We start from the raw sequence: 72089 nt of genomic DNA, 5'->3' as shown, positions 1-72089 counted from the left end.
CCATGGGTCCTGTCAGAGCTGGATGAATCCTGAAATATGGTAAACTGTGTTAGACACGACTTTGCTAACCAGTCATGGTCCTTAAATTAAACTGAGCAACCAGTGAGATGACTCAAATAGCAGTCAAATTACCACTAACATATCCTGGATCATCCCTGTGGATTACAGTGGAGTTAGAATCAATTCTGAAACAAAGACTCTAGGTGATGATACATTCCCTGACACTAGCAGTGTGAAAAGGATACAAAATGTCAGCACTTTCATGAATACTTAAGCACAAAGGATAAGAATTTCTTCCACACAAATTTAGGTTTGCTAGTTTTCCTAATATTTATACATTTACAAATGAGAAAATTGAGGCTAAAAGGGCAAAAAGTTACCACTGATTGCTATTACTATTTACAATAACAAGGTATTCATAATATGAATTCCAGTCCCTTTTGGAACAGGAAAGAATATAAAAATAAATACATTAATAACAAAATGGAATAATCAGAAGTATTGTGAATACTATAAGTACGTGGGTGAGGGTAATGTGTGCTCCCACAAGGAATTGCTGGAGGTTGAAGAAAATGGATAAACATGTAGCAACAGTTTGATGAGGACATTTTCAAGAAGCCAGTCCTTAGACTCCATCCTATCTGGGCCAATGACCTCTTGGTAGAAAGTTCTAAATAAATGAACAAAAAGAAAGAAACTATAATTAAAAACATATACATAGTTTATGGAAATCAAGGTAGTAAGCGAACGAAAGGCTTAAAAGCCAAGTGAGAGATCACAGATGTAATCTCTTCTGCCAGATCAAACCACCTGAGGGTTCACAGAGGTTACGTAAGACATTTGGCTTATTTTAGAGGCACTGGATGTGAGTAAGTAGAGTGGAATTTTTTTATGCACAGCTATTAAAAGAATTTTTTAAAGCAACGGACTAAAACAGTAGTGTTCCCCAAAAAGTTTGCAGGTGATGGGCAGCTTGAGAAGACAAAGTATCCTAAAATGAGGAATCCAAATGAGCCTCAACTAAGGGGACCTGCATCCAGGTCACTGACATGACGAGACCTCCAAATTCCATCCGTTTGGGAAGACAATTCAGCATGACTCCCAAACACATCCAAGAAGAGAGATCTTCAAATTTCTCTGGGTCTCATCAACCCCTCTAAACAGAAAATTGATTGCCGCTATTTAACTGCGTTTAGAGATCACAGGACCAAAGCTAGCAAATAAGTCTAGAAAAATGATCATATGCTGCTCAGGAGAGCCCCTAAATCAGGTGGTGAATGTGAAGTCTCAGAATGAGATGAACACAGAAAGTAATCAGGAAGTGCCAGAACAAATTAACCTTTCGGGCTCTTGTTACTAATGGAAAGTTGAAGCCTCCAGCGCTGTGTACACTTGTCAGGTTGGACAGGTGCCCTTTCCTAAGTCATAACCAACAACAGCCTGGGAGGAATTCTTTGACTCAGATGCTCTGAGCCGAGCAATATTCTTGAGAAATAGGCAGCTGTGTGCCCTGATTCTCATTTTCTCTTCCTCTCTATAAAAAATAATTTAAAATACCCGCTTTCTACTTTTCACAACAACCCTGCCTCAGTCAGAGCAGATGAAACAAGTGCGGCCAATTCCCCTAAAGCCGGTCAACCAAGCAGAACTTCCAAATGTCGCTGAACACCGATACTCTGTTCTCTCTCTGATGAGCAGGTTTTCCCAACAGTCAGTTGGCAATTATTCAACGGCCCCCAGAACTGTCTAAGCACAGCTCAAACTCCGATCTTATTTCATCAGAAACACATGAAAAATTGACAGCAACTAGAAATGACATTCAGTAAAAGCAATCTTTAATATATATTGTATCAGCGTATGAAAATAGAAAAGGTTTCAGAATATTCAGTCCACTGACCAGAAACCCAGCACCAAATACTTTCTACAATTTGCACGTTTCAATACCTCTACCTTCACAGAAAGAGCCTAACTAGAAGTGATTTCAGGTAACAAAACAAAACAACAGATTTAGAATTGGAACACCAGGGATTATAACTGTCACCTATTGACTCATTAAGTCATTGAACTGTTATGAACAAAGCATTGAGCCCAGAAATAGAACCTCTTTGATGCAGCCAGGGTACTTATTCTAAAGTGCAAATCATATCCATCCATAGATCGTCTACAGGATAAAGAACACATTCTTAATATAGTTTACAATTTGCTACTAAAGGTGGGTGTATGAGAATCTGTTAGAATTGCAGAATCTGAGGCTCCACCCCAGACCCGCAGAAACAGAGTCTTCATTTCTACCCAGCTCCCAAGTTATGCTGAAAGTGCCAATCTGCTGACTATACTTCAAGAAGCTCCAGTTTATAAAGACTTGTGTGACAAATTTTGATTTCTCCTCCCGCCTCATCTGTGTCCACCTCTCCCCTTCCCAGGTATGCTCCAAGCCCCAGACACACTTACTTACTTGAGGTTCACCCAAAGCAGGGACTGCCAGGATTTTATTTCTTTAAAAGCAAGTCTGATCCTACTTCTTCCCCGGGCTTCTGCCCTGTATGAGCTACCCTTCCAATTCACCCTGTCTCATTTTCAAATAGTTCTCCTCTTCTAGGTGTCCAGTTAGAAGCCACTTCTTTCAAGAAGCTTTCCTTAATACTCCAAATTGGATGAGTTCCCCTCCCCTTTCACTCCTATAACACCCTCTTCTTACCTCTATTGGAAAAGTAGCCCTATCTCTGTGCCTGCTCATGTACTCCTTTACGTCTGCCACTAGTCTTTAGGTGCTTTTGCGCTTTTTGTCTTGTTTATATCTTTATCATCAGGACTTGATAAAGTCCCTGGCAATACAGAGTGGCTAAATAGTTAATTGTTGAATAAATGCTTAAAAGATCTTTCAAGCATCTTCTCTAGGGCTATTTGTGTGTTAAGCATTTTTAAGTCTTAAAATATATTAAAAAAATTTCTCTAAAGGAATTTAAAATATTGAGAAACAGGGGAAGAATATGCATGGGGAAGGATGGATTCGGCAGGACCAATTTTGAGGAAAATCTGGTGATACTCATTTTGATGAACTGCTACCCCAAGTCTCTGGTGTAGAGAGGTGCTTCATAGGATAAAACCACAACTATTTTAGAATACGCTGTATTGTATTTTCTGTACCAAACAGCAGATTTTAAACTCACAGACTTATTTTCTTCTGCTGCTTTATGCTGCTTGACCGAGGACTGCTTAAACCTGGCAGTTTGCTTTGGATAGAAAAGTCTCAGCAAGGGGGATATTCCAATAGCACAACATAGTTTTCAGCGGTTGATATAAATACATTGAGCTCACAGGTGCAGAGGTATTTAGATAGATGTGTATGTTTGTCTTATTCTCATGGAGAGGGTTAATGTAGTGTGTCTTATCTTTTTCAGACCATACGAACCTCTATTATATTTCTGTGTATCTTTATCGAATCATTTATCTAGATTTCAGTGGCAACCTGGGTACCTCACATAGCGCCACAAAAATATATATCAAAGTAATAAGAAAGTAGTTTCCTTTATTGTTTAGAAACTCAAAAAAAAAAAAAGAAAAAACAGCTGTGTCTAAGGTAGAAGGAGAGCCATCTCTTTAGAGATCTGATTTGGATGTGTGAGCCTGTTTATCTGTTATAAGTTTCTTTCAAAGTGACAGTGGTATTTTAACAACAGGGAGCAAAAAGTCTTGGGTAAGTATGAGAGAACAGAAAAAGAAATATATAAACTTCCAAGTAAAACAATTTCTCCATGTGAATTATGACCAACGCACATCTGTTATTTTAATCTTTTTTTCCTTTGCCACAAACTGTTGCCCAATCAAAACTGAGAAAGATGCTCTTCCAATTTATTAAGTCCATATGAAAGCATTGATTGATCATGATAATGGTTCCTGATTTGCTATTCTCATCAAATCTACTTTTCTTCTAACCCTAATTTTCTTTCCTTATTAAACCTTCATGTCTTCTAAGAGTCTTAAATGAAGGAGTAAAGGTAGTTTAATGTATTTTCTAATAATCGTACAGAATTCTTCATCTCCCCCAGACCAACTTTTAATTTTCCTATACAAAATATAGAGTCAAGGATGTGGTTTTCAAATTTAATGACAACTTCAACACCACTACTATTTACTGAGTTTTTAGAAATTGATGTTCTAGCATTTGATTTAGTTGCTCTGACATGTTTATTTACCCTGACATATAGTTTACAGAAATACTGACATTTTTAACCTGAGAAAACTGAGGCTTAGTTACTAAGTGATTGCCCAATTTAAAAACTAAAACCATAGGCAGAACACCCTATGACATAAATCACAGCAAGATCCTTTTTGACCCACTTCCTAGAGAAATGGAAATAAAAACAAAAATAAACAAATGGGACCTAATGAAACTTCAAAGCTTTTGCACAGCAAAGGAAACCATAAACAAGACCAAAAGACAACCCTCAGAATGGGAGAAAATATTTGCAAATGAAGCAACTGACAGAGGATTAATCTCCAAAATTTACAAGCAGCTCATGCAGCTCAATAGCAAAAAAACAAACGACCCAATCCAAAAATGGGCAGAAGACCTAAACAGACATTTCTCCAAAGAAGATATACAGATTGCCAACAAACACATGAAAGAATGCTAAACATCATTAATCATTAGAGAAATGCAAATCAAAACTACAATGAGGTATCACCTCACACCAGTCAGAATGGCCATCATCAAAAAATCTACAAACAATAACTGCTGGAGAGGGTGTGGAGAAAAGGGAACCTTCTTGCACTGTTGGTGGGAATGTAAATTGATACAGCCATTATGGAGAACAGTATGGAGGTTCCTTAAGAAACTAAAAATAGAACTACCATACCACCCAGCAATCCCACTACTGGGCATATACCCTGAGAAAACCATAATTCAAAAAGAGTCATGTACCACAATGTTCACTGCAGCTCTATTTACAATAGTCAGGACATGGAAGCAACCTAAGTGTCCATAGACAGATGAATGGACAAAGAAGATGTGGCACACATATACAATGGAATATTACTCAGCCATAAAAAAAATGAAATTGAGTTATTTGTAGTGAGGTGGATAGACCTAGAGTCTGTCATACAGAGTGAAGTAAGTCAGAAAGAGAAAAACAAATACCGTATGCTAACACATATATATGGAGTCTAAAAAAAAAAAGGCTCTGAAAAACCTAGGGGCAGGATAGGAATAAAGATGCAGATGTAGAGAATGGACTTGAGGACATGGGAAGGGGGAAGGGCAAGCTGGGACTAAGTGAGAGAGTACATGGACTTACATATACTACCAAATGTAAAATAGATAGCTAGTGGGAAGCAGCTGCATAGCACAGGGAGATCAGCTCGGTGCTTTGTGACCACCAAGAGGGGTGGGATAGGGAGGGTGGGAGGGAGACGCAAGAGGGAGGAGGAGACATGGGGATATACGTATATGTATAGCTGATTCACTTTGTTATAAAGCAGAAACTAACACACCATTGTAAAGCAATTATACTCCAATAAAGATGTTAGAAAAAAAAAAACGAAAACTAGCAGAACTTGATTTGAATTTGGGTTTCCCAGTGTCAAACCTCATTCATACCATTGCAATATCTTAATTAAATATTCCAGTGCACAAGGAGACCCCGATGTAAACTATGTATTTCATTTACCATATCAAGTGTATTTCCCATGAAGAAATAATGTGAGCTTATATTTTACATTCAGAGAAAATATTGTTTAAAAATAAAACTTTGTCCAATTGTAGAAAGAGAAAAATTACCAACAATTTTTCCCTAAGACCCATAAATCAGCAGGTGATGCAGAGATTTCCCATTTAGTATAAATCTCATTAGCTCTGTAATTTGTTCAATAGCACAATAAAAAGAAAATTCCAACTCATTAAAACCTTCTCAATCTTCACTGCTACAAGTGCCTGATGAAATAAGTAAACAATTCAGCCTGCTTGGAAAGAAATTTTTTTTACTCAAAACCACCATGAATTTAACATCATACAAGGTCAGAGCCAATAACTGTGTGTCCGTACTTTGAAGAAAAAAAAAGAAATGGGCCATATATGAATCAGTAGTGGCTGAAGCACAAAGCATGAAGATACACCCCATGGGAAAAAAACAAAACCTTATTGCCAAGGTGTGTGGTCAATTATCATTATATGAGGTGTCATGGATCCTGATGGAGATTTACACTATACATTCCAAAGGGAAATGAGTCATTTCCCTTTATTTTGACAGGTCCACAGGGAGCATTTTAATATAATGGAGGGAACACACTCTATATCTATGTGCTGATATGACTTAGGGCAAGTGACCATCTTCCTAGGGGCAGTTTCCATATCTACCAAATAATCTGTGAGAGCATTCTCAGTTCCACATTATTATGAGGCAATGATAGTAAATCCTTCAACCTACAGTTACTACTAAGATGTATTTTTGATAGTAAGATATACTTAGAATAAAAGGTGAAAAAATGTCTTTAAATCATTTACATATCGTTTGAAGGTATAATCAATTACATATCACATTACTGTGTGACACGACTGTTTTCCATGATATCTATTTCATTCTTAAGTTTCCTGTGTATACACATTGACTTTAGCACAATACACAAAATCAGTGTACTGAAATGAGGAAATAATCTTACCTTTTTATTGAATATGCGATGCATTCTGAAGTCATTGGTGCAATAGCTTCCTTGATTCTCCTACTGACATCTCAATATTCCTCGTGTCCAGGTCCCACTCACAGGTCCCAAACTGGGAAAGTCTATTAAGTTGAGTTCTAGGGACTAAATCAGATTGGGTAAGATATTAATTTAAAGAAGTGAAAGTAGAGTTAACAAAGGAATTGAGCCATGCATAGCATCAAAGAAAGGAACCGAAGGAGAAGAATCCAATGCCAGGTCCGTGTGGTGAGGCTAAATCCTTCCTTCCTTAAACCATTAATTGTGGTTCTATTGTGTTCCAGGTCTGTTAGTTATTACGTACCCAGTGGTAAAGAAAACAGATGTAACTCCTGCCTGCATGGAGCTTAAAAGTCTAGTAGATATGGGCAAGACAGTAAGCAAAACAGCAGTCCCAGATCAATCTAGTGCATAAAATCCATGAAAAGGCAAACAGTTCAGTCCTTAGTAGCCAGAGAGGTCAGCAGGGCTTCAGGAAGTGTAGCACTGAATGGGAATTGTTGATACAAATTGTTCAGCAGGACATGGGTATTAATAAAAGGAAGAAAGGTTTTGTTCTGATCATTTACCAGCCACGTTAGAACAGAGGCAGCCGGCCCTTTAAAGCATTGGGCCAGGCTCTACCCACCAGAGCTTAACTCCACTCTTGCCTCTGGGAATAAAAAGAATAGTAGCTGATACCTAATGCTTATATTTTATATTGTGCCAGACACTGTTCTAAGACCCTTACATTTATTATTATGTCATTTGATTCTAAAAACACTCATTTGAAGGAGGTGCTATTATTATCCTCATTTTACAGATGGGGAAACTAAAGCAAAGAGTAGGTTTAAAACTAATAAAACAGGTCACACAGGTGGTAAGTCGCAGAGCCAGGATTTACATCAGATCTCTGGCGTCAGAATTTGGCGCTTAATTGCTGTGCTGTTTTGCTTCTCAGTGCCATTTTATTTAGGCCAGATTACAAACAGCAAGTTCTACAGGATGAATAACCAAGCATCAAAGTGTTATCTTTACTATTCCCATGCTTACCTTCTGTCCCACCTGGTGTGATATCTTGGCATGTGCCTCGTGGCTGGGACCAAATGCTCACTTTCAACCACGGTTCTGGCACTTGGATGGAGCCCTGCTTCTTCTGCATTCGAGCTACCGCTTTGAACCTGTCTGGCACCAAGGTGTCACAAAACCAAGACTTAGTTAGCCTCATTCTCACAAGCGTTCCAAAACCACACTTACATCCCACGTGGCTTCTTATCAGGGTCTACCTACCTTATTACTGTAATAGTGTAGAGTTTTGGGAGATGAACTTTTCAGAATATTCGGGAATAGATGCCATCAAAAATCTCAATTTAACATGTATGTCTGCTAGTCTGAGCCTCTGACCATTGCCCACAACCAGACCTGTCCCCTGATGCATGGGGTCACACCAGTGGAAGTATCAAGTGTCCAGATTATGGTTCTTCCACATATTTCTCTTGCCTCATGCCCACCGTAAACTAATATAGAGCTTGTACACTCAGAGAAGCAACTACCATTAGGGACAAGCAGAGAGCAGTGGGCGGCCCACATTTGTTTCTCGAGCTATATGCCTTAGGATCTGTGTTTCCCAGAGGAGGAAGCCTTATCTACTCCTTCAGATTACACCAGGAGGCTACCTTTCTCCAATTTTCATGAAAGTGCTGAGTAAAGATAGGTTAATGTGCCAGTAGCTTGGGTAATTGTGCAGATCTCCAGTGATGCCCAGGACCATGGCACTAACCCTTGGCTAAGATAGGGATGAAAGTTATCAGCTAGTGATTTATAATGTGATCTTTAAAGACCAAAACCCCTCAGAAGGTACCAGGTACCCATGTGTTTACATTGTTTATTGAAAAGCTGTAGGTTGATGATCTGCACCTGATTTGTACAGTTACACAGTCTGGATTGAGCTGCATTTAGCAGTATTTTGAATCCCCTGAGACTAAGGTAACTTGTATGTTTCTTGCAGGTTCATGATTTGAAAATAAAGCATCTCCTGTGTTCCTCAGAAAGGTCCCAGGAGCTGTGCCTGGAGGTCTTGGACCCCTGTGATATATGCCTAGGCTTTCTTTCTCCTGTTGTATCCTTCATCTTAATTAAAGCCTTATACGGAGTCTTATGGGTCCTTTCAATTATTTGATCTCATATAATTGCCATAAGGTGCCATATATGCAAGCTGTACAGCCCAACAATTATTCTGATGATTTCAAGTTTTTATTCTAATTCTGTTTTTTGATATACAGTAAGAATAATAATATCTCCCATTTATTAAGCAAATATCACTTGGTAGGCACTGAACTATCAGCTTTACAAAATTATTTTATGATTAAAATATATATTGAACATATTTGATGTGTCAGACAGGGTGGTAGATTTTTAGGGAACAGTAGCTACAAGAAAGTTTCTCTGGCATCTGCAGAACTTCTAACCTACCAATCAACACAGATGATACTACTTTCAGACTCACTTTCTGACCATACAAAAATCACTCACACAAAACCTTTCGCAAAAAAACAAATTATGGTTAATTTCACAGGTAGGTCTGTAGCAAATGCTTTTCCTTCTACTATACAGCCTGAATGCTGATAAATTTACTTCAACAATATTTTTAGCGATATCACTCTCTTCTCCATATGGATGCATTTCTAATTACCTAGTTAAAATAGTTATTAGGCCATTTAGATGACTTGCTTTTTGTTATCTAGCTTTGATATGAAAAAGCATATCCCCACAATTTCAGAGCATGGAACACTGTCTCTGATGGCAGTGGAGGGATACTTAGCTATGTTATCACTGATAATACCATAACAGCCCAAGGCAGGGATTACTAGGTATAAGCCTTCATAAAGCCAGCAGAAACATTCCACAACCCTGTTTTGGAGGTCATCCAAGAATAGTAGTTATTACCCTTCTATTATCATCATTATCTCTTGAAACTCCCCACTAGTTTATCTCGGAAAACTAGCAGATTTTAGTCATTAGATTGTTTGGTGGGGAGAAGGAGAATGCCTGGACTTACTTCCCAGACTGAAAAAAGTTGTAGAGGATTCTACCAACCTGTTCCATCTTTCCTGAGTTAAGTCTTGAACAATCCATGAAAACTGAGGCAACTGAGGCAGAGTACTGCACAAATAAAAACTAAAGAGAAAAGTGCAGAGGATAAAACTGACTCCCAGTGGTAATTCTGACTGTCTTCCCAAAGATCTTCTATTGTGAAGACAAGAAACAGTTCCAAAAATGGCCTTCCCTTTGGGGATCTTCTTTTCTCTCTTCATATTCTTCACCTATAAGCACAAAGACATATGAGTCCGTGCACACACACATACACGATCATCTTTCCAGTAACAAAATCCCAAAGTTAAACATTCTACAGCCCACCCTCCATATCCATGGTTTCTACATCGGTGGATTCAACCAACTGCAGATCAAAAATATTTGGGAAAAAATTTAGAAACTTTCAAAAAGCAAAACCTAGATTTGCAAATATTTTATACAGCATTTACATTGTACTTACAACCATTTACATAGCATTTATATCGTATTAGGCATTATAAGTAATCTAAAGATGATTTAAAGTATATGGGAGGATGTCCGTAGGTTACATGCAAATACTATGCCATTTAAAAAAATTTTATGTTATATTGGAGTATAGTTGATTAACAATGCTGTGTTAGTTTCAAGTGTACAGCAAAGTGATTCAGTTATACATATACATGTGTCTGTTCTTTTTCAAATTCTTTTCCCATTTAGGTTATTACAAAATATTGAGCAGAGTTCTATGTGCTATACAGTAAGTCCGTGTTGGTTATTTGTTTTAAATATAGCAGTGTGTACATGTCAATCCCAAATATGTGAAATCTAAAAAAATAAAAAAGGTACAAATGAACTTATTTACAAAACAGAAAGAGACTCACAGACTTAGAATACTATGTCATTTTACATAAGAGGCTTGAGCATCTATGGATTTTGGTATCTACAGGGAGTCCTAGAACCAATCCCCCACAGATACCAAGGGATAACTGCAATGAGCTTTGTGACCCCAATATAATACCTAAAGTTGCCAAGATGGGAAGAATTTGTTTAGGTAATTAAAGAGATGAATAATTCCTATTTGTGAAGATCCAATCTAGGATTTGACCTAAGCAATCATTCTAGGATTTGCTAAGGTGCTAAGTACTCCCAATTCTAATGCTATATTTAGCAAATTATATACATGCAATAATAGAAGACCAATGAAGCCCAGGCTATAAAATCACCAGGGACCAGATTAGGCTGTATGCCACGAATACAATTTAAATTCAATCAGAATATCAGGTCTATGTATATATCCCTAACATAGTGGTTTTTTTCCTTCTACCAATTATGAATACCTCCTGACTTTTATAAGGTAATAATAAATCTATTTCCAAATAACTGTGCAAGCAAAACAGCTGTTAGCTTTTACAGTTACATGACTAGATTATTTTCCTTTATGATATTCACATTTTTATCAAGTGCCTTGTAAACCTGATTTATTTCAACTAATATATAATAAAATCCTCATTACCTCAAATTATTGGCAGAATAAACTGTTCAGAATATGTACCACTTATAAGATAAAAAATTAATGCATATGACTGACATCTTTGTAGCATGTAACATCTTAAAAGAAATGAGTTGAAAACAATTCAATGTTTTCTTTTTTTTTTTAATTTATTTTATTTATTTATTTTTGGCTGCGCTGGGTCTTCATTGCTGCACGTGGGCTTCCTCTAGTTGTGTCGAGCGGGGGCTACTCTTCCTTGCAGTGCGCGGGCTTCTTATTGCGGTGGCTTCTCTTGTCGCAGAGCACAGGCTCTAGGTACGCGGGCTTCGGAAGTGTGGCATGCAGGCTCAGTAGTTGTGGTGCACGGGCTTAGTTGCTCCGCGGCATGTGGGATCTTCCCGGACCAGGGCTTGAACCTGTGTCCCTCGCATTGGTGGGCGGATTCTTAACCACTGCGTCACCAGGGAAGCCCAATGTTTTCTTTTCAATAGGTGCTCACTAGGAATAATTCTATTTCTCCCATATGCAAATGAAGTGGACCATAACGTAGAATGACAACTTGTAACCATAGTGAGTTGAACATAGAAAAAAATCTCTGCAAAAGTGCTGACATGTACCACTGATCAAACTTCAGCCTGATACCTTGATACCTTTGGATTCTGAAGAAGAACAGGTGCTTAGTTAATGAAAGAGAACCTGTGAGAAAAAATATTATAAATGACTAAATCCTTATGTTTTTAAGGCTTTCAACAAAAAGAAAGCCAAAAAATAACAAGAAGACTTGGAATGAGCCTTCCTGAATTCATAGCATGGTCATTCCACTTACTAGTTTAATACCTTAACACCCTGATAATTTAATTCTCTTAATTGTAATATGGAGTAAACATCTATGCAGCCTGCTTTTGATATTTTTAATTTCACAAATACAACACTAATATAGCCTTATCTGAAAAATACTTAAATAATTATGCAGAGAAAAACATGAATATTATCCACAATCCTCTTTCTGCTTTCCCATCCTCTCCTCAGAAATTTCTAAAGTTAGGAATTTGATGTCTAGACACTCAGTACATTTTCTAGGTATTTATATACAAATATTATTTTCTTACAAATGCTGTATGTGTTTTTCTAGAATTTTATTTTTTCTGTTAAGCATATATCTTACCAACATATTCGTATCATACATGTAGGCTTAACTAATTCTTTATGAGTGTTCTGTGAATCTTTAAAGTATTAAAATATTCTCTTAATGACGGAGATGTTACAGTAGCATCTTTAAACAAACACATGAATATTTCATTGAGATAAAGTCATGGGACTACAGTTGCTGTCTCAAAGACTGAGTACTTTAAATTTTTGTATTATTGGCAAATTGCTTCTAAAAGGATTTACCAATTATGATTTCACTCTACATGAAGTTTTTTCTTTTTCTGTATCCTCAAACACTGGGTACTAACATTCTTTAAAGTTTGAAAATGAGTAAAAATAAAAATGTTTAAATATACATTTCTCTGATGTTAATGCTTTTGTCCATCTATGTAAATGTTTACTAACCATTTGATTTGTGTATCTTTTGTGAAATATCTCTTTCTGTCCTTCCTATATTGGTTTGTCTTTTAGACGTTTTTCACTCTCTGAAGGAAATTACATATCATTTCAGACTTTATATCGCTGTTGGCCAATCTTCAGTATAGTTTCTGGATCTTAAAATTGCTGAGATATGTTTGTTGAAGTTCTTCCCCAATGATTGCGGCTTGTCAAATATTTTCATATTTTACTGTGTGTTTTAAATCTGAAATTACTAATATATTTTACACTATTTTTATTAGGTACTTAAACATTTGTGACTAATGTGTTTCTATGAGATAACATTTTTTTATTGCTATATGCTTCTTTTTATCTCTTTAAAATAGCATTTAAAGGTTAGTATTGATGAGTATTCAATCTAATGTTAGTAATTTTAGTTATCATCTGCCTGGTAAATCTTTTAACATTTCATTTCTTTATCATTCTCAAGCTTTGTCTCATTTATACAGGATTTACTTTTTCAAAAAATTCAAGAAAGTATTTACTTCTTCTTAATACAAAATTATTATATTAGTGTGATTATTAGTGTGATTATATTAGTGTGATTATTAATGCATTTTGCTTTATTCCTACCATTATATTTGGAATTTTTTATTAAGCTTTCATTATTCTTTTTTCTTTTCTGACTTTTCCTTTATTGTTTTCTTAATTCCAATATTTCTCCTCTAAATGGTTTAAAATATATATATAGAATTGTAATGTGATGCTTACTGTCATATTTCTAGCACATCTGTTAAACAAGACCTAATAAATATCTATACAAACTAGAATGCTTTCACTGCTGCTCCTTATTTTGAGTATGTTCAAGCCCCTTATGTAAAATGGCATACTATTCTAAGTCTGTGAGCTTAGATTTTGGTAGCTAATTGCTATCAATGCTTTTCAGCATAAAAGCAAAATTGGGAATTCCCTGGAGGTCCAGTGCTTAGGACTCCACACTTTCACTGCCGAGGGTCTGGGTTTGATCCCTTGTCAGGGAAATAAGATCCTGCAAGCCATGTGGCGCGGCCAAAATAATTAAAAGCAAAATTGCTTAGAGTTAAATTTAAGATTTACTAAATTATTTGTGCCCACATTGTTTTTGTAGTTCATGATTTTTTCATGGATTTATTTTTCATTTTTCATCTTTCTGTGGTGTATAACTTTTTGGAAATAACTATCCCTCATATTAGACTGCTAGTATGGTCAAGTATAGAATTCTAGTTTCAACTCATTTTCTCTCACAAATTTGCTCCAGTGTCAAGTGGTCCCTGATTGCCAAGGGCACGTTGATGATCCAAGGATTAGTTTGTGCACAAGCAGACACCTGATCCTCTGCTCTTATTTTCCCACTGGAATGACAGCTCTGATCCACGCCAATGGGACAGGACACCAGAAAATAATGTTGGGTCCTGTCAGTCTATTTATCTCTGAGCTGGACTCTGAATGTTGTAAATACTTGTATTTCTTTTCGAAACCACTCATGGAGAGAACTCCAACCCCATCTGGCATCAAGAACTATCTCCATCAAGAACTCTCAAAGCTTCATTTTCAACACTCCCAAACTTAGACTGTCAAGGATTTTGAATGGTTCCTCACCGCACGCAAATGTTACTCAGCCCATATTGGTGAGGCTATTCCCTCACCAATAGTGCCAGATTCTGGCTTCCTGTCTTCTCCCATAGCAGGATATTGTTTCAATTTTTATGCTCAACTTTATATTTAAGGAAAACACAGCCTTGTTTAAGAAAGAATGACTTGTCTCAAGTCAGCATTTCTTTAAATCAACCATTACATAAACTTCATATTTTGAATCAGAAGACATGAGTGATGCATTCAAGTCTTATAGTTAGATTGAAATGCCTCTGTTCCTTCTTTATTTGCCTAATATAACTCTTCTTTCTTTGAATTCAGCTCCAGTATCACCTTCTCTGAGAAATTCTACCTGCCATCCAAAGAAAGATAGATGATAGATGATAAATCGATAGGTAGATAGAGTCTATACAGAGAATGCATATGTACATATATACACAATATAGTCTATTAAGAGTAAAAAAATAACCCCACAATTCTAAAGGACTGAAAAACAAGATGAAAAGCAACAGTCTTCAGCATGACTCTTCTCCATCCTTCCTTCTATTCCTGAGAAGTAATCTTCCTTTAAGCCATTTATCTTTTTAGTTTTAGTCATTTCTCCCATATTTCAAAATAATCAATAATCTCACCCAACACCCTCTATGAATCCCTTCTCCTTCCTGATTTTTCCTATAGCATTATTTTTAGTTATTCTCTTATTTCCTTTGTAACTTAAAATGATATACTTATTTCACTTGTTTCTTTGATTCTATTCAGCAATTCCATTCTACTCTGCATAGAATGAGCACCTCTATTTTTTCCACTACATTTCAAAAAATAATCGGTATTTCCCACTTTGAAACAATTAAAATTTGCTAAGGAATTTGTTAGGGACTAAATTTTGCTCTGCCATGGACATCAAGTCTTTGTTAACCACAGATTGTCAGTAAAAATTAAGATTAAAAAAGAGTTTGTTATACTGCTTTTATAGACGTTTCTTAATTCAAGGTCATCTATGTTATAGAATTATACATCCTTCTCAAAGTCTCTGGTGTTGCAGCTCCTAAGCCCCTTGTGGAGAATCCTAGAATCAATGGCAAATGCATTCTCTTTCCTGATAGTCTATCAGTTGTTAAAATCATGCCACATTTTACTTAGTATTTGAACCATGGTTTTATTGTATAGTTTTTGTTTTCTAACATATCTGCTTTTCTCTTTATTATTCAACTTTGTATCCTCAGTGCATAATACATTATCAGAATGAGAGCAGATGCTGTTAGAGGTGATTGTAAAATTATGGAATGAATGAGTGGAAATTTAAGAAAGTATTTGTATCAAAGTACAGTTTGCCACTGTTTCATAATAGACACAGCCTGCTTTTATTCCTCAGGAAGTACCCAATCTAATGCCATTATTTTCCATTGAATGAATAGAGAAGTAAAGCCCTGGGCCAAGATCAAACAGCTGGTTAGCAGGTCTGGGAGCTGAACCCAATTTCCTTACTCCCAAGTTCAAAATTCTTTCTACCCCACAACAAGTTCTTTATTTGCTAATGTTTGATCCTCACTTACTCCACAGGTCTACGTACAGCCCACACTCAGACCTGGAGGTCCCTGATGACAAAGGAAAGGTGGTCTTAAGAAAATGAATGTTATTTTTCTAAAACCTCAAAAGAATTACCAGTTGGTATATGCTTTGCAAGAAACCAATGTTAGTTGAGCATTTCCCATTTGTTTTGATCGTGGACAGTTAATCAAGTATTATTTTCTACCTCAACTATTGATGTGCTGAGGTTTCCATAGATGCCTTGCCTTACTAGTTAATTAAGTCCAATTAAGAGTTTTTCAAAATCTATTTAAATTACATCTCTGTTTAATAAACTTTTGGGTGAATAAACAATCAATTCATGTTTTCTCTCATTTTTCTTTTAACAAATCAATAAATACTTTATGATGTCTTAATAGATATTAAGTGAGTTGAAATTAGGTTTTTCTACCTCATTATAGAGTTAAGACATTTTCAACATTTATATCAATAACTTCCACTGAGAATGCAAAATTTATCATTTGGGAACCATAAATCTACATATGATTTTTAAATATTATAGGATTTGTTAAACCATTGCTATGATTTCTATTGGCACAATATTACTCATACCCCTAGGAAAGACAAGTCAAATGCATACAATCTGGAAAAATACCATAATTTCTTATTACAAGACAATGAAGAAATTCTCTCAAAGAATGTTATCACTTTAAGCCATAACCATTTCAGTTTCAGGCTAGAAGAGATTTCTAGAGACATTTTGACCATGAAGGAGCATATACTTCTCCATCTAATCTCTATGTACCATCAAAGTTAAGAGTGAGTTTGAGGCAGAAGCAGAATTGGATGGATTGAGTTCTAGATAGAGCTGAAGTGCAGAAGGTACCAGGACAAAGACATGTTCAATGAGGAGAGAAGTATTAAATATGTATCCTCATACCAAAGGCACTAAGGATTGGCATGACAAAAAAATCTGGCTCTGACACTACTCGAAACAAAAGTTGCACATTTTGTGGACAAGAGAAGTTCAGGATTTATTCATTCATTTTATATGGCAATTATTCATTTACCTTATACGGTAAGGCGGTAAACAAGACAGGAGTGGATACCTCTCGTTTGTGCCTCCAAATTCACTTTCCTCCCTTTATACTACTCTGTGCCCAGGAATGCTTAGCTTATAGGGACTTTGACAAAAAAGGAATCCCACGACCTTGGGGGCTTCTAGCCAGTGGGGAGCTCCAACCTTAGATCAAAGAGGAAGAAGGAAGGAGAATGAAGTCAGAATATTTATTCTCAGAGCTACCTCCATTCAGAGTTGCCAAGGGCACTCGGGATTCTCCAAACTCCAAATGAGAATGATGGTGTCATGGGACTTTGTGCTATACTGAAGACCTAAATCCCAAATGTGATGGTATTTGGAGGTGGGTCCTTTGGGAAGGGAATTAGGTGTAGATGAAGTCATGAGGGTGGGGTTCCTGTGATGGTATTAGTGCCCTATAAGAGGAACAGACCAGAACCCTCTCTCTCTGCCACGTGAGAACATAGCAAGAAGGTGGCCATCTGTAAGCCAAGAAGAGGGCCCTCACTAAAAGCCCAATCTTTCTGGAACTTGATCTTGGAATTTCCAACTTTCAGAATTTTGAGAAAATAAATGCCCATTGTTTATGCCACCCCATCTTTAACATTCTGTTATAGTAGCCTGAGCTAAGTCACTTAGCTCCACCCGAGTTGTACCTGTCCAGACAAAAGCTAGGAACCCTGAGAATTCATTTGGCTGATATGGGTCAAGCCACGGCAGCCCTTCTAGCTGCAGGGTTCCATGCTACTGTGTCAGTGACACATACAGTGGTGGAGGCACCTGGTGGTACCTCACTGATGTCATCACTGCACCGGCTCTATGGCAGGATTTTGAGGCTTCATCATTGGTCACAAATGCTCTGAGCCTGGGTTTCTGGCATTGCCAGAACTTCCTTTGAATAAACCCAACTTTTGCTTAAATTATCCAGAGTCAGTGTCTATTACTTTCAGCTAACAGTCTGGCATAGATCCATAGCTGTTTTAAAATATTATTTTTAATATGTTTTCATGATTATACGACTACTATAGCTAGTGTGTTTAATACAGGTTATTTTCGTGATCTCCAGAGAAGAATAGTTGAATATTGTGGTTGACTCTCTTCCTGGTTTAGCATAACACAGTGGCAAACTACCTCTACTTTCCTCCCCCCTCCCCCTCAAAAAAAGTTGATATCTACATCTGAATTATAATTAGGCCTGGTTGTACATCCCTAGCTCTGAGGTGACTGGTCAATTTGGTCAAATTGGTCAATTCAGTACAACCATGCAGATGTACCAGAACATACAAAACCTCTGCCTGCAGAGAATAAGGTTAATAAACAGCTTCTCCTGTGCTTTATCTGCCAAGTTTACACGTAAGTCGCTTGTTCTTAGAATTGGTTCACTTAAGGCCAGACTGGGGTTTGGCTCATCGTTTACCTGACTCAGCTAGAAAATCACTCAATTTAAGTTACAGTATACTACAGCACAGTGAAAGCTATTTTCTAAGCTTTATTATGTCAGGAAACCAAAGATGGCCTAATGTATTTCAAGCAGTTTTTAAAATCTTCTGGAATTGAATAGAGTAAGCTGCTGTGTAAAAGCCATTTAGATGGGCTTATGTGATATTTAAGACATCCCTTATTATTCTCCAACAAAACATAATGCAGATCATTTTTACACTTTCATATGCAAAAGAGCTGTCTTTTCATATATTTACAGATCAAAATATCCTAATTATACTTTTATGCTAATTATTGCTTGAATTAAGCTAAATTAAGACCAGTTAAATCTTTTATTTTCTTTCTTGGGGTAAAACCTAAGAATTTCCCTCAGAATTCATTTTCTACTTCTCTATTCTATACATTTAAATCCCCCAGTGTCTGTATGCTTTCTTCTACTTTTACCTCATTTCTTTAATTTCCCATCTATTCCCACTCCCTAACCATAAAGTATTTATGTTTGCCTTCAATCTAAGATATTGCCCACCTTCCAAAAGTATGTACTTTATTCCTTCAGAGCCTTTTATTCACTAGATAACAGTTAGCCAATCTAGTAAGTTTACCTTGTGATGATGTCGAGACTACTTAGTTTTCCTGTGTACATGGTATAATGGGAACTTTCCAAAGTCACTATGTAACCCAAAGATGGGAGAAGGAACTCTGAAATCTGGGTTCCATCTGAATTTTGCCATTGACTCCGCATTTAACCCTCAAGGTTTTTTTTCTTCCTTCTTGTTGTTAAAATGAGGGAATTAGAGAAAAAATTTAGTTCAAAAATTTAGTGATTAAATGCTAACAGGAAAATTAATTTGAATGTGAGAAAAATCACACTGTTGATGGTCACTGTAACTTTGCACATAGGCAGAAGCATATTAATATCCTGAGATACCAAAGTGTGCAATACATCTGTGGTAGATTTAAGGAGGCCACATTTGTTTACACTTTTCTCACTGAGAGGTAGGGTCAATGTTCCTTTTCCTTGGGTAACAGTGGACCGTGGCTGCTTGGCCAATATTAGTACGGTGAAAGATGGCCTCTGCCAATTTCCGGGTCTATAAGAGACTGGCAGCTCCCACTTCCTGTCTCCTGAAACACTCACTGCTTAAACCTATGTGTTGAGACAGCAAAGGCGGTACCATGGAGAAGCCCGTGTGGACAGGAAATAGCGCCCAGCCAATATCCCTGACTGACCTCCCAGTTAGAGCCAGTAGCAATTCACCAGGCTTGTGAGTAAGCCATCTTGAAAATGGATACTCCAGTCGCAGGTGAGAAGCCCAGCTGATGTTTCATGGAACTGAAATGAACATCCCCACAGAGACCTGTCCAAACTGAAGATCTGTAGCAAAATAAATACTTTTTAAGCAACTAACTGCCTCAGGGCAGATGGATGATTGGGATATCACACAAGTACCCTCCATAATTCTCATTCCTCTCAATTCCCTATATTGTCCAATGCATGTTTTTGTATGTATGTGGGTAAAGGAAATTAGCTTTGGAAGTAAGAGATCCAGCAAAGTACCAGAAACAGTGGGGCAAACAAGTAAAAAATGACAAAGAGATTCAGTGGCATTTTAAACAGTTAAAGTATAATCTTGGGAAAAAAATCACAGGAAATCCATTGCTAATTTTAACATAGTTTTTCATCTTCTATTTCATGTCTCTTACTTCTCATTCAACCAAAGTTGATAACGGATAGTTACATTGACAGAATATGCTATCACATGTAAAGTTAAAAAGCAAAACATGAAAAAAGTCAAGGATCCAATTTCAAATACATAAAATTAATTTTAAGGACAAGTGGCTATTTCTATCTAGCATTTAACAACCGAAAAAAAAATAATAAGATACATAGGCTTAAACTTCGTAAGCACTTTACTGTGCTCAACTTTCAGCAAAACACAATGTTTCAGATTATGTTATCTCCCCAAAATAGTTAACAGCTAAAATGTTTAAAATACTTTTGGAAATCAAGTGCGCAGACTAAATAAGACAACAGTTCAATGTCAAATGCTTTATTGTTATTGTTTTAATTTCCACTGAACTCAGCCTAACAGTTTTGAGTCTGTGGGACAAAATTAGCAAGAACACTCTAAGATTGTTTTCTCTTTGCCAGAAATACCTGGTCAGAGGCAAAGGCAAGTTGCCAATGGCACCTCTGAAGGGAGGAACCCAATAGTCATCACCTGGTCACTCTTCATCTTCTCCTCATGTCTCTCAGAGGCTCCAGATCCCCCAAACTGGATCCTCCAGGAAAATAAAGTCCATTGTTCATCACAAGAATGTCAAAAGTCTCCTAGACTGTGATATTCGCAAATATGAGTCCCTAACAACTTCACTGGCCATTTTGAAGGCAAAATTCCAATCCCAAGTCTCCTGATTGGCTGTCAGTGGATCAGGTTTACCTCCATCTTACAACTACACACCATTGATCTCCAATGTACACTAGCAGAATAATGCTAAATTTTAACTCAGTTTCTTTTTTTTTGAATTTTATTTAATTTATTATTTATTTACTTATTATACAGCAGGTTCTTATTATCCATTTTATACATATTAGTGTATATATGTTAACTCAATTTTACTCAGTTGAATTTATTAATTAATAGAGATGGAATTCAGAGTTTGAGCATTTTTGTGGTTTGTACTAAAATAAATTTTTAGCCTTGCCCTTTTACCTTCCAACATATAATGCTATTGCTTAGGAGTTAGAGTAAGCTGAGAAGAGGTGCTGATATATTCTTGCACGGTAACAATCATTGCTGATTTAGTGGCTGCACACAGAATTATTTCTTCCTAAAAGAACTCATCTATTGTGCTGTTGCTACTGTATTCACATACTGTTATTTTCTGGCAGTGGCCTTCATTTATTAATGACTGGGATTTAAACTATTCAGTCCTATAAAAAACCCAACTGTTACTTATCACTCCAAATTTGGGCTATACTTATTGTTTTCTCTATTTGGCACAGACCCAAAGAGATTTTTAGGAAGAAGCTTCCAAATTGATGAAAGTTCATCTCTTCTCTCTCAGAAGTTCCTAGACTTGTCTCTAACAAACTTCCAAATTTTGTAGAAATTGGAATAATTTTTTATTGTGTTAGAGCTGGGAATTCTGTCTTTATCGTTCAAATATTTAAGTGCCAACAAATCAGCAATAGATTTGAAATGTATTTAGACACTATAGGAACATTAGAACCATTTTCTATAGTTGTTTTCTCCTTATGCTATTTTTTCAGAGAAATCCTATATCTTTAACGATTGCAAATTCTATTTGCAGAACAACTGAGTCTGTCTCATTCTTTGGTCTTTTTTTAAAAATTGTTCTTGAAGAAATTATGTGACAATTATAACATTTTGAGCACAAAAATTACCTCTGCGATGTATTTATGGGAAAAAACAAATGATATTTGTAATGAGATATAGGTCTCCTACCTACATTTAATCTAATGTGTTTTTGTAAAATAATGTGATGTAAGCATTATTTTCTTTAACATGCATAAAAATTCACTGGCATGTTTAAATGTTAATTCTAATGGCTTTGGAAAACTTTTTCACAACTTTTCTGGAAAAATAGGTAGATTTTCATGTAGGACAATCTGGGAAGGAGGTAAAAAGCTCTTTTATCATTCCTATCATACAACACTGAATCATAAGATGGTATTCTTACATACAGGGGCTCTCATATCTAATGTCACCAACCAATAGATAATTTCTTAAATAGGAGAAGTCATAAAGAGTGAAAAATTAGGAGATTATTTTCTAATGTAATTTTGATTCTTATTATGGAATTTGACTTCTGCAAAGCACTAAGGTCCACTGATCAAATACAAAGCCCCTTGTTTTATGAACTACATTTGATTCCTCTCTTGTGGAATCACCATGATAAGTGCATGCCACATTTACTACAAATCATTGAGAACCCTGAACATGACATTACTCAGATCCCTATATAAATTAACATAGAATCCAAAGAAAATATAATATTTTATTTCCTGAAAAATTTGGTGGGCTTTGTCATTTCTGATGACAATCATAAAATCAATAATGACTTCTATTTTCTCTGGTTGCTAGGAAGTTCAGGATCAAATTATACTGAACTTTATGATAGGTGTAATTGTATCCTTTTCTTGGATCACAATTTTTACCTTTTTATATTACTATTTTATTATTAATCATCAATGATCCGGCAAAAAAAGCAGTTTTGCATTATCCTGTTTCTGACTATTCTTAAATTATTATACACTAAAGATTGTGTTATACTCCAACCATTGAATATATTTAAATACATTAAATTTTATTTAATAAGTTAAAATCCTTGTGTTAAATTATATAATTTAAGTTAGGTAGGGTCCAACTTAAAGGATAGAGGAAAGCTGTGGAAAAGATACTATGTTCTGGGAAGATATGCAGTAAAATAATCTGCCTTAACATCTCAAGGCAGTTTTTTTTTAAATTGACTTTTGATCTGAGACCCTTAAGGCTGGAAGTTGTAAGTAACATATTCCTTTTTATTCTGTGATGTCAATTCTCTTTATAACCTTTCATGAAGCAATTTGATTTGGGGATGCAGCTCACATACAAAATCAATACAGGAGAGTACTATTTTCTCTAAATCCTTATGCTTGATTGTATTGCAAGAAGAGTGTCAGGGTGAGGAATCATTTAAACAAAATCAAATAAGAAATTGAATATACACTTATAATAAGGTTATTCACTCGGCATTTGTTTCTGTGGGTACAAATCAGCTCTATTTCCTTTTCATTATAATTTATTAAATTTATATTTATAATGAATTTAATTAATTTATCTTGTCATTGTAACAGAGAGGCAAATGATTTCTTGAAATATTATTGTTACCTTAACATACTGTATTAGTTTTGTATATAGTCATATCAAGTATTATTTGAGAAAAAGCAAACAGGTTGTCCTTCTAATGTGTTCATGTGTCCCCACTGTACTCTTAAGATGTCCCTAAACTGCTGACGATTCATTTTTCTGCTTGGAATAAGAAGGATAACTCCTCCATCTTGAGGGGGCTGGGAAATAAAGTAATAATCCTTCCTGTTCTACAAGTGACTCTTCGATGATAGGACAAAAGCCCATGAGTACTCCTAGGGTCTGCCCCTGTGAGTAGAAGGATAGCATATGAGTTGAAGATTCCTGCCTCTTGCCTGCCTATAAAGAGAAATTATAAGTCAGTGATATTTCAGGAAGCTGGTAGCCATTTCAATATTATTATATCTGAAAAAGAAACCTTAAATATTAAACAAAAAAGTGTATTAAATTGGAAAGTGGCTTCCAAATGAGGACACTAGAAATGAAGAGCTTCCCTTGGCATATGTAAGGAAGTTACCATCCATGGCACTATTTAACATCGCATAGATAGCGTCACTTTAGATAGATACACTAATTTGAGGTTCCCTATTAAATTTCTATACTTTAGTGGTGTTAATTATCCATACAGCTTTACTCTATTAAGGTTCTCCTTTGCTCCCAATGCTGCATAAATATAGCAAGGCAACCAGTACCTGGACTTCTGATATTTGTACTGAATTGGCCTTCCACCATACCCACAAACTGTCTGCTCTCTGCTTGCCTCTCCCTACACAAGAGATTTCATCTCTTTACTCTTTGCCATTCTGGTTAATCTACTGCTTGATTTTGTGTGGACCTGTTAAGTTTCTAGTTAACGGCTCATCAACTCTTCTCTAAGATGACTTTTGTTTGGGCTGCCTACACATTATCATTAACCTGACACCTGACCTCAGCCACCCTCCTAGAGTTTTTCCTCCTGGAGTTTCCTCCTGGAGTCCTACAAGCCTCTTTACCAGGTCCAAAGGCCTGTGGTCCAAGTGAAATTCTAAACAGAATCTCCCTTCTTTTGTCCTTTTGTTTGTTTGCTTTGATCATAATCCTTCCCTGGGTGTCCTTAGCAGAGCATCACACCCCAGCCTCACTTTACTGGACCTGAGCCCTATATTCACAGCCTACTCTTCCTCTTTCTCAGAAATAGTTACTTGCAGTCTCAGTTGTATGCAGGAGCCACATCTCATCGACTCAAAAGAGGTGACTTCAATATTCAGAAATTTTACAAGATGGTTGTTAATCCATTAGTAGCTTGCAGTCAGCCATGGTAAGAGGATTTACACCATAGAAACTGTCAAATGCTACAGATCAAGGCTTTTCCTCCAACCAATCCCCAAACGCACTACCCACCTCCCCCCTTCAGCCACTTTATCAGCACACTGCTGGTCTTGTTCTCTGAGGGTAATCCTATGAGGCAAAAATAAATTAGAAAAAGTACTTCAGTCAAGCACATTAAAGTATAACAGTATCTTATCTCCAAGGGTCATTTCTGTTTAACATGAATCCACTAGAGAATCACCTGAACTTAGTATTTCTCAAACTATCAGAATCACATAAGAAGCACATAAAATTGCAGAAGTCAAGGCTCAATCCCAGACTACAGCTGTGAACAATGCAAGGGTTAGGCAGTTGAAAATTGGTGTATAATTTATAATTGGACCTCTGAGTATACACAGTTCCTCTGTATAGGTGTTTCCTCTATCTCCTAGGTTCAGCATCCACAGCTTCAGATACTGTAACACCGTAGTATTTACTATTCAAAAAAATCCATGTGTAAGTGGACTGATCCAGTTCAAATCTGTGTTCTTCAAGGGTAAACTGCACTTGCAAACAGACTATTCTGCATGTGGGCCTTGGGTATTTTTATTGTTAACAAACTTCCCAGGTGAATCAAAGTCCAACGAAGTTTGAGAACCACTGAAAAAATAAGTCTCAGGTGGTGAAATTAACACTATCAAAACGAGGAACAGTCGGACTTCCCTGGTGGCGCAGTGGTTAAGAATCCACCTGCCAATGCAGGGGACATGGGTTCGAGCCCTGGTCTGGGAAGATTCCATATGCCGTGGAGCAACTAAGCCCGTGAGCCACAACCACTGAGACCATGTGCCACAACTACTGAAGCCCGTGCACCTAGAGCCCATGCTCCACAGGAGAAGCCACTGCAACGAGAAGCCTGCGCACCGCAATGAAGAGTAGCCCCCGCTCGCTGCAACTAGAGAAAAGCCTGTGTGCAACAACAAAGACCCAATGCAGCCAAAAATTAATTAATTAATTAAAAAGAAAAAACAATGAGGAACAGAAGAGTCTTTCAGAAGAGCCCTTCCCATCACAACTTGAAGATGAACATCCGTTCTATTCTAACCACACACACGTGCATATAAAGTAAACAATGATTTTTTTTACAGTTCAATGAGTTTTAATAAATGGACTCAACCAGGCAACTACCAGCACAATGATGACAGAGCATTTCCATCACCCCCAAAACTGTCCTGCCCTTCTGCCTCTTTGCAGATAACCCCCTCGCTGATTCCTTCATCCACGACCACTGATCTGTGTTCTATCAGTCAATGATATTGAGCCTCTACTCAGCATAACAATATTTATGTTCTTTAGTGATTTATCCTATAAGGAATTCCTGAAGAGTGACAAAAGGAATCAACACTCTTATTTTCAAACTTGAAGAACCTCCTTTTAGATTTTAATAGCTTTATTAAGTCTCTCTACATAAGTGAGAAGTTTCAATTTTTTAAGACTCTCCTAACTGAAGACCATATTATGATTATTTTGCATAGATATAATCCACAAATAAAATGCTCCTAAAGATATAAATATTTCTATGTCGCCTTGTTTATGCAGGGACAAATAATCATTTTGATTATTTTCCCCAAAATTTGGGTTTAAATGCTGTTCTTTAAAGGGATTTACCCATTTTTTCCCTCCTTATGACCCTCATTTTAAAAGAAAATGAATAGAGAAAAAAATAGGGGAAAAAATGGTTAACACTGAAAAGGAAAATGGATGCAGTGATCCCTGAAGTTTAAGTAACAAGGCTCTTTAAATCAGTGCAATTTTTTTGCCCTTTTTTGACACTTTGAATAAGATGTATATGCTGGTGGATGTCTCAAGTTTTAAATGATGAACCAAGGAGTATAATATATCAGAAGAACATTCCTCTGAAGACATTTTTCTGAATGAGGAATGTGCCACCCAGAATGTGCTACAAAATGTTAATGGCTTCGAGGTTATACACATTTGAACTTTATTGAAATGTGCTAATAATGAGAAAGATCGTGAAATTATATACTGGGTTGTAGAACAGTAGGATTATGGCAGAGAAAGCACAGGGAACAATGCATCATCTTGCCATAAAGGAGGACCCCAGGCATTCAGCAATCAAGGGATGGGTACCACTAACCTTTCTATTGCTGTGATTTCTAACAAACCTTAGCAGCAAGGGAATTTAGCGTGACTTCGATAATGAGATTAATAGCTAAATCAAGAAGTAGGAATGGCCAAGGGGAGCCAGTAGTTTAAAAACTCATATTTTCTTGAGCGCTAATGTCAATGGGCTAGTCACTTTTAACCACCCTGGACCCCTCTCATCTTCAGTCCAAATCAACAGAATCACCATGAAGAGCAGGCAGGGATAAAATATTTTACTTTCTACTCCATCAAAGTTTTGAAAGTCAATACCTGTATCACAACTGGTTATGGTGATGCTTCCTTCTGGCTTCCTGCCCAGAAACCAAGCATGGTCTATATGTTTTCAAGTTTATATTTCCATCAAATTCTATTCTTTTGGACTCTGACTTCCAGTTTCATCAAGAAAGCACTCCTTTTAAGTTTCCATTCATAACTATATTTGAAAAAAGATTTATTTTTGTTTCACTTTCAAATTGGATATTACCTTCTGACAAAATATAGTAGGGGTTTATAGGGATGGTCTACACGCCACAGAAATCACAGTTAGTAATCCTTTAGTTGATTCTCATATATTTAGGTTTTGCCAAAAGTAAGCTTAATGAATGGGATACCACTGAGATGGCAATAACAGTTAAAAATAGGAGATACTATTTTAGACAGATGGAGCAAGCTAAATCCCTGTTCCCGTTCTGGCTTTTGTTAAGATACCACCTTTGCTTTTAGCTATCCATTATTCACCCTCACAGAAATGTTAAGTTGGAAAACGAACCCTGCCATTTATCTCTAATGTTCACTTAACAGAAATAAATGCAGCTACGACCTTCCAACTCTGTATTATATGAGATGGAGTGTCTGAGTGACTATAACCTTGACGAGGTGTCTCATCACTTGTCTGAGAGACACATTCAGTTAGCATCTAATCACACACTGGGATCAGAAATAAATTCTTGAACACTTCGAATCCAGCGTGGAGAATGGAGTTCATATTTGGGGAGCAATTCGATTGGTTGGAAACAGATCGCAGATTAATGCAAAAGAACTCTTAAGGACTGGAGAGAATTACTGACTTAGACTCCTGATCACCTGTTTCCATAATATTTTGTTATTTTGCTGTTAATAATCACCATCCTGACATCCAGCTAACAGCATTTCATTCAGGCTTTTTCCTTTCTTCCTGCATGATCTTAATCTCTTTCAAGGGGGATATATGAGGTCAGAGGTCCTGGGGAACACATAATGAATTCAAAATTTTACTTAGCTTAATGAAGTTTAAATACACAAAGGACACCATAATTTAAATTAAAAAAAAAAATACTCACCTAGATTGTAGGCCCATAAAAAAGGTAGCTTCAGGCCAACACTGTGAAGCTAAACTAATCAACCTTCTAAAATAGTATTTGTTAAATATCCAAAAGCTTCCACCTCTGATTACCTCCACAAGATATGGAATAATTATGTCTGTCTGAATCAGAAATCAAAAGTATTGGAAATGTATGTGACTAAAATATTATCCAGTCTAATCCATTATTAGAATTTAAATTAGCAATACACTGTGAAGATATTTGTTTAATAAATACCTACATAGTGCTAATTATAAGTCATTGCTCTAAGAAATCCATAAATAATCACTTTAGTTTCACAACAAGCAGTGAGAATACTGTTATTATGCACATTTTACAGATGAGTAAACTAAGACATTAAGAGACATAAAGCAACTTGCCTAGAATCACCAGTTGGTAAGTGGCAGATATAGGATTCAAACCCTGGAAGTTTGGCCACAATGTCATGCTATTCTGTGACTCGTGAGAGTTAAAACAAGAACTCTTCATGCTCAGTAGATGTCTTACTGGCTGACTTCAGAGGGCTGGTGACAAAAACTCAATTTTCCTAGGTGCCATTATAATGATCTAGCTCAAAGAGGGATGATGGCTAATCTTAAGTAACCACCACCATTGTTATATAAAGGGGATTTATATATTATCTCATTTAATCTTTCACAGCCAACCTGCATAGGCATTTCTAATTGTATTTTACAATTAGGAAACTAAGAATCAGAGAAGTCAAGTAACTTTCCCAAGGTCACAGTGCAAACAAGTACACATTCCAGTCTGCCTGACTCCAAATTTTCCTCTCTGCCACAAACCGCATTTTCTGAAAGTTCTGTATGACTGCATGATATGATCTGTGGGCTTCTTTAGGAAAGTAACTTATACTTTTGTTTTTCCCTAAAGACACTGACTACTGTCTTGTACTTCACACTTACCCATGAGCTCAGGTACTGAGGTACAGATTGACCACAGCTAGTCACTAAGAAGGGAGAAAACCTTTAGACGGGGCCATTGAGAAATGTTCACTAACCAAACATACCTAAATAATATACTCTCACATGTGAAGACTTAAAGCAATTGAACAAATTAACATTGTCATCAGTTCAAATAACCATACAACTTATTAAAAACCTTCAATAATTTGGGTCAAAACAACAACTCTTACCTTTGTCCTTAAATTTTGAGACCCACCATTTTGAGGACCTACTGCCCCTGTGCTCAGGCTGATTGTCTCTTGTTCTACGCAGTCTAAGGGAAATGGGACTTCTAGGATGTAGAGGGAGAGAGGTAAGTTCATGGACTTTATAGCCAGGTGGGCTGGTTGTAAATCCTGACTCACCACTTACTTGAGCAGCTACGCAAAGGCTCAGTGCCTCAGTTTCCGTAACTGTAAATGAAGATAATAATACTGCACCCCTCATAAGGCTGAAATAAGTATTAAATGTGTCATGTAATGAATAAAACCTGACATGCTTTGTTTGCTACTATTATAACTGATATCACAGTATTTTTACCTTATTTCCTACCAATCTTGCTCTCGCTTAGATGGATGCAGTGGGAAACACTGAGTTTATAGGGACTGAATTGTTTCCCTGACACTACCTGATACACCTAAAAACTCAGTATCCCTAACTACCTGTACACAACCTAACTACCTGTACACAACCACGATTGAGTACCTAGCTTTAATGTGTGTCACACGCATAAGTTTTTACAAATCTAAATTAAAAGCCCTTATTGATATAATATACAGCTATTTGCTTTTAATTTCAGTAAATTACTATCTTAAATATTAATTGTCTTTTGTCTATTTGAAAGATTATTTAAAAAGGAAAACTGGATATGAGTGAAATCTCTATGTGCCTTTGATCGACATTTGTTTCATGTTCCATAGTCCTTTGTCAGGTATGGACTAACTTTATTTAACACTGTTATTAATAAGAAAGTCACATATCTCTCATATTTCAGGACTTCTGACCACTTGGTCCAGTGCTAAATAACATTTCAATGCCTCTACTATAGAAAATTCTTAAAGACTAGCATTTACTCAGTTGTAAAGAGGCCTAGGCAGGTGCTGTAAGATCCTAAACAATGGGATAAAAAGGGAATGATCTCTGTCGCTCAGCTTTATCCAGTAGTATACCATCTTAGCATTCACTAATTCATAATTCAGCATGATCACCTGGAACTCTCACTTATGTGGCAAAGTACTTTATCTATCTATCGATCTATCATCTATATCCATCTTCTATAATTTCTCCTTTTGCTTCTCTACTCATCCATTATTCCTAAATTAAAGCATTGAGGCCTTTCTAGACTCTTTGCCCTAAAAGAGACATTCGACAAATTAGAAGGCAGGGAAAAAATTTGTATTCTGAGATTTTATCTCTACAAGCTTTGATTCTTAATATAAACTGAGAAGACACCAGGTGTATAAATTAGGAAATTTTCAGCTATTATTGGCAAGGCTTCTATTATACCTGGCACTATAATGGCCTCAAAAGACCCAGTTCAGTCTACGTCTATTTGCTGTAGTGGTTTAACAAAAGTCAGTCCCATGTTGAAGGACAAAGCAGAGAAGAAGTTTAAGATCCTAGTGGGTCCTCAGAGAGGGCATCTCCACTGGGAATTCCTGAAAGAACCTTGGGAAGGAGGAAGCCCTCCCAGAGCAATTCAGGATCCACTTACTGCCCGAGGAGCGGGTCTAGACTAATGAGGAAGAGATGGCCCCACTGAGATTTCTGCTCCGCAGGGAAACAGGTCATGGCAAGGTAATTCCCATGACTCCAAGTATGTCACACGTGTGTCACTCAGAGCAGTGAGGCACCAAAGGACTGGCTGAAGAGCAGTAAGAAATGACCTGGCATTTACATATAAGGTCTGAGGGTCAATGCCCAGGCAGGATGATGGGCATCTCATTTAAGTGAAGAAATGATAACAGGGTCCTCTCACTCTCTGGTCCTCCATAAGGCTCCTGCAACTCAAACCCAGATTTATGGATAGAAAAGATCTCTGAGAAATGTTTACTTCCGTTTCTTCCATTCCAGTTGAATGAGAATGAAAAAGAATTAACAGAAAATTGAAGTCATCGTTCTTAATATACCTGAATTCTGTGACTTGTACCAGCTATACATATAATCAGAGATATCTTTGTTGTCCTCTTTGCTATTACCACTACCTCTGCCATGGCAGACTTCCTGTGCTCGTTTTTCTCCTCCTTCACTGTTACAACCAGTTTGTTCTAAAGGATGTCCCACTGCAGAACCAGATCACAGTGTCATATTTCTTTTATGTGTATCAGTTTCCTCTTTCCCAAGTGTACACACTCAGGAAGAGGACTGGGAAAGAAAAGGGTGTGTGTTTGTGCATTATGGATGTGTGCGTGTACATGTGTATTCGTCCTTGAATGGCCAGATGCTTAGACACAGTCTCACACCTTGCCATGACCCATCACTCTTGGCCTGCAGGACTTGATGTGGCCCCATCTCCCATACTTCCACTTCACTCGTGTCTATTTTCTTTCAGGGAGCCATGTTCTCTCCCTCCAGTTCCACCCCTTGAGCAAAACCTTGTCCATCTGTCTAGTCGATATACTTCTGATTCACAATGTTAATTTCTAAGTCTCTCCCAAGTGCATCTTTGGACACACAGCAGGGGCAGAGCTGGGCACCTGTCTCAGGGTGCTGCTCAGTTAGTGCAGGTTAGTTAATGAACACTCAGAACATTCTACAGCAGTGAGGGAATGGACCTGCCTATGGAACAAAGAGGATCTCTTGGGGTTTATGCGGCCTCACTACAAAAACCAGTCTGACTGACTCTCATGGCAAAACACCAAATCCTGTGTTTCATGAAACATTTTAATTCCTTCATTAAGGTGGCTTCCGTCTTTCAGAACCACAAACAAGAAGTGGATGAGAGAATAATTTGAAGTTTTACCATTATAGATAGTTTGCATCTTACAATGTGTAAAGTTACTTCTTTTCTCAAATGAGTAATTCAAACACAAACTCAGGGTAAATGGCTATTTTCTGATAAAGGAAAAATGCCCTTGTGTCAAGGTCATGGTCCAGGTCTGGAGATTAAGTGCCCTTCAAATACCTTCTGTCTTCCCTAGTAGTGTTTTGATCCATGAGGTGACCTTGCTTGTGTGGTTAACCGGGCTGATTTCTTATAATCAGGACAGACGATTCTCATTTATTAAACTAGCGAAAGCTCCCCAATGAAAACACAGTCTTTCTGAATATACAGTTTAAATGGATTGTAATCCATTAACTTTCATTATTAAGTTCTTTATTCTCTTGTGTTTAGGCCCTTCAAGATGTGAATTTATTATCATAACCATAATTTAGTTAAGAAGGGTTTACGATGTTGTGAAGAATTTGAGTCTTTATCGCTACAGAAGGGATAGATATTAATTCTCTAGTTGGTTGCTGAACATAGGCACACATGAATTAAATTAATGCACATTCATACAGATTTCAATATTACATTTCCCTCAAAATGGTACTATAAATGCTTACTTTGGAAGAATTCCATTTTACAAAGATCAGCTTAAAATGAAGCTAAGATACTTATATTTCCCTATTTTTCCTAAGTCTCTACAGAGTTAGTTTGTAGGAAAAAAAATGCTTCATAACCAAATTATTTTCGTTCTTAATTCACGACAGCCTGGTAACAAAAAAGTAGTTATTTTTCCTTACATTATGACTGACCAAGTCCCTTGAATAAATGACAAGATTATCTAAGCTCTGAGATTTCTTCTTAGGGTAGTGTTCTATTATGCTGTTGATTATTCCTATAACCTATCAAAAAATATCACAGCTGGTAAGATTCTCAGAAGAAAAACCTGGCTTTTATTTTTCTCATAAAAGCTCATCAGAACTTTGTAATATTTTTAAAAATATAAGAACCATGGGAATCACCAGAATAAAACCCCTCCCAGTGGTGGATTAAGCACCAAATTCTTTAGGCTTTGAGGAATTTTCTTTTTCAAGATAAAACGTTATATTTATTATAGTATTTATGAATCTTTTGACCATGTAAAACGGTGCTAATATTTTAATTATGTTCCTATCTTTGTATGGGTCACCAACCAAGTTTTTGAAGGCATTATGCTAAGTGAAATATGCCAGACAGAGAAACACAAATACTGAATGATCCCATCGTATGTGGAATCTGAAAGGACAGAAACTTATAGAAACAGAGTAGAATGGTGGTTGCCAGGGTCTGAGAGGGAGGGGACAATGGGGAGATGTTGGTCAAAAGGTACAAACTTCCAGTTATAAGATAAATAAATTCTGGACATCTAACATACAGAATAATGACTACAGTTAACAAAAATGTATCATATCCTTAAAAGCTGTTAAGAGAATAGATGTTCAATGTTCTCACTACAAAGAAAATAGTTGTGTGAAGTGACAGATGTGCTAATGAAACTTACTGTGGTAATCATTTTACAAGATATATGTGTATCAAATCACATTTATACCTTAAACTTTCAGAACATTATATATCAATTATATTTCAATAAAGTTGTGTGTGTATATATATATATATGATCCTCTAATGCTACTCAATTTGGCATAAAATTGAATTTGGCATTTTGTACATATTGAAAACATATATGGATTTTATTTTATTTTTCAGTAACTGACAAAAGCTCAAGCTCTAATCTATTTCTTTTTGAGAATTTGCCTTATCTTTTCTAACATTTACTGTGTCATAGTGATCTTCAGAAAGCAGTCAAGTTGATCTGATAAACAAACATTTGAGACATGACACTGCTCATTATTTTAAGAATATTCTAGTACCCATGCTTATAATAAGCACAAATAGAAAAAGAATCCTTCCTCTCTCCAGCCTCCTTAGAATTTATACAGTGGGTCAGGCTGCCCTAGATGGCCAACTGCTATCTATTTAGTAGTCTATATTTTCACACAGTTCTAGTTAAGAGAATTGATTAAATCTTAAAAGAAGGTAAGTGCCAATCCCTGGAATCACTCCTGAGGGTCCAAGCAGAATGGAGATGTGCCCCTCAGTTGTTGGATAGTGGTCTTCATTGGAGTGGCCTTTGTATAAATGTGAAATAGGCAAAAAGAAGCTGTAGGGCACTCAATCATGCCTCTCTGTATTCTTTCTGCTTCTGTGACACTCCTCTCTTTTCAGTTATTTTTCTTCTCTATCCATCCCTTCCTCAGAAAAAAGTACTCAAAGAGATCTAATACTCTCCATTCACTTTCACATAAATTGAAGTCCATATATACTCTCTTCCAAAGTATTTACCTTTCACACCTCATCTATGATAGAGAAATAGGTAATTCCATCGTACTAATGGAATTTCAGGTACTGGTGTACAGAAGCTGCCGTGGAGGGATCATATAAAAGGTCACACTTACTATACTACTACAATGTAGCCTGAACGTATTTTATACATTCTGAATTTTAAAATATAATATAAAGGTAAGAAAAGGGGTGTGTTACATTGAAAATTAGCACAAGTTTGGTTTTCTTTTTTATAGCGTTTTCATAGCATTAAAATAAGTTAAATGTATGTCAGGGTTCTCCAAAGAAAAAAGAACCAATACAAGACATATCTTCACTTTCTCCAGAGAACCCTGACTAATACATTTAACTTATTCATATATGTATATTATTTATATAATACAATATAGACTTATATTACATAAATAGTATATACCATACATATTATGTGTGTATAATTTATATTTAACATTAGGAATTGGATCATGCAATCATGGAGGTTGAGAAGTCCAGACCTAGGAAAGCCGATGGCATAGTTCCACACCAAGTCTGACCTGAGAACCAGGTGAGTTGATGGTGTAAGTTCTAGTCTAAATCCAAGTCTAAAGATAGGAGAAGACCAATATCCTAGCTTAAAGACTGTCAGGGAGAAAAAATTCTTCCTTACTCAGCCTTTGTATTCTATCCAGGTCTTCAGTGGATTAGATGAGGCCCAGCCACACTGGGGAGGGCAATCTGCTTTATTGTTTCACCAATCTGAATGTTAAACTCACCCAGAAATACCCTGATAGACACACCAGAAATAATGTTTGACCAAATATCTATGCACCCCATTGCCCAGTCGAGGTCACACATAAAATTAACCATCACATAATCAAAAATCTTTTAAAGCTTAGTACCAAATTTGGGCGGGGGGACTCTTAGATTTTTATGTCGTTACATAGCACACCATGTATATTAAGTAAGTTTTCACTTCTCTGCATTTTGGGGGAGGGGTGAAGCAGGGGAAGGACTTCTTTTCCTATAAATCAATTTCAAATTGATTTTCAATTTTCCTGTAAATCAATAAGTTACTATCTTATAAGTAAGATGCTTATATATTTATGATTCAAATTATATTAGAAATTATTTTATATGGACCCATTTCTTGACAATGCTCTCGTAATTATAATAATAAAAATTAAAGATTTTGTTTGCCATTCTTACGCGCTCTTGGAAAAAAGAGAAATGATAAAAAAAATTCTATTGTAAGAGCTCTTGAAATCTCTGGTGGAGAAAGTCAGCCTTGGGAATACTATTGTTGTCTTAGATAAAACATTAAAAATACTGACTTTATCAACAACATTTTATGTTTTGCCCTGATTTTCCTAGTAAAGCCCATATTGGATAAATCCCACCATCATAATAATCTGGACATAGGAGACACACTTGGCATTCCTAGTTTAAAAAAAAAAAAAAGGAAGAGAGATGGCAAAAACAACTAACACCACAACATCATGAAAATGGACCATGAACACGTGTGTGTGTGAGTGTGTGTGTGAGTGAGTGTGTGTGTGTGTGTGTTAAAAATAAAACTTTTCGGGGCTTCCCTGGTGGCGCAGTGGTTGAGAGTCTGCCTGCCGATGCAGGGGACACGGGTTCGTGCCCTGGTGCGGGAAGATCCCACATGCCGCAGAGTGGCTGGGCCCATGAGTCACGACCGCTGAGCCTGCGCTCCGCAACGGGAGAAGCCACAGCAGTGAGAGGCCCGCGTACCGCAAAAAAAAAAAAAAAAAAAAGAGAGAGAAGGAAGAAACTTTGACAAAGGATGGTTTATGGTTATCTTGAATTCTTCTGAGATAAAGGCTTAAAAAAAGGAATGCACCCATATTCCTGTTCGTGTCTGCATCATCAAGATTACATACAATATCCAATCTAATGATCTCTTTACCAATGGACTTTAAAAAAACTTTTTTTGTATGCAGGCATTGATTTCAACTGTATTCAACACCAAATCTAAACCTAAATTGTGCTGTTTTCAGAAAGAGGCAATTATTCATTTAGTATCAGGTTTATTACCTTTTGTAAATTATTCCTGCTAATAAACAAGAAAAATGAAGTAGAGAAGAAAAGCAAAATAAGATATATTTGCACTTTTGTTTCCAGTTGCCCTTTGATTTTCTATATGGCTTTCTTCAAAGAAAAACGGATGGGAAGCTTTCAAGGAAGTCACAAGATGGTAGAGAATCTACAAAATAAGATCTATGTGCGAAGGTTAAGAGAACTGTGCATGCTCTGTTTGGAGGATATAGGAAGACAGAGTGAAACACCAAAACTGTCAACACGTATTTAAAAGGATATCAGGGCAACATGTTGTTGCCATTGACCAGAACCAGGAGGAATTGAGTTATACGACAGCCGGAAAAATTCTGGAGAAAGGCAGGCCTCACTCCCACCCCACCTTCAACCCATCCTAAATCAGTGCTACCAAATTCTCATGCAAAGAAATGAAAAGGATCAAGCCATTATTCATATTCAGTAAGTTCTGAAACAGTTCAAGTCCAGTGATGACAACCAAATGAAAACAGATAGCCAATCCGAGAACTTGTTCTAAGTGCCTGGCATCCATCTCCATGTATGGTTTGCTCTTCAAATTGAAAGTTAGGTTGAAAGGATACTCTGGATGTAAAGGGGCTGAGGGGCCAGGACTTCTCAAGTCTGTTATATTAACTAGTCTGCAGTTACTGAGAGCACATCCTTCTGCACAGAGGCCCCTGGAAAAGACAAAGGGCCTTGGCCTGGCCATTGAGAGAACTGAGCTTTGGTTCTGATATGTAGTTAAACAGAGGATCCCATCAAGAAGTGCTATAGGGCTTCCCTGGTGGCGCAGTGGTTGAGAGTCTGCCTGCCAATGCAGGGGACGCGGGTTCGTGCCCCGCTCTGGGAGGATCCCACATGCCGCGGAGCGGCTGGGCCCGTGAGCCATGGCCGCTGAGCCTCCACGTCCGGAGCTTGTGCTCCGCGACGGGAGAGGCCACAACAGTGAGAGGCCTGCGTACAGCAAAAAAAAAAAAAAAAAAAAAAAAAAAGAAGTGCTATAGAGGGATTTCCCTGGCAGTCCAGTGGTTAAGACTCCGTGCTCCCAATGCAGGGGGCATAGGTTTGATCCCTAGTCAGGGCACTAGGATCACACATGCCCCACGGTGTTGCCAAAAAAAAAAAAAGAAAAAAAAGAAGTGCTAGAGCGCCACTAACTTTCCTTCCAGCTCTGCTGCCCAGAAAGAAGGTAGTTGTGTTTTATTTTATTCTCTTCTTATTAGAGCAGTTGTGAGCTGCTGTTTAAATATAAAACCTATATTTTATAGCCGTTTGAATTCTATAAATTGCCCCTTTCCTATATATATTTTTTAATTTAATTAATTAATTAATGTATTTATTTTTGGCTGTCTTGGGTCTTCGTTTCTGTGCGAGGGCTTTCTCTAGTTGTGGCGAGCGGGGACCACTCTTCATCGCGGTGCGCAGGCCTCTCACTGTCGCGGCCTCTCTTGTTGCGGAGCACAGGCTCCAGATGCGCAGACTCAGTAGTTGTGTCTCATGGGTCTAGTTGCTCCGCGGCATGTGGGATCCTCTCAGACCAGGGCTCGAACCTGTGTCCCCTGCATTGGCAGGCAGATTCTCAACCACTGCGCCACCAGGGAAGCCCCCCTTTCCTATATTTTCTTTTAGTGGGTTCTTACAACTTTTTGAGGAAGACATTATTATCCCCATTTTAATGACTCAGAGAGTTTCAAATAGAACATTATCAGTAAGAGCAGGTGCAAGTAGAATTATAGAGTAGAAGTCTTGAGTAGCTGTGCTAAACATGAGAGCACTGAAACCCAGGAGAAGTGAAGAGAGAGAAGAAGTGACAGATTTATGAGAAAGGTGGAGGTGACGGAGTTGTTGAAATAATGTGCTTACATATCAAATTAATTTAATCTAATTTTATATTCTCACAACCATATCAGCTGCTTTATCAAGATATCAGCAGAGTCATCCTGTCCCTTGAGATCTCCACAGAGTCAAATGTAAAATAGCTAGTGGGAAGCAGCCGCATAGCACAAGGAGATCAGCTTGGTGCTGTGTGACCTCCTAGAGGGGTGGGATGGGGGAGTGGGAGAGGGAGGGTGGGAGGGGGATGCAAGAGGGAGGATATATGGTGATATATGCATATATATAGCTAATTCATTTTGTTACACAGCAGAAACTAACACAACATTGTAAAGCAATTATTCTCCAAAGATGTTAAAAAAAAATACTATTCATATGGAAAGTCCAATGCCTTCTCCAACATTTCCCCTAATCCCTGCAGTTCCAAATTTGCTTGCATGCTCCTGATGGATTCTTAATTTTCTTTTTTTTAATATATATTTCTTTATTTTTTATTCTTTTGGCTGCATCGGGTCTTAGTTGCAGCAAGCGGATCTTTCGTTGCGGCGCACGGGCTTCTCTCTAGTTGTGGTGTGTGGGTTTTCTCTCTCTAGTTGTGGCGCACAGGCTCCAGAGCGCATGGGCTCTACAGTTTGTGGCACGTGGGCTCTCTAGTTGAGGTGTACAGCTCAGTAGTTGTGGTGCTCAGGCTTAGTTGCATGTGGGATCTTAGTTCCCTGACCAGGGATAGAACCCTCGTCCCCTGCATTGGAAGGTGGATTCTTTAACAGTGGACCACCAGAGAAGTCCCTCTTAATTTTCTATATGTATCTAATTGCTTTTTACTTATTGACTTACTCTTAGGACCCATTCTTCAACTCTTGATTCCATGTTCCCTCACCCCCAAACTGCCATTCGTAGGAGATACAGTTTGTTATAGACTTTTACACAGAAGAGATTCAGGGGATACTGGAGACGAGCACTTCATTGCAAGACTATATAGCAGATGATTTAAAATAGAGTATTATTCTCCCATGTTACACAAAGTCCCTTGGCAATTTTTACCAACTTATCTGAATAGATGGGCTCTCACTTTCCTCCCTTGTTTCCTACAAACTCATGTGCTTAAAATTCCACTATCTCTACCCCAGTTAGAACCTGTTCATAAGTAAAGACATTCATTCTTTAAGAGAAATCCTGGTGTCAAGCAGGGAAATAATTTTAACTAGGCTTACTTCACAGATAAAGAATTTCACAGCAGGCGTAGTTAATTAGCATGTTTTAGGTGTTCTCACTTACAAAGTACTGTATTCTCACTTACAAAGTACTAGAAGAAACATATAAATCCAAGTCTTTCCAAACTTTTTTATTTATTTTTTTGCGGTACGCAAGCCTCTCACTGTTGTGGGCTCTCCCGTTGCGGAGCACAGGCTCCGGACGCGCAGGCTCAGCGGCCATGGCTTACAGGCCCAGCCGCTCCGCGGCATGTGGGATCTTCCCGGACCAGGGCACGAACCCGTGTCCCCTGCGCATCGGCAAGCGGACTCTCAACCACTGCGCCACCAGGGAAGCCCTCCAAACTTATATAGCCAAGGGAAACATATTTCACCTTATGCATAGCTTACTCTAAACAAGCCTAACTCATGTTTAAGAAACATGTTGTAGTAGAATCTCTATTACATTTCTCCTCTATGGAACACACTAGGCATATGGAAAATCTTCTAATCCTTCTCCAACTATCCCAAACTCAGCCCAGTGATTCACTAATTCTGCAAGGTTGACATGAGGATCTCCATTCAGTGCACATATATTTATAATTCCTTCTGTTTTGCTTGAATGCTCTTTGGAGGTAACTTATCTCGGACTAACTTGGGCCTCACTACAAGTATGTGGAATTACAGGAAGGATAGCGGTCTGACTTTTTGAAAACTTCCTTAACCCCATGACCGGGCAATAACACCTGAGCTTCAAGGGCATCCCCTCTCCAAGGGCTTATCTAGACCTTTCACACTGTTCTTCTAGCATTGGTGAGCTATCTGTGTGATCTGTGATGGAAGCAAAGGATTTTGGAACATACCAACCAATGTGCCAGAGTTCTGACAGAGTGTCCTTGCCTATGCCTTGTTCTAAAGTCCTTTTTCTTTAGAACTTTTTTTTTTTTTTTTGGCTACACTCTTGAGAGACATTCATGTAATGTAAGGGAGAAAGTAGATATCAGGTCAAAACTACCGTGGTATCACTAACATGCCCTCATGCCTTTTAGTGGCCCTTTAACACTCTAGATCAGTAAATAAATGATCGTTAAGAATCTTGACCTCATGTTTTTTTTTCTTCTTGTGACTTAACCAGCAATCCCAACGAGGTGACCCGATAAGAAGGAGCATGTGCTAAACATCCTTTTAAAAAGCAAGGGCAAGGGCTTCCCTGGGGGTGCAGTGGTTAAGAGTCCACCTGCCAATGCAGGGGACACGGGTTCGAGCCCTGATCCGGGAGGATCCCACATGCCGCGGAGCAACGAAGCCCGTGCGCCACAACTACTGAGCCTGTGCTCTAGAGCCTGCGAGCCACAACTACTGAGCCCACATGGTACAATTACTGAAGCCCGCACACCTAGAGCCCGTGCTCCACAACAGGGGAAGCCACCGTGATGGGAAGCCCGCACACCACGACGAAGAGTAGCCCCCGCTCGCCGCAACTAGAGAAAGCCCGCACGCAGCAACGAAGACCCAACGCAGCCAAAAATAAATAAGTAAAATAAATAACTTAAAAAAAAAAAAAAAGCAAGGGCAGAGGCAGGGCTCAGTAGAGAAGGGCTTATTATCAGAAATGAGGATGAATTAAGTAGGTTTTAAATTATTTCCCTTTTCTAATTTCTCTCTAAATTATAATGAAAATTATTCATTAGCTTTCCAATGGGAAAAAAATGCCTATTTTGAGACCTTTACTAGGTACCCTCTACATCATTACACAGTAGAGAGAATCTTGAAATATGCTGTACACAGTCACTAAAATTTTTCCTGGAATATTTTAATAGCATCTCTAGAGTATTTTGGGATGATGACATTCTGTAGAATGATTATGAACTGCAATAATAATCCTGAAAAACAGCTCTGATAATAAAGTATCTTAGAGTCTAATTTCCTTACCCAGTGCTCTCTTCCACTTAGTTAAGGTCAAATGGGACTTTACAAATGATGCGAGTAGAATAAGGTTTTGTTGTTTCTCCCATGTAACACTTTCCCTTTTTCATAAGTAATCATTTCTACCCTTCTTCCTGGTGACATCCTGCTGCCAACCGGGCAACAAGGACCCAAAAAAGCAGCAGCAACTCAAGAAGACCTGATGCTCACGTGAAGGAGTCATCTAAAATTCCCACCCAAACCACAGCAAAGGACACCTAAATGGGAGATGCTCTACAGTATGCACACACCCCTTCTAGACTCTTAAAAATACAAGATAATTCAAAGGACCTCGTGAGAGATTAAAAGGTTGACCACTTCATTTTCAAATAATGATACATAATCCATGGTCTACTTTTAAGAATTTTGGGTTTAAAATAGAATCCTGAAATACACTGCACACAGTCACTGAAAACTCTCTCATCTCTAGAGTCTTCCTACAGGATGATCTTCTGTAGAATGATTAGAAACTGGAATACAAGTTGTAAAGCCTCTCTGACTGTAAGATATCTTTGAGTCTGTTTTCTCCCTTGCGGTACTCAGTTCCATTGAATCAAGGTCAGTTAGAACCCTTCAAGTATGTACATGCTGGCTGATCAGTTAACTTTAAAGGCATTAAAATAGCTATAACATGGTGGGGGAAAGGTAAGATAACATACATCAAGGTGGTAAAATGTAAAATAAGGTCTTTCTCCCCAGGAAGGTACAATCTCCCTGGCAGAATTGAGAATATAAACCAACATCACTCACGCAAAAAAAAATTTTACTTTTCACAACTGCGACATCAAGGAACTCCTGAACTATTTTTTTCAATTACTCCCCTCAGCCCTTCCCCACCTTGCATTTTTAAATTCCTTTGTGGATATTCTGTATTTGTAAAGGAGTCTGACTAGTTTTATACTCATGTTTATCTCATTAAGCTCCTGTTAGCAAATTCAAACTCTCTAGGAATTTAATTAGCAGACTCTCAACTCTCCTCAAACTATCCATAATGTAGAAGTTCTAAATAACAAAACAAAACCATTAGAAGTTCTAGTACAGTTTACCACTGATGATCAAAGACTACATGAAGTCATCTAGGGGTTAAATATCACTTAACTGAAGGTGGGAGGTGCTTCACTTTTCCTAACACGAATGCTAGAAATAGAGGTCCTGTCAAGTAACCAGTTGGAAATGATAATTATGAAAACGTTGGGCTGCTGGGCTGACAGCCCCGGAGAAGATGAATTAATGACTCTTTGATGAACTCTGTCTGATCCTCTCCCTCCAAGATGGGGGGAAAGCTGTATGCTATCTCAGCAGTTGTAATCACACCTCAATGGCCTTATTCTAATGGCAAGAAAAATTAGTTCCCAGAATTTGTTTAGTTGTGTATTGCATACAACTTATTAGGCAAATATTCAAATGATGCTACTTGAGCAAAACCTTTTGAAAGAACACCTAAATATGAATATATCCCCATAAACAATATTCATATTTTGATCAATTAATAGATTATTATCAGCTTCTATAGTGAAGGAAATGGTGAGGACATCTGTCAACAGCTCCAATAAAGCCTTGCTTCCCAACAGTTTACACTTGGTGCACATGGAATGTGTTGATATTTGTATGCCATACTGCAACAAAGGACAGTGCTCATGGCTGGAGCTCTTAGCCCCCAAGTTCATCACACTGAAGACTGATTGGTTATCATGAGCATCCCCGGATGCAGTATAGCACTTATCTGAGACAATAGATTTAGTCCTGAAGAAGAATTGGGTCTACAGATGACAAATGGCTCTATTTCATGGGCCCCACCTCTTTATAATCATTTTTTAAAATTAACAAAGCATTTTATAAAGTAAGATATTCACTTTCCTGCTCTTATAAAAAACCCACACTAAATATAAACACTTCTTCCGTGATGAGACTTCTTGCTGACAGAAGTTCTCTTATATCCGTCAATCCTCAGGCTTTATAAATAGTAGATTCTCCATAAATTTTAGTAGAATAAATAGAAAACAGTAACTTCAATAAGCTCTAATATAGCAATACCCCCTGCATCGATGTGCCATGTGGACTAATCCTTTCTCTCTTCCATCATGGACGCCTCTGCCTTAACTTCTACCAGCCTTATCTTTGTCTGATTCTTATTATTCTTACACCACTTCTCGTCAACTCTTTTTGGTCTAATCTGTTGTCTCTCTGCTCTTCTGAGTTTTTCTTGTTCATTGTTATTTGTCCTCAATTCTCTTCTTTCCTATTTCCAGTAATTTCTTATGAAATAGATAGATGATAGATAAATGGATGAATGGATTAGATAGATAGATAGACAGACAGAGAGATAGAAAAAGATGCTATAGATATCCTCCAGGCACTGTGAACATTCTTTTTATCTAGTTTATTAAAAAGCCTGCTCCCCTGAAATTCCGAGTAGGCTTGGTGGTACAACAAGAAAGAAAACCATAGTTAACATGTTTAAATGCTTACTATATGCCAAGTGCCCATCTAGTGTTTTTCATGAATGAACTTAATCTACCCAATAAACCTATAAAGGAGGTAATATTATTATCTCATTTTATAGATCAGGCAAATGAAGCACAGTGAGTCTATATAACTTACCCAAGGTCATACAGTTAGTTAGTGGCAGAATCAGGATTCAGGATTATAGAAATGTGCAACTGTGAGTAAGCAAGAATTTTATCTTATGTAAGTTAGACTTGTGAGTGATGAAATGTTCCTCCCCACATCTTGGTCCTGGTATAAGGAGTATTTAGAATAGTGAGCCTGTAGTTCTAGACCCAGCTTACCAGGCAGGTTTCTCTATCCAAGTGGGCTGCTGAGGATTTAAACCTTGGGATACACTTCAGTAAGGAATAAGGGAGGCACTGGGGATCCCTTTCTCCTCTCTGCAACACGTGTCTGTGATTTCATGCACGCCCTTCACATTGTTTGTGTCCTAAATTTACAGGAATTGAAAGTGATTTCAGCCAAGGTCAACTCATTCCTCTCAACAATTCTCAAACCTTGACCAGGCTTTGCAGTCTGGCCTAACTCAAACTTTTTTTTAACCCATGGTTTGAATCTTTTACATTAATGTATTATTTGCTACATTTAAACGGCTTTGACCAATGAGGACCCTCTCTGAGTGTCCCTGACTGCATGTGAATTCACCTTCTATATCTCACTAACTGGGAACCTGGACATAAAGATCCTCCATTTACTTCCTACATTTGCTGTTGATCATGTATATCCAATCATGTCAATAGTATAGACCCTTTGCTGATTGTCCAAGTTCAAATTCTTGGACTCATGTTTAATCCCTTTCTCATTTTCTCTCCACATTCATAAAGGTTTTATATTTTCAAATTTAAAAACTCACTCCGGTCTGTTTACTTCTATTCATTAAAGTACTTTTATCCATGGTTTTCTTTCTCTCTCCTAAATACCATTAGATAATATTTCTGCCTTCATTTTTTTCCCCCAGGATATGGAAATATATTTTAATATAAATTATAAAACCATGCACATGTATTGTAATATGACAACTGAAACGTAAAGGCAGAGCAGCAAAATATCTCTGTATTTCCTTGAAATTCAGTTTTCCAGGAAAAGCTGCTAAAATTCTAAACATGAATTACTGGTAATTTGTGTCTCTGATAAACCACCAAAATTATGACGTTAAATTATAATAAAAAGATAACCCGCTTTCATAACTACTAGTATAATCTCAAGAATATCACCATTTAATAATTATTTTACTGATGTCACTTGAAGTATGACATTTAAGAAAGTGAATAAATCATATTTGTAGTAAAAGCTGATACAGAAATTGCCCATAACAGCTAAGTCTGTGGGTTGTTATAAGCTTCACTTATATACAAATGTATAATGAATTTAATTAGACTAAGCGTGGATACATCTACATTATCCTTACTAGTTTCATTAATGAAGCAAAAAATGCTTAATGTTCTGATCTTAGTTTAATATCTTTGGTAATATATCATTAATAGCAAGTCAGTGGTAGGAAAATGCCGCTATTAAGACAATATGCAATATCTCTGAATATAAAAATAAATATGGGTTGCATTAAGTCCACTTTTTTTCACAAAATAACATGGGAAAGGATGAGGAACTGTTAAAATTCAATCTCTGTATCTCTGTAAATTTATAAAATGGAGAAAAGCCATTCAGTAAGCTTTGTCACAATGAGTATCATTCACAACTGAGCAATACAACCACTTTTATGCGACTGGCAAAGAAAAATAATAAGTATAATAAAAATATAATAAAACACAAATCAATTTCTTGAACCAAAGGTAAGAGAAATTTTTCTTATTAAAAATGTGATTATCTATGCATGCCACCAAAACATATTGATGGAAAATAGAATAAAATAAGTAAATGCTGTTTGCTGAATGATTATTTCTGCTCCCTCAGACTAGCTTCTCCATCATAAGATGAAATTAGTTTAGTCTGGCATGACTTACACTTAAAAGTGATCACTGATTTCATTTCTAAGTGCACATAAATCATCCCTTTAATAATATTTGTTAAGACATCTTCCAAAACTAATATAAAGCGTTGCAAACTCAAATGTCTAGAGACCAAGAGGACGACAGAAACAAAAGGGCAGGGGATTGCATGTCTTTTTAAAGGCAACAGAAGCGACTAAGCTCTGGCCAACGGTGGAGATGAAATCTGATTTCAGATGTCAGCAATACTTTTGGTTGTTCACTGTTTTTGTTATGTTTTCGACATTGGGAGAGCCTAATTGCTTTGATTAGCCAGATTCTCTGACACATGGCTTACACCAAGAGTCTGTTTTCATCAAAAACCTCCTTACAACGACCACTCGTGTACCCCCCTCCCCTGCACACACACGTACACACGCTGCCAACAGGCAAGACAGTCAATGAAAATAGTCATGAAAATTACATACAGATGGCATCTGACATTGTGATACTCTGAATCAATCTGCATTTGGAATTCCCTATAAGGGTGTAAGCTACTGAGAGATAGCCATTCAATTAAGAAGTGAAAAATTACTTACATTTACAAAAGAGGACACCAAATAATTTTTTTAAAAATCCTTATACTTGGGCTCTATTTTCACAAGCTCAAAGCCACCAGTTAGTGGATTTATTTAAGGAATTGATTCTTCTTCAACAAGCATACAATTATTTCATATTTTACATACTTCATTATGGTAGGTGTTTCTAAGTGAAAGATGAATCAAATAAGTTATCTGACTGAACTCACGGGCCAATTTATTCAGTTCTTTAGTGGCGAACTCTGATTTATTAAATAAGCTAACTGCTGTACCACAAATGAACAATTTTGTTAATTTCACTGCCATAAGCATCCTTCCTCTGAGCAATTTTATGTTTAGCCTACTTTTATTGTTTAGAAGCTTTTGATTCTTTCACACTACAAGGCAGAAAAACTCTCACTTTCCTCTTGAGCTGTATTTTCTACATCATGTGCTTACCCTCCTGAACATGAGAGAGCTAATCTTATCAGTAATTTTTTGCTCCTGACCATATGGATTCTAACCTGTGAAAGAGAAAGACAGAATGGAGTTTATGTAAGATAGTTTTGACGTTTAACTGTAAAACACAAAGTAATTTAGACAGGGTAGAAACCGGAGGCATCTTTATCTTTCCATCCTGCCTCGATCACCCTTGATTTCAACTTTTCAGCAATGCCATCCTTTTCCTCATAGGGGCTCAGATATCTGAGTTGCACCTAAGATGACTGTAGACCATGACCTGAAATAAAAATGTTCTGACTGCTATAGCATTTCTTCTGGCACAATCTCAGTTCCATTCACTCTCTGCACCCACCTCCACCCCACCCTGCCAACCACCCTTCACAGTACAGATTTATTGTTTTTAAGGTTCAGTGTTAGGCTTCACTTCAGTTCTTTTCCCCAAGGCTGTATTGCAAAAATTGCTACTCCAGCTACAACACCTTTTCCATCTCCTCATCTTTCTCCTCAATTACCAGCTTTAACCTTTCAAAAGTATTTGTAATAGTTGTAAATCTCAGAATGATCTGCACTCTGACTTGGCTTTCTGGAGAGATCATAGGATTTTTTTGAGGCATTCAAAAATAATGTGTTTAATAACAATAATAAACATAATGTGTTTCCATGATTTCTTTTCACCTAAAGTCCGTTTGTGAGAATGATAGCTAAGGTTAAAGAGCTGAAGGGACCAATGTTAGCTATCCATAAAGACACTGGAATGATAACCTTCACACTGCAGTGCCAATTTTTCTAGACAATTTTTCTAAACTTCTCTAAACCAACCCACCTGTGGTAGCCAAAGCCATCTGTCTAAGAATACTCATCCAAGGAATCAAAGATGTGCTCTTGATTAAGTTGTAAAGGGGCTCAGTAAATGTTTCTTGAATAAATAAATACTAATGTTTATTCATTTTCTGTCAATGAACATTTTCACTTGCGTTAAATAGTTATGGTGAAACCAAAATCAAATTCATGTTTTCTTCTTTACTTCATGATTTACCAAATATTGTGATTAAAGAGAATGGGGAAACCAAAGCGTAACATTTTAGATTATAGACTGGCTCATCTATTTTTCAAGGTACTTTTCTTTCTACAGCATATGTGTATTATGCAAAAATATACACATACTAAATCAACATTTGTAGCATAAAAGCACCCCTGGTAGAAAGATGCTATTTGCGAAAATGTTGGTGAGATTCAAAGGCGTGTGGGTGAATTGGGTGATGCTAATTTGGAGAATGCAAACATAAGCCACTGCCAGGCCATTAAGATTCATGTTGGAGTACAAAGGAAAGTGGTGTCAATACATGTAGCAGCAGAAAAATATAACCTTCCTCATCTTTATATTAGTTGATTTCCAAAACATACATTACAATTTCATTACTGCAATGCTTTCTTCTACTTTAAACATCAGGCTGTTCGCGACAGGAGAAAAATATGAACTCAGCTCTGCAGGTAAACAGTTTGAATATTTTAAAGTTTTTATTTTTCCTAGAGAATGCTATCAAAATTTGATAGACTGGGAACTTTTAATAATATTTAGTAACATTTTCATAGTCCGGTTAGGAATCCCAAGGTATTACATTTCTATACTTTTGTCGTTTAGAATTTGTCGGAAGTATAACAATCACAACATTAGAAACAGAGGAAAATGTTAAAATAGAATGCATCCCTTCTTAAGAAACAAACAGATGTTTAGGTATTTAGAGATATTTAGAGATCAATGTTGATCTCTCCATTTGTGATGACTTACGGTAATCATGTCATATACTCTATATTTTGATATCAATAATATTCAATTTAGTGCTTTAGTGTTTACCCCTATGATAATTATTTTTTTTGTAAACTTGCTTTTCTCTGTGCATGACGGCTCCACCAAGCATTTAAAATTTCCTAAGGGCAGAGAGTTTCACATAATTCGATTATATTCCCCCTGCAGAATCTAACACATCTCTGGTCAAACACTAGGAGTTTAATAAGTATTTGTTTAACTAATTTGTTGAAAAATTGAATAATTTATTCATTTATTTACTGAATTAACAGTGTAATTATTATATATGAAGCACTATACTAAAATTGTTTTTCCTCTCCTTAAGAATACAAAATATATTTTTACAGTTAGCTTCACAGTATTCCTTTGAAATAAGAAATTTCTAGAAGATTTTCAACTGATGATTATTCATGAGGTAAATTCTTCTGAGTACTGGTTTCCTGCCTCAAAGATAATGTTTCTGTAAAAATAATGTTGTTAAAATATGCATGCTCTATTTTCAAGACATTTGTAGCCTAATGGAGATTTATTTTAAGCTACTGTTACCCAATTATTCACAATAATCAATCAATGTTTAACTTTAAGGATGAAAATGCATTTTCCAAGTGAGCATTAAAAACGTATGAATTTAATTGGCTGACTTTCTCAATGATACTGTTTTTTTGCATCCAAAAGCCCAGTTGTCTTCCTAGGTTCAAAAATCTGTATTTTTTTCCTAGATAAATTATTCCATTTTCCAAATATTTTCCCAATCTCTAACTTTTACAAGGACACATATCGCCCACTTATATGCCTTAGCCATTTATTATAACAGTCATCAAGGTACTAGTATGTTAACAACACATTTCTCACTAGCTGCAGCTTCCTCCAGTAAAAATTACACTGAACTCTTAGTGGATACTCAACTTTGGTTATAACTGGTTATTAACTGCTTTCTTATCAGATAGTTGTTTCACAGAATACAGTTATTTACAAGGTGTGTACGTGTGTGTATGTATGTTCATAGATACCCCCTCTTTAGCTTTTCAAGTTTTTCTCACTTCGTAAACTGTCACATATGGGGTGGAATCAGCATCCCTGACAGGCTTATCGCAGGTTGAGTCAAAGGAGCATGTCACACCTGAGGAGGCCAATGTTATCGTCAAGATGAAATTGATTACAATAGTTATGACTCAAATGGCTGAGTATGGAGTCTTAACCACAGCTTAGTGGTTAAGACTCCACGCTTCCACTGCAGGGGGTGCAGGTTCGATCCCTGGTCAGGGAACTAATGCAGCACAGCCAGGAAAAAAAAAAAAAGAAAAAGAAATAAATGGCTGTTGTCAAGGATGAGTTATGAAAATATGGGTGTATTTTCTAAAGCAATCATCTGAAACTCTCATGGTCTTTGAAGGAATGGTGGTAGAGGGGAGAGAGGCTGTGAGAATATATGCAAAGGTGGATTCAGGATACAACAAATAAATGTCGATGGATCAGATGATTGTACAAAGAATTATATGAGGCACTGAGGCACAAGTAATATACGCTAGCCTCCACTTGGACAACTCTTTCCCTAAAAGATAAAATAGCACATTATAATATTTCTTCTAGTCTCCTTCTCTTTAGCTGTTCCAAAATTAACCCTAGTCATCTAGATTTATCAGAAATAGTTTAGCAAATTACTCAACATTGTCTCCAACTTTCTTCTAAAGTTGAATTCATATGCTAGCATATTTTTAAAATCATTATACAGCGATACAAGATATCCATTTTCTTCAATTAACAAACTGAATTAGGCAAGTCAGGGCCTATCTATAATATCAATTTATTCATTCAAAAAGTTTCTGTGACATTTGAGGACTAGACAAGTTTCAGCCTTGGACCTTCAGTGAGGAACCAGGTGACCCAGTACCAAATACAGCATGAGCTAACACATCTTTTTCTTGGGCATTTGAACAGGAAAATGTGGAGAAAAGTCATTAAGCAGCAGATACTGAATTTTAACCCAAATTATATGTGAAAATTAAATGCAGAGAAGAGCATATTATTTTGGTTCAGAATTACACATAACTTCCATTTTTGAATATTGTGGTCAAAGTCTATGCACTCACTGTCTGAGCTCACAGTTTCTTCTGAGTCACTCTTGGTCACAGGCATCCATAGATAGTGACATGGTGACTGTTACAGTGCAAGCTTATGGTTTTTCTCTCTTTACCATTCTTCAGATGACAGTACAGATTTAAGAATTTTACTGTTTCATTAAATATAGTTTCATTTTTTCCCCCTGAAACTTAAAAAGCTTCTCTTGAGAACCATTTACAACATCCAATAGATATATATCCAGTGGCCAGATGTCAGGACTTCATGACACACAGATTGGTTGTTTTATCTTGGTTTATTCTTGAGACTTGAAATCTCTCCCTATGTTGTTACTGTTTGGCTTAAATTGAATACCTTCTTCAAGCACAATAACCCTTTGACTTCTAGTATTATATTAAGGAATAATGCTTTTCAAGGCATCTTAAGAAACAATTAGGGATTCAAATTCTAGTTTAAATATATAAACACTGTCTTTATCAAAGCAACTAACATAACTTAGATGACAATAAATGAACAGCTTTCCTTTCTGTTTGGCTAAGATCACATATGCACAGGTGGCCAGAAGTTGTTTTCTCTTTTTTGTCATTTTGGATTTCCGGAAGATTTGAATTCCATGAGATTCTTTTATGATCTTGCTCTCTGTACATATCTCTCACCCTACTTACTTAACGTGAGTGATCTTGGCATCCAAAAGATTTTAACAAAATTTGGAAATAAATTTGAGCCCTTTATACAATTTCTAATACCATGTTAAAAAACAGCATCACATAATTGTAAAAATGATATCGTCCTGTGCTTACCAGTATGTTAGCCACTAGCTTTGTGTAACTAAATTGACTAAAAATTAAATTAAATTAAAAATTATTTTCCTTAGTTACATTAATCACTCTTCAAATGTTCAATAACTACATGCCTAGGTGCTATAATTTTGAACAGGGCATATTATAAAATATTGGCTTCATCACAGAAACTTTTCTTGCTCAGTTCTGACTTAGACAAGCACAACCATTTTACAATTAGGGAAACCGAGACACCTTAAATGATTTGCCCAAGTAATTCAGCTAGACTGACTGAGAACCAGGCATAAATTCCACATCTTTGAAGCCTGAATCAAAGTTATTTCTGTTGTACACGGATCCAAATCATCTTCAAAAGCAGCTCATGCATACACATTCTCTCTCTCTCTCTCTCTCTCTACACACACACACACACACACACACACACACATCCCTAAAAGCATCAGGTCTTCCATTTCTGTTGTGCAGTGTGAAGTTCACATCCAATATGCAAACTACAGATGGTAGATTCGAGAGGAATGTTAGACTGTGTTCATGATAGTGAATCAGGAATACCAACTGTTGCAGTGAAAGCACAACATTTTTTCGAGAACACTCTGGTGGGATGGGGCACTGTTGATCAGCATTAGCCTTAAAGAGCTGAAGAAAACATAGAATGTGCATGATTGATATTGTTAATAAGGGTCAGTTTCAGGTACTCTATTTTCCCAGAAAATTGTTTTGTTAGAAACTCACATACAAAGACCCTGCACTACTTAATATATTCTGTAAAGACTCTTTAAGTTTTGAATTAATTTCAAACATACAGAAAGGTTGCAGGAGCAGTACAAAGAACACTTCATACCTTTCACCCATATCAGTTTTTTTCTTCCTTTTTCTTTCTCCCTCTACACCTCTCTCTCTCTCTCCTCCCCCCGCTTTCTCTCTCTTTCTCTCTCTCTCTCTCTCCCCCTTCCCTCCATTCCTCCTCCATATATTTTTCCTTTTGAAGATAAGTTACATAAGTCATACCTCTTCAATACTAAATACTTCAGTTTCTGACATTATCTTACATAATCACGGCAAAACTATCAAAATTAATCTTGAAGCATAATTTTTACTATTCTAGCTCTTATTTTTACACAATAAATTCTATAAACTCCCTATTGAGCAAAAGAAAGACATCCTTTGAAAGTCTTAACTCAATGCTACTTGTCCCACACAGGCCTTGTTTACATAAAGTATTTTTTTTCATGACTATAATTTTTTCACTTGTATAAATCAACATTATCAGCAAATTTTCCTTCTTTTTTAACATCATTATTGGAGTATAATTGCTTTACAATGGTGTGTTAGTTTCTGCTTTATAACAAACTGAATCAGCTATACATATACATATATCCCCATATCTCTTCCCTCTTGCGTCTCCCTCCCTCCCACCCTCCCTATCCCACCCCTCTAGGTGGTCACAAACCACCGAGCTGATCTCCCTGTGCTATGCGGCTGCTTCCCATTAGCTATCTATTTTACGTTTGGTAGTGTATATACGTCCACGCCACTCTCTTGCTCTGTCACAGCTTACCCTTCCCCCTCCCCATATCCTCAAGTCCATTCTCTACTAGGTCTGTGTCTTTACTCCCGTCTTACCCCTAGGTTCTTCATGACATTTTTTTTTTCTTAAATTCCATATATATGTGTTAGCATACGGTATTTGTCTTTCTCTGACTTACTTCACTCTGTATGACAGACTCTAGGTCTATCCACCTCATTACAAATAGCTCAATTTCGTTTCTTTTTATGGCTGAGTAATATGCCATTGTATACATGTGCCACATCTTCTTTATCCATTCATCCGATGATGGACACTTAGATTGATTCCATCTCCGGGCTATTATAAATAGAGCTGCAATGAACATTTTGGTACATGACTCTTTTTGAATTATGTTTTTCTCAGGGTATATGCCCAGTAGTGGGATTGCTGGGTCGTATGGTAGTTCTATTTGTAGTTTTTTAAGGAACCTCCATACTGTTCTCCACAGTGGCTGTACCATTTCACATTCCCACCAGCAGTGCAAGAGTGTTCCCTTTTCTCCACACCCTCTCCAGCATTTATTCTTTCTAGATTTTTTGATGATGGCCATTCTGACCGGTATGAGATGATATCTCATTGTAGTTTTGATTTGCATTTCTCTAATGATTAATGAAGTTGAGCATTCTCTCATGTGTTTGTTGGCAATCTGTATATCTTCTTTGGAGAAATGTCTATTTAGGTCTTCTGCCCATTTTTGGATTGGGTTTTTTGTTTTTTTGTTATTGAGCTGCATGAGCTGATTGTAAATCTTGGAGATTAATCCTTTGTCAGTTGCTTCATTTGCAAATATTTTCTCCCATTCTGAGGGTTGTCTTTTGATCTTGTTTATGGTTTCCTTTGCTGTGCAAAAGCTTTGAAGTTTCATTAGGTCCCATTGGTTTATTTTTGTTTTTATTTCCATTTGACCCAGGAGGTGGGTCAAATAGGATCTTGCTGTGATTTATGTCATATAGTGTTCTGCCTATGTTTTCCTCTAAGAGTTTGATAGTGTCTGGCCTTACATTTAGGTCTTTAATCCATTTTGAGTTTATTTTTGTGTATGGTGTTAGGGAGTGTTCTAATTTCATTCTTTTACATGTAGCTGTCCAGTTTTCCCAGCACCACTTATTGAAGAGGCTGTCTTTTCTCCACGGTATATTCTTGCCTCCTTTATCAAAGATAAGGTGACCATATGTGCGTGGGTTTATCTCTGGGCTTTCTATCCTGTTCCATTGATCTATATTTCTGTGTTTGTGCCAGTACCATACTGTCTTGATTACTGTAGCTTTGTAGTATAAAGTCAGGGAGCCTAATTCCTCCAGCTCCGTTTTTCGTTCTCAAGATTGCTTTGGCTATTCGGGGTCTTTTGTGTTTCCATACAAATTGTGAAATTTTTTGTTCTAGTTCTGTGAAAAATGCCAGTGGTAGTTTGATAGGGATTGCATTGAATCTGTAGATTGCTTTGGGTAGTAGAGTCATTTTCACAATGTTGATTCTTCCAGTCCAAGAACATGGTATATCTCTCCATCTATTTGTATCATCTTTAATATATAAAGTATTTGCCAAAGTTTTCCAAGACTTCGTCATCATACTTGTTTTATTTCAGGAGTAATCCTCAGACTAAGCAAAATGTTTAGCCATGCTAGTCATTAGTATATTCAATAATCTTCTCCAAGGTCAATCACCATACATATCAGTCTTCTAATTCCATCAAAAGAAGACTATGGACATTTAGAAATTAAATTAACTGATTCTACTCTCTAATGAAAGAATTGTAAGTTCCCAAATCCCCTTTTTTTTTCTTGGTCTTTTCTTTTTTGTTACTGTGGTTTAAAATCTTGTTGTATTGAGGTTGACGGTGGAAAACTAAAGATTGAGGCAGGAAATGTTAAAATAAAATGTCCTATCATCACTTGGGAATTATGCAGCGTGGCTTCATTTCATATTCATTATATATATATATTTATTCATATACATATTATATTTAAACAGACATTAGTTTTATTTCTCTAACACACATATTAAATAGAATATTTAGATTGATTTAAGGTCTAATATTCTGCTTCCATACTGTGGCACATAAGTCAGCCACCCTTATGCAAAACACAAAGCCTCCCAATTTGGAAGCTGTGCTTACCCTCTCCACCAGTAGGTTAGTGCAGATATTCTTCTGCTAAGAGTATGTTCAGGGTAAATGACAAGTTAGGCCTATGTGCTTAACTGTATTTAGGTTGACTATTGTGTCTGTGCCCATAGTTTAAAAAGTACTGTTAATTACACCCTTATAAATTCATTGTGGGAAAATAGAATTAAATGTATGTCCTAAAGGATGTTCCCAATAATAAATACATTAAAGTCAGCAGTTCTTCACTTAAAAAAAAATAAATTGCCTAAGCATTCACTGCCTATGCCTCTTGCCTTTTGGAATCACCGTCTGCATTTGAAGTTTTGTGATCTTGGCATTGCCAAAGCGTAAGCGTGCGTTTCAATGTTTGACATTCTGTGATCCATGAAGTCCACTTTGTACCTGGGAAAGAGTTAGTGAGCTCGTATCTGGCAAAGGAGAGCTTCCCTTGGCAGAGAACAGCTACACATTCTCACAGTTCTTGTTTCTGAAGACTCCATCTCAAAAAAATTTTCTTTTTTAAATTGTAGCAAACCCAAAACATACACATATTGTAAGTAGATATATAAATATAGCTTTTTGTCTCTTAACATTTTGGGGGGAAAAAAAGCTTCCCCAGACCTGAGATCCTGCTTTGTCTTCCTGACAGTGGAGGTGTCTCATTCTGTGCAGTCCCCATGGGAGCGCTGTGAAACCTTCCGGTAGAAATTGGTTGGAGGGGCATAAAATAACTACTAGGTGCCCAGTTTTGAGATCTGGGGGAAAGTCTCATTCCCAACTCTAAACACTCTTACACTGAAAGAGAAGAACAGTGGCAGAGCAATTCATAGTGAAACAAACAAAGGGATATTGGTCTGAGTCATCTTGCTGCTTCTGCCAATGTCCCTTTCTCTCCATTTACTACAATTCCTTCCCACAGCTCATTTTCAACACTTTTAGAGCTTGCTCTCTCGTATCAACTGCTTTGCAAAAGTAGCTTTGATTTGTCCATGAGAAAGGATCCCAATGCAAGGTGGATATTTGTGTGTACGGCAACAGTGGCAATGCCTCTGGTCCAACTTTCCCTGATTGCCCAAAGTCTGTCTGGATCACCAATGATGAACAGCATGCATTGTGGTATCTGGGACACTGTTAGAGTCTAGACATGTAAAGCTTGAAGGGACTTAAAAGTTTGTCTAATCTAATTTCTTCCATAAGATTTTAACCACTTAGGGGGCTTCGTGCCTTGTTTCTCATTTTAATCTTTGCACCAGTATAGTGCCCAGCTCACAGCAAGTACTTAAAAAGCACTGACACTTGATGGTATAAACCAAGGCCTTTACTGCTTTTATAAAAATGTAAACTGAGATCCAAAGAAGAAGTGATTTTTTTTCATTGACGCACAGCTTGTTAACGAAAGAGCAAGGTGTTAGAAGGAAACGGGTCGGTATTAATTCCACTGCACAACGTTGTTTTAAACACAAGCGACTGCTACAATCACCCTCTAGCAACTCAACAATTTTTACTAAGTATCACTATTCAGAGAGTGTTAGTTTTTCACTTCAAAATGTGAAATAGCACCGTATTTGGAGTCAAAATCCCAGTTTACAGGTTTGCCCATTAATAGCTATGTGAGCCTTAGCTTCTTTGTCTACAAAATAAAGATAAGAATTCTGGCAATAATTTTAGGACGAGTCTGAAAACATTCTTTCACATGTGATCATAGATGTCCAACTATGTGAGCCCTAGAGTGCTCAAAAATACTCTACTAATGAAAGGTTAATATTTATTTTATACTATTAAGAGATAATATTACATAAGTAGTCTCCCCAATAAGAGAATGATTATTATAATTTATATAATGTTACATATTTTATATAACATAATATAAACATATTATATACAATATAAATTCTTAATTTATCTTTCAGCATCTGAGTCAAAAAAGGGACTGTTAGTCTTATAAACATAAAGAAATCACTGCTAGAAGTTTGAAATATGGGTTAGTATGTGGGTATACATTTGCTCACAGGCAATGTCAAGTAAGACTAATTAACACTAAATAGAAACCTCCTCCTGATTTTCTTTTTGCTCCTCCGCTTTCCTATGGTGCCTTACGCAGCCTGACTTACCATGCTTCGCCACCTTCCCCAGGCCCAGACCTCGTGAACCAGGAGAATATTATATGCTAAGTTGTGAAAGCAAAAACTCCTGGTGTGAGATAAATAAGCACAGCACTGGGAGCCATTTAACAAATTATGTCTTCCAGTGCCTATACTGACACCGTGGTACCCCCTGAAGCTCAATGCTCACATCACTTAGATGAGGAACTCAGTCCCAGAGGTTGTTTCCTTCATGCCCACTCAGGCCATAAACTTCCCTTTAGAACCAGAAAATGAGCAGACTCAAAATAGGCAGAAAAGTTTTTGAAACAATTTCTTTAGCAGAGAAAAGTCATATGCTTAGAAACTCTCTAGCTGTTTCAGTGTGGCTGTTTTCAGCTGTTTGTGCCATTTACTTTTTAATTTTGTGTGTGTTCGTGTGTGTGTTTATATGTGTGTATACATATATATATGTATTAAGTGTATATATATATTGAGTGTATATATATATACACATATATATACACACATCCACACTGAGGTCCCTAGTTTGCTTCTAGCCCCTTTAACATTTTTTTGCAGTAAGAATAATAACTGCACAATAAGCTTTTTTTTCCCTAATATTTATTTATTTAACATCTTTATTGGAGTATAATTGCTTTACAATGTTGTGTTAGTTTCTGTTGTATAACAAAGTGAATCAGCTATATGTATACATATATCCCCATATCCCCTCCCTCTTGCATCTCCCTTGTCACCCTCCCTATCCCACCCCTCTAGGGGGTCACAAAGCACAGAGCTGATCTCCCTGTGCTATGTGGCTGCTTCCTACTAGCTATCTATTTTACATTTGGTAGTGTATATATGTCAGTGCTACTATCTCACTTCGTCCCAGCTTACCCTTCCCCTCCCCGAGTCCTCAAGTCCATTCTCTACGTCTGTGTCTTTATTCCTGTCCTGCCCCTAGGTTCTTCATAACCACTTTTTTTTTTAGATTCCATATATATGCACAATAAGTTTTGACTGCAAAGATTCATCTCCTGCTTTCCCTCTTTTCTCTGCTTTTGATGACCTCTAAAGTCTTTTCTAATCCTGAGAGTGTCTGACTGACCTAGTTATTTAAACTGCAAACTGGGAAGAAATTTCTTATAATGAGAATTCTAAAGGAGGAAAATAAAATCAGCAAACTAGAAAGAAAAAGGAAAGCAAAAAGAGAAAAAGAGAAGGCTTGAGGCAGCTAAAAATACTCTTAGGGAAGTGTACAGAAATAATAAACACATTTACTAAAGTCCTGGGGTGTTTTACGGAGGCATGGAGTGTTTTGTAAGAAAAAAAAAAACATGACATGGTACTTTCTATAAATACAGCACTTTTCTTTGGTATCTCAAAGAGTAGTTTTTCATTTATTATTCAGTTGATCCTTCCACAATTTGTATAATGAGAATCTGAAATGATAAAAGATTTTCCCTAATTTTCCCCTTGCTCCTGTGTGGGAGGGTGTGGGGGATGAATATGGGTGGGAGATAGAGAAGGCAACTGATCAACCGTTCTGTGCCCAATAACTTCCTCTGGGGCAAGGGACAGCGCATTATAATTACAGGCATCTTGACCTCTTGAATAACTGAGACCAATGAGAGGCGTGATAAACAAGGGTTACATCAAGTGAGGTTCCAGCAAACTTCATAACTCTCAGATTTCAGGAGAAAGCCTTCCCTCCCATATAACATTCAAGTGTCCAGTGTCCTTGTCATGACCACTTCCTCTGGTTTTCTTCTTTTCCCCCCACTCTCAAGCAATTCTTATTTCTGGCACAAAAGAAAGGATGCATCTTAGAGCGCATATATGAAATAAACAGACACAGAAAAAAAAAAAAAACAACACCTCACAAATCCCCCATGGCAAAGGAGAAGAAGACATTTCAAGGCAAGTATGTACTCCTAAAGGAGCAACTGGTCTGGCCTGATGATGGAAGGGAGGATGTATAATTCCTGGAATTACACAGTGTTTGTGTGGGGAAAACTGGAAGGGGAAAAAAAAAAAAAAGAGAGGCAGAGCAAAAAAGGGGAGGGAACTTACAAGGTATTCCTCCTCTTTTAGAATTCTGGCAGACTACCTGGCTTCACAGACCTTGTCACAACCAACATCATGAAACATGTTGGCTCTGCTAATGTGCTTCCCTTCTACTGTCTTATTGTGGCTAAGATGATATGAGGCTCAATTATACATCTGATACTCAGATCAAGTTTTATTTTCCAGTCCTAAGAAGATAGATTTATACCTTCAAGGAGCAGATTCTTTCTTGGCCATTCTATGCCCAACACTCTTCTAAGTTATTCTATGTCAAGGTCATACTCTTGAATATAGGAACCAAAAAAGGACAGGGAAAAATGGAAAATAACAAATCTTACAATACTTTATGCAAATTGCTTTGTACTATTTTCTGATCCTAAATCTGAGTCAATAATGTCTCCCAGACAATTGGGTATAGGGTTGAATACAAGAAGTTTACTGAACTCTAAGGAAGCATTTTAATTACTTTTGTGATTTATTACTTACTGGGATAATACCTGAGAGTCAGTAGCGTTGCTCACGAGAACTTTGAGAAATTGCTGGTTGTGAGTTACAGGTGAGCCACATTAATCATTGCTGGGGTTTTGTCAGTGTGGGTTTTCACCCCACGAAGCTTCTACCCCAAACGCTAAGCCATACTATGCTAACCCTGCATCACATCACCCTTCCTTCAGACCAGAAATGAAGTTATCTTTACTCCTCCCACCCCAGTTACACTTTAGAAAGCAAAATTATCATCATATGAGACTGATGTGGCTAAAGGCAATGAAATGGGTCAGATAACGTCTGTCCTAAGTTTGAACACACTTTAATTCGTTTATTCAACAAATGAGTTTTGTTTTATTTTTAGTGCTTACTCCTTTTTTGGTTGTTGTTTTTTTCTTTTTTTTAAGTGCACTATTCTAGGTGCTGGGGCCACAGTAGAAAATAAATCCAAGTGCCCACTTTCATGGAGCTTACATTCTAGTGGGGGGGAGACAAAGATAAATACATTTATAAAATCCATTGATGATAATAATTGGATAGAAGGTAAGAGCGAAGTATGCTATTTTATATGGTGTGGTCAGGGAAGGTTACTTCGTTTAGGGCCTAATTGTGCAGAGATCTACAGAAACTGAGGAAAAGACAATGAGTGAGCATGAAGACGAGCTTGCTAACCAGAGTACTGAGTACTCAAAGGGCTTGAGGTGAGTGTGTTTAAGGGCAAACAAGGAGGATGATGTGGCCAGAGGCTAGTGATCAAGTAAAGGAGTGCTAAGAAAGGGGGTCAGAAAGTAGGCTGGAAGAGGAAACATAGAGGGACAAGAACATAGTCAGCTGAAGGTTTGAAAGGGAAGTGGTAAGATATGTGTGTTGTGTTAGTACCATTTTAGCTGAGGCAGGCAGAAGATATAATAGGAGGATTTAGGGATGGTTTAGGGAAATTATTTGAGGGGCTACTGCTAATAACCATGTGAAATATAAAGGTGAATGGAAGTGGTGAAGAGTGGTCACTTTTGTGTACAATTCAAAGGCATATTTAAGGATAGATCAGCCTCAGGTGTAGGAGAGAGTAGCCATGGATGATCACAAGGTTTTTAGCCTGATCAAATGGTAGAATAGAGATCCACCCAATGGGATAATCAATCAGGAAAAGAGTAGGTTGGGTACATTTTGAATTAAAGTTTATTTTTGAGCATGTTAAATGTGAGGCTCTTTATAGAAATCTAAGTTGAGATGTCAGGTTTATTATGTATACGTAAGTCTGGATTTCATTAAACAGTATAGATTAGAGAAAAAAAAAACCTTTGGAAATTATCAGGTAGAATGATGTCAGTTAGGGAGAGAGAATAGAGAGGGAAAAGTTAGCAAGACCAAGGCCTGTGGTACTCCAACATTTAGAGTCCAGGATAAAGAGGCAGTAAAACAAACGAAATATAAAACAGAACAAAAGAAGCTGGTATTTAGAGGAGGAAATAAACCAAGAGTTTTGTGTGACCAAACTGCTGTGATTACAAATGTGCTGTCGAAAGGTGGGGTGAGATGAGGGCTTAGAAATTTACTTTGGATTTGACAACGTGGATGCCACTGCCGATATCTGGCAAAATTCAGAGTATCCTCCTCATGATTTATCTCAAGAAGCGATGAGCCATATACATTTCATTTCCTATTAAAAGCCCAAAGCCTTTTTTAGAAAATGTGGTATCTGAAAGCTAGCTAATACCAGCATAAAAATTACACACACACGGCTTCCCTGGTGGCGCAGTGGTTGAGAGTCCGCCTGCCGATGCAGGGGACACGGGTTCGTGCCCTGGTCCGGGAAGATCCCACGTGCCGCGGAGCGGCTGGGCCCTTGGGCCATGGCCGCCGGGCCTGCGCGTCCGGAGCCTGTGCTCGGCAACGGGAGAGGCCACAACAGTGAGAGGCCCGCATACCACAGAAAAAAAAAAAAAAAAAAATTACACACACATGGGCTTTCCTGGTGGTGCAGCGGTTGAGAGTCCGCCTGCCAATGCAGGGGACACGGGTTCATGCCCCGGTCTGGGAAGATCCCACATGCTGCGGAGGGGCTAGGCCCGTGAGCCGTGGCCACTGAGCCTGCGCATCGGGAGCCTGTGCTCCGCAACGGGAGAGGCCACAGCAGTGAGAGGCCTGCGTACCGGAAAAAAAAAAAAAAAAAAATTACACACACGTAAAATTGACAGGAGAGGAAATAATAATAAATCAATGAATTTTTCTCGTTTGCAGATAAGGTCATTTTAATTTTGCAATCATATAAAGAAGATGAGGCTTTTCTCCAGCTTTTCCTGTGAGAGGAAAATATATATTAGTAAGTAAAATTATTTCAATTTGGTTGAATTTGTGCCAAATCTAAGCAAGTGAGTCAGGCATCCAAGAAACTAATTTGAATGGTTGATCATCCAAAGGAGTTATTTTTCAGCATCTGAATCCAGTGTCACCAGTTAAGGGATGTCCTTTTCTCTTTTGTAATGATGCTGCTGGCTTAATTTTGAATATGCTCTATTTTTTTTTCATTTTTCTTCCAAATGAGTTGTAATTCACTGATTAGATCAATACAAATTATAGTTAAAATCTTTTTCTTGGTAGGGTTTGATTTTCTTTTTTGAATTTTATTTATTTTTTTAGACAAGAAGTTCTTATTAGTCATCCATTTTATACACATCAGTGTATACATGTCAATCCCAATCTCCCAATTCATCACACCACTACCCCCACCCACCACTGCTTTCCCCACTTGGTGTCCATACGTTTGTTCTCTAGTTCTGTGTCAGTATTTCTGCCCTGCAAACCAGTTCATCTGTACCATTTTTCTAGGTTCCACATATACGCATTAATGTACGATATTTGTTTCTCTCTTTCTGACTTACTTCACTGTGTATGACAGTCTCTAGATCCATCCACGTCTCAACAAATGACCCAATTTCATTCCATTTTATTGCTGAGTAATATTCCTTCATATATATGTACCACATCTTCTTTATTCCATTCGTCTGTCGACGGGCATTTAGGTTGCTTCCATGACCTGGATATTGTAAACAGTGCTGCAATGAACATTGGAGTGTATGTGTCTTTTTGAATTATGGCTTTCTCTGGGTATATGCCCAGTAGTGGGATCGCTGGATCATATGGTAATTCTATTTTTAGTTTTTTAAGGAACCTCCATAATGTTCTCCAGAGTGGCTGCATCAATTTACATTCCCACCAACAGTGCAAGAGGGTTCTCTTTTCTCCACACCCTCCCCACCATTTGTTGTTTGCAGATTTTCTGATGATGCCCATTCTAATTGGTGTGAGGTGATAACTCATTGTAGTTTTGATTTGCATTTCTCTAATAATTAGTGATGTTGAGCAGCTTTTCATGTGCTTCAGGGCCATCTGTATGTCTTCTTTGGAGAAATGTCTATTTAGGTCTTCTGCCCATTTTTGGATTGGGTTGTTTGTTTTTTTAATATTGAGCTGCATGAGCTGTTTATATATTTTGGATATTAATCTTTGTCCGTTGATTCGTTTGCAAATATTTTCTCCCATTCTGAGGGCTGTCTTTTTGTTTTGTTTATGGTTTCCTTTGCTGTGCAAAAGCTTTTAAGTTTCATTAGGTCCCATTTGTTTATTGTTGTTTTTATTTCCATTACTCTAGGAGGTGGATCAAAAAAGATCTTGCTGTGATTTATGTCAAACAGTGTTCTTCCTATGTTTCCTCTAAGAGTTTTATAGTGTTCGCTCTTACATTTAGGTCTCTTATCCATTTTGAGTTTATTTTTGTGTATGGTATTAGGGAGTGTTCTAATTTCATTCTTTTGCATGTAGCTGTCATTTTTCCAGCACCACGTATTGAAAAGAGTGTATCTTCTCTGCTATATATCCTTGTCTCCTTTGTCATAGATTAGTTGACCATAGGTGCGTGGGTTGATCTCTGGGATTTCTATCTTGTTCCATTGATCTATGTTTCTGTTTTTGTGCCAGTACCATACTGTCTTGATTACTGTAGCTTTGTAGTATAGTCTGAAAGGGAATCTGATTCCTCCAGCTCCATTTTTCTCCCTCAAGACCGCTTTGGCTATTCGGGATCTTTTGTTTCTCCATACAATTTTTAAGATTTTTTGTTCTAGTTCTGTAAAAAATGCCAGTGGTAATTTGATAGGGATTGCACTGAATCTACAGATTGCTTTGGGTAGTATAGTCATTTTCACAATATTGATTCTTCCAATCCAAGAACATGGTATATCTCTCCATCTGTTGGTATCATCTTTGATTTCTTGCATCAGTGTCTTATAGTTTTCTGCATACAGATCTTTTGTCTCCCTAGGCAGGTTTATTCCTAGGTATTTTATTCTTTGTGTTGCAGTGGTAAATGGGAGTGTTTCCTTCATTTCTCTTTCAGATTTTTCATCATTAGTGCATAGGAATGCAAGAGATTTCTGTGCATTCATTTTGTATCCTGCAACTTTACCAAATTCATTGATTGGCTCCAGTAGTTTTCTGGTGGCATCTTTAGGATTCTGTATGTATAGTATCATGTCATCTACAAACAGTGACAGTTTTACTTCTTCTTTCCAATTTGTATTCCTTTTATTTCTTTTTCTTCTCTGATTTCTGTGGCTAGGACTTCCAAAACTATGTTGAATAATAGTGGTGAGAGTGGACATCCTTGTCTTGTTCCTGATATTAGAGGAAATGCTTTCAGTTTTTCACCATTGAGAATTATGTTTGCTGTGGGTTTGTTGTATATGGCCTTTATTATGTTGAGGTAGGTTCCCTCTATGCCCACTTTCTGGACAGTTTTTATCATAAATTGGTGTTGAATTTTTTCAAAAGCTTTTTCTGCATCTATTGAGATGATCATATGGTTTTTATTCTTCAATTTGTTAATATGGTGTATCACATTGATTGATTTGTGTATATTGAAGAATCCTTGAATCCCTGGGATAAATCCCCCTTGTCAAGGTGTATGATCCTTTTAATGTGTTGTTGGATTCTGTTTGCTAGTATTTTGTTGAGGATTTTTGCATCTATATTCATCAGTGATATTGGTCTGTAATTTTCTTTTTTTGTAGTATCTTTGTCTGGTTTTGGTATCAGGGTGATGGTGACCTCATAGAATGAGTTTGGGAGTGTTCCTTCCTCTGCAATGTTTTGGAAGAGTTTGAGAAGGATGGGTGTTAGCTCTTCTCTAAATGTTTGATAGAATTCACCTGTGAAGCCATCTGGTGCTGGACTTCTGTTTGTTGGAAGATTTTTAATCACAGTTTCAATTTCATTACTTTTGATTGGTCTGTTCATATTTCCTATTTCTTCCTGGTTCAGTCTTGGAATTTGTCCATTACTAAGAATTTGTCCATTACTAAGAATTTGTCCATTACTTTCTAAGAATTTGTCCATTACTTCCAGGTTGTCTAGTTTATTGGCATAGAGTTGCTTGTAGTAGTCTCTTTGGATGCTTTGTATTTCTGCAGTGTCTGTTGTAACTTCTCCTTTTTCATTTCTAATTTTACTGATTTGAGTTCCCTCCCTTTTATTCTTGATGAGTCTGGCTAATGGTTTATCAATTTTGTTTATCTTCTCAAAGAACTGTCTTTTAGTTTTATTGATATTTGCTATTGTTTTCTTTGTTTCTATTTCATTATTTCTTCTCTGATCTCTATGATTTCTTTCCTTCTGCTAACTTTGGGTTTTGTTTGTTCTTCTTTCTCTAGGTTCCTGTAGGTGTAAGGTTACATTGTTTATTTGAGATTTTTCTTATTCCTTGAGGTAGGCTTGTATAGCTATAAACTTTCCTCTTAGAACTGCTTTTGCTGCATCCCATAGGTTTTGGATCGTCGTGTTTTCATTGTCATTTGTCTCTACGTATTTTTTGATTTCCTCAGTGATCTCTTGGTTATTTAGTAATGTACTGTTTAGCCTCCATGTGTTTGTGTTTATTACGCCTTTTCCCCTGTAATTCATTTCTAATCTCATAGTGTTGTAGTCAGAAAAGATGCCTGATATGATTTCAATTTTCTTAAATTTACTGAGGCTTGATTTGTGACCCAAGGTGTGATATATCCTGAAGAATGTTCCGTGTGCACTTGCAGAGAAAGTGTAATCTGCTGTTTTTGAATGGAATGTCCTATAAATATCAATTAAATCTATCTGGTCTATTGTGTCATTTAAAGCTTCTGTTTCCTTATTTATTTTCATTTTGGATGATCTGTCCATTGGTGTAAGTGAGGTGTTAAAGTTCCCCACTATTATTCTGTTACTGTCAATTTCCTCTTTTATAGCTGTTAGCAGTTGCCTTATGTATCGAGGTGCTCCTATGTTGGGTGCATATATATTTATAATCGTTATATCTTCTTCTTGGATTGATTCCTTGATCATTATGTAGTGTCCTTCCTTGTCTCTTGTAACACTCTTTATTTTAAAGTCTACTTTATCTGATACGAGTATTGCTACTTCAGCTTTCTTTTGATTTCCATTTGCATGGAATATCTTTTTCTATCTCTTCACTTTCAGTCTGTATTTGTCCCTAGGTCTGAAGTGGGTCTCTGGTACACAGAATATATATGGGTCTTGTTCTTGTATCCATTCAGCGAGTCTGTGTCTTTTGGTTGGAGCATTTAATCCACTCATGTTTAAGGTAATTATCAATATGTATGTCCCTATGACCATTTTCTTAATTGTTTTGTGTTTGTTTTTGTAGTTCCTTTTCTTCTCCTGTGTTTCCCACTTGCAGAAGTTCCTTTAGCACTTGTTGCAGAGCTGGTGTGGTGGTGCTGAATTTTCTTAGCTTTTACTTGTCTGTAAAGCTTTTGATTTCTCCATCGAATCTGAATGAGATCCTTGACAGGTAGAGTAATCTTGGTTGTAGGTTCTTCCCTTTCATCACTTTAAGTATATCATGCCACTCCCTTCTGGCTTGTAGAGTTTCTGCTGAGAAATCAGCTGTTAACCTTATGGGAGTTCCCTTGTATGTTATTTGTCGTTTTTCCCTTGCTGCTTTCAATAACTTTTCTTTGTCTTTAATTTTTGCCAATTTGATTACTATGTGTCTCGGCGTGTTTCTCCTTGGGTTTATCCTTTATGGGACTCTCTCTGCTTCCTGGACTTGGGTGGCTATTTCCTTTCCCATGTTAGGGAAACGAAATATATAATCTCTTCAAATATTTTCTCTGGTCCTTTCTCTCTCTTCTTCTGGAACCCCTATAATGTGAATGTTGTTGCGTTTAATGTTGTCCCAGAGGTCTCTTAGGCTGTCTTCATTTCTTTTCATTCTTTTTTCTTTATTCTGTTCCGCAGCAGTGAATTCCACCATTCTATCTTCCAGGTCATGTATCCGTTCGTCTGCCTCAGTTATTCTGCTATTGATTCCTTCTAGTGTAGTTTTCATTTCATTTATTGTATTGCTCATCTCTGTTTGTTCTTTAATACTTCTAGGTCTTTGTTAAACATTTCTTGCATCTTCTCAATCTTTGCCTCCATTCTTTTTCCGAGGTCCTGGATCATCTTCACTCTCATTATTCTGAATTCTTTTTCTGGAAGGTTGCCTATCTCCACTTCATTTAGTTGTTTTTCTGGGGTTTTATCTTTTTCCTTCATCTGGTACATAGCCCTCTGCCTTTTCATCTTGTCTATCTTTGTGTGAATGTGGTTTTTTTTTCCACAGGCTGCAGGACTGTAGTTCTTCTTGCTTCTGCTGTCTGCCCTCTGGTGGATCTAGTTCAAATTTTGATGGTTACAATCTACAATTCGTTTTTAATTATTTCAGTTATTTTGGTATATGGATGACGTATTTTGTCTTATTTATGCTTTTAACTTATGCATTTGGTTTTATGTAGAGAATAGTCACAACACCTCATGGTGCCCAATAAATATCTGTGGAATAAATACTTAAATGGTTGAATGAATAAATTTCCCAAGCCTATTCCCTAAATTTTAGGTAGACATGACAGAATTCTTGGCTTACTCAATTTTGATGCAAAAAAAAAGCTTCTAGGTAAAACAAATATTTTGACTCCATGTTTTTTTTACCAGAAAATAAAATTTCAAACTCCCTAATGCGAAAGTTGTGTTTTAAAAATTAGTTATGTGGAATTACATTCACAGAATATTGCCAAAAAATATATGAAATCCTATATGGTCCACTAGATTTTTATTCTTGCTATTATTAAATGTTTCCTATAATTCCTTAGGACCCAACCCATGCTCTTCAGAAGTCCTTCCCTAATCTAACCATAAGTCTCAATCCACCATCCATCAAGTTTCCCATCCACCAGAACACATTACACACGTTATATTTTCTTATATCATTGTACCTAAACCACATTATTGATATAATCTGTCATTTGTTTTTTTGTTTTTTTGTTTTTTTTTTTGCGGTACGCTGGCCTCTCACTGTTGTGGTCTCTCCCATTGAGGAGCAAAGGCTCCGGACACGCAGGCTCAGCAGCCATGGCTCACGGGCCCAGCCGCTCTGCGGCACGCGGGACCCTCCCGGACCGGGGCACGAACCCGCATCCCCTGCATCGGCAGGCGGACTCTCAACCACTGCGCCACCAGGGAAGCCCTATAATCTGTCATTTTGTTCATCACCCAGACTGAACTTTGTGTTCTTTGAAATTGGGACCTTGACTTAACCAACATTATATTTCCAATCCTGAGCACCGTGTCTGGCATATATTAGCTAGTCACTAAATGTTTTGGGAAAATAAACGAGTTAAAAGAAAGAGCTCTAAAGATTGATCATCTTATATATTGTAAATGTTATAAGAAGCATCGTCTCACAGATTATACAGTGTTTGTCTTATGAGAATCCATGGTAGAAATTAAGTTCAATTCATATAATCAGAAAAAGTAATCAAAAAGATCGACAATACATTCTCTTTCCAAGAAACTGGTTTGTTTGGTTCTTCTTTATAGACACTTTGCATCCTATTAGTAATTGTGTTTCAATCTTTGCTTTCAAAATGGAGAGTACAAAGCTGAATGCTTAGCTCAGCTCTAGCATCTCTTAAGAAAAGTGTGGCATACATTGTCTTCATTTTCCTCTCCAGGTCAGTAAGATGCCAAAACCCATTGTCTGTGCACTGTATTATAGAATTTAAATATGGAGCCAGATAATATTAATCAATGACCAAAATGAGAGAATAAAAGAAACGAGGTATTTAGTTGGCCATGTAACTGGGAAGAAAGGAAAATGGGATGATTAGCCATTCATTTTTCTCAGTAACCCTTATAAGGTGAGCCACGGGAAGTTCAGATCTGCCTTTAAAGAATGATTTTCTTTATTTTCCAGCAGTTGTAGATGCACACATAGGCACATGCCTGCACATACACACACACACACACACACACATACCAAATGCCATAATTTGAAGTGAGTTAATACGCTGCATGGCTGGGGTACAGTTAACATTTCCCCTGAATTGCAGCAGAATGACTGAGCATATTTACTGCATGCACTATCTTAGGTTTTTGACTGTGTTCTTCCTTTGAGACAGCACAGGGCTCTGCTTGCCCTAAAAGCTTAGGCAAACTGATTTGTGAATGTGAGCATGTGCATTTCAGGGGATAGCAGAGTAATAGAGTGAGAGTCATTTCTGTCACAGCGCTTTTGCCTTTCCTAGATTATGATTATGCACTGGAATTTGCTGGTTTCTTGTTTTGTATGTGTGCACCCATTGCCAAGTAGCCTCCAGGTGCATGAACAATAACAGCAAAGATGCAGTGAATAGGAATATTAAAAAAGAAAACTACTTATTATAACATTACCATAAGCGCAATACGTGAACAGTGGCTTACAACTTTCACAATACTGCCCCTTGTAGAGAAACTAGTTTAAAATCATGATCTTAAACCACACCAGGAACTTCCATTGAAAGGAGCTATGTTGGATTCACAAACAAGTTTCCCAGCTTTCCAAAGAAAATGTTAATTCCCTCATTTCACACTGGATAAATCTAGGCGCTATTACCAGAAGCGTAAGAATTCATATGAATTGTAAAGTGGTATTGCAGAGGGAGACATCATTACAAAGCTGGCTAGCAAGCAAACTTGGAAGGATTTGTGGGAGGACAGTAAATACTGAACCCTGGAATCAGACAAAAAACGCTCCAGTACATGTAGTTGGTATTCTGAAAATTTTGGTTTATACAGTCAATACAAACATTTTGCCAGTAATATTTACTGAGATCCTAATGTATGTTGAATGTTATAAAACATATAACAAGGGGCTTCCCTGGTGGCACAGTGGTTGAGAGTCCGCGTGCCGATGCAAGGGACACGAGTTCGTGCCCCAGTCCGGGAAGATCCCACGTGCCGCAGAGCGGCTGGGCCCGTGAGCCATGGCTGCTGAGCCTGCGCGTCTGGAGCCTGTGCTCTGCAACAGGAGAGGCCACAACAGTGAGAGGCCTGCGTATCACAAAACAAACAAACAAACAAAAAAACATATAACAAAATGAAATAGGAGCTATTGTGATATCCGTTAATTGCTTAGGAAACACTGACAGCTGGAATTTGGAGTAGGAGACAAGTGAAGCTCATTTCAGACCAATGACACAGATGTCACCCAGAAGTAGAAGAGAAAGGGGTCATCTGATAATGTCCATGTAAAAACGACAAAACTTATAAATTTAGTGCACACAGGGTGCCTAGTACATATAATTGATCATACATCCCAGCTGGCTATGCAGTTTTCAAAATGCCAAGTATGAGGTACTGTGTGTTTAACTTCAGAATCCATTTTTTTTTTTTGCGGTACGCGGGTCTCTCACTGTTGTGGCCTCTCCCGTTGCGGAGCACAGGCTCCGGATGCGCAGGCTCAGCATCCGTGGCTCACGGTCCCAGCCGCTCCACAGCATGTGGGATCTTCCCGGACCGAGGCACGAACCCGTGTCCCCTGCATCGGCAGGCGGACTCTCAACCACTGCGCCACCAGGGAAGCCCCAGAATCCTTTTTAATTTTTTTTCTCATAAACCTCCAGAGTGTTCTTATTAGCTCACTTAAAAAAAGAATAGATAGACTACCATCTAAGAAGGCTTGGATATTCGTTTGTTCTTAAAAAAATCTTTTGAGTTTCCTCCCAGGTGTGTTATGCTAGAATGTTCTTATTTCTTATGCTGATGGAAAGAAGTTCTAAAGTTTTGGACCAGTGAAGAAGAATGAAGGCTGTGGGAAAGTCACTGTATTTAGAATTGTTTGTAAACAGCAGTAAGCCAAATAAGACTGCCTTCTCATCTAACCCCATTATACACATTTTCCCAACACTTTACAAATTTAATTGCAGAAATCAAAGGAAAACAATCTGTTATGCCTCTCGTTGTAGCCAAGGGTACTCTTAAAAATGCTAAAACCGACAGGACGAAAGGGGACAACTGGAATATAAGCTCTAGTTTACTTTCCAGTGAAATAAATTCACATAGAATTGAAAAGGATAAATATCAGAGAGTAAATACTCCAAGGGCATACAGAGGCTTGAGGGGCATTTTGTACATGAAGTCAAAGAGTTGGAAATATCCACAGTTAATCAACAGATCTCTAAATATACCTCAATGGCCAAAGTAGTCTTGACATTTCAGCTTACCTTTAGGCTTATTTTTAACTATTTGGGTTAACTTTACATAAAATCAAAATACATCACACAATTTCTGTATCATAGAGAGCAGAGGAAAATACAAAATCTATTGGCAAGAAGCATGTGTGTTCAAAATTCCTCAGTATTCTACGTGTGATTATCTCACGTTGAGAGATAAAGGCACATGAGCATCCAGTAGCTTCTAGAATTGCAAGTTCCATAATCAGAAAGCAGTTGTAACTATCTTGTAATCATTACTGCCTACCAGAAAAAATGTGTTAGTTGCTCTAGCTGCTGAATTTAACTATACTAAGAAAGAAGAATCAGATCAATGTGAAATAAAACCTTGGTTCAATGAAACAGTTTTAGGAGATAAAGGACCAAGGAACAAGCCCATGCCTCTGGTGAATGGATCTGAAGGGAAACTTCTCTGCAGGAACGAAACTTGGTCGCAGCCTGGGGCTCATGCTATATATGTCTTTGTTGTTTCCAATGATGCCTTGAGATTCTGTTTGACTTCTCAGCTTTCCCTTAAACAAGCAACCAAGTTGGGAAGGATCTTAGCAATAGCCAGTGCAAGATTCAAAAGTTATATTTATCAGTATATCCTTTAGCAGCTAAATTCACAATTG

The sequence above is a fragment of the Phocoena phocoena genome, chromosome 7 (genome assembly GCF_963924675.1).
Source record: "Phocoena phocoena chromosome 7, mPhoPho1.1, whole genome shotgun sequence".
Taxonomy (NCBI): Eukaryota; Metazoa; Chordata; class Mammalia; order Artiodactyla; family Phocoenidae; genus Phocoena; species Phocoena phocoena.
Note: the sequence above shows the minus strand (reverse complement) of the source record.